The 72,089-nt window shown below is 40.6% G+C and overlaps 3 protein-coding genes and 1 long non-coding RNA gene across 7 annotated transcripts in view; 3 read left to right on the top strand and 1 right to left on the bottom strand.

The window, feature by feature from the left end:
* Positions 1 to 368: 368 nt before the first annotated feature.
* LOC127768576 (uncharacterized) lies at positions 369 to 15,058 on the bottom strand. The gene is made up of 13 exons (XM_052294187.1): positions 14,458 to 15,058; positions 12,950 to 13,059; positions 12,752 to 12,862; positions 12,616 to 12,673; positions 10,911 to 11,000; positions 8,451 to 8,545; positions 6,594 to 6,647; positions 6,347 to 6,484; positions 5,297 to 5,354; positions 5,081 to 5,195; positions 4,015 to 4,084; positions 1,615 to 1,686; positions 369 to 958 (listed from the first exon to the last, which is right to left on the bottom strand). Exons 1-13 carry the CDS (start codon positions 14,663 to 14,665, stop codon positions 842 to 844), a joined length of 1,296 nt encoding a protein of 431 aa, XP_052150147.1. The 5' UTR covers positions 14,666 to 15,058; the 3' UTR covers positions 369 to 841.
* Positions 15,059 to 46,994: 31,936 nt separating this feature from the next.
* LOC127760117 (uncharacterized) lies at positions 46,995 to 48,974 on the top strand. Its single transcript, XR_008015044.1, has 2 exons — positions 46,995 to 47,451; positions 48,670 to 48,974. It is a non-coding gene; the product is annotated as an uncharacterized LOC127760117 (long non-coding RNA).
* Positions 48,975 to 56,183: 7,209 nt separating this feature from the next.
* Positions 56,184 to 66,780, top strand: LOC127781916 (protein PGR-like). 3 transcript variants are annotated; one of them, XM_052309004.1, is made up of 6 exons: positions 56,184 to 56,379; positions 57,161 to 57,247; positions 57,800 to 63,441; positions 64,136 to 64,358; positions 65,258 to 65,506; positions 66,176 to 66,780. In XM_052309004.1, exons 3-6 carry the CDS (start codon positions 62,978 to 62,980, stop codon positions 66,305 to 66,307), a joined length of 1,068 nt encoding a protein of 355 aa, XP_052164964.1. In that variant the 5' UTR covers positions 56,184 to 56,379; positions 57,161 to 57,247; positions 57,800 to 62,977; the 3' UTR covers positions 66,308 to 66,780. The 3 variants fall into 3 exon arrangements, with proteins under 3 accessions (XP_052164964.1, XP_052164951.1, XP_052164957.1); XM_052308991.1 differs by having other exon boundaries at positions 57,161 to 63,441; XM_052308997.1 differs by lacking the exon at positions 56,184 to 56,379 and having other exon boundaries at positions 56,425 to 63,441.
* A 774-nt stretch (positions 66,781 to 67,554) lies between these two features.
* LOC127760496 (suppressor protein SRP40) overlaps positions 67,555 to 72,089 on the top strand; it is a 4,649-nt gene continuing 114 nt past the window's right edge. Inside the window, exons 1-4 of one of the 2 annotated variants that reach the window (XM_052284764.1) lie at positions 67,555 to 67,785; positions 68,831 to 69,183; positions 70,645 to 70,687; positions 71,334 to 72,089. The exon at positions 71,334 to 72,089 is cut by the window's right edge and continues 114 nt beyond it. In XM_052284764.1, coding sequence (XP_052140724.1) covers positions 67,665 to 67,785; positions 68,831 to 69,183; positions 70,645 to 70,687; positions 71,334 to 71,782 — 966 coding nt within the window. In that variant the 5' untranslated portion in view covers positions 67,555 to 67,664 and the 3' untranslated portion in view covers positions 71,783 to 72,089. The remainder of the gene's footprint in view (positions 67,786 to 68,830; positions 69,184 to 70,644; positions 70,688 to 71,333) is intronic. The other variant, XM_052284765.1, reaches the window with a different exon arrangement.

Here is a 72,089-nt window from a genome sequence, read left to right on the forward strand (position 1 = left end):
GGTTGCTTCTGCTTGCAAGGCGTGCAGTGTCATTTAGAGAAGCAAAGTTTTTCAGGTTGGTTATATTTTTGTCATTTTTATCTATTGTGACGTATAAATATACTAGTATTAATTATGTTGGGTCTATGAAAAATTATTCTTGTCATTGAAAAGTCTCGTGTATGTAATCAGTGATCACACAGATAGTGTTTTCTGAATTCAAACGTTTGTTGGAAGACCACTTCAGCACAGCCAAAATTTGTGTTCGCTTTGTTGCAGCACCAAATTGCTGCTGTTTTCCGAGCGTAATGTAAGGGTCAACTGATGTGGTAAAAATCGAAACTGAATAACGTAGAGACATGCAGGTAGGAACATGCCAAAAACGTTGCTAGAAGTCAAATTTACTACATAATCAAAGATGCTCACCAAGGCAATTCAAGAATCTGATTTTCTGCAACAAGCTTTACAAATGCCCCATTCATCGAATGGCCGAACTTACAGTCCATCTTCTCATAACACTAAGCAACAGTCATCGAGCAGCCGACAATCCTATATGATTACACAGGGTACAAGTACTGTCAAATTTACATCGAACTAACACACAGTACATCCCCGTTAATGGATAGCACACTAAGCAAAGGGAAAAATCAAACCATCCTTGAACAGCTGAACCCCAACGAAAGCATCCCTGTGTGGATCAAATCACATGACCAGCTGACAAAACTGGCCACAATGTAGAACCACAAAGTAGAAAATTGCACAAAATTGTGATATGATCATTTCCTTACAGCTCTTCCCATCCTCAGTCCCTCCACTCCCTTGATGTAATCTCTCAACACAAAAAATGTTTTCTTGCCCAGAGTCATGGTTTATTGTGTGCATGGATTGAAGCTCGTACAACATGATGAGGTGGTGGAGCTTTTTCATTAACAAGAATCTGTTCTGGAAAGTCCACACGGATTGATTTGAACTGATAGCGCTGTTTGACATCAAAGAAATCAACATGTAAGGTAGGGCTACATTTGTAAAGGGTAATTAAGCTTTTGCAATATATTCATATAATCTGATGAAATTATAATTCTATGAAAGTACTTTCTAAAACAAAACTATACATATGATTCAACATGTCTAAAATGACATGTTTTCAAGACCAAACGGAGTAACTACTAACAAATCGCTACTTGTAGCAACTCATTTAAATAATAAGATGCTAATACATGAACCAAGAGGATTTGGTTATACAAGAATACAAGGGTACTAGTACCAACTACCAACACACTTCTTTTACTTCCTTTTTTCCTTCTTTGTAATTATTTCTAAACTCTTTTTATTAATGAAAATTAACCACAGGGGATTCCTCTGCTGTGTTTGCATTAAAAAAAGCAACGCGGTTGTTTTTTTTAAATAAAAAGAAATGACTATTAGCCTAACTCTCTACTAATTAAAAAAAGGCATGCGGTAGTGTGGTTTTTGTAGAAGACCACACTCGAGGCATCAGGCCTGACTTCATGAGCACCAGGTTTTTATAAAAATGTACTCTATTGTCCACGCTTTCTGGTGACAGGCACATTTTTACTTACTAGATATGGATCAAATATCAAATCTTTTAAAATAAAAAAATATGAAATCCAATACCTGTTCTTTCCAAGATATATCCAGAATTCTGTAGTAAGGATCCAACAATGCCACTCGATCACCTTCTTTAATCTAAGGCATATAAAGTTTACATTAGCATAGTACAGGATATTAGAAGAAACTACAGAAAGACAAATTTGCAGTCAACAAAACTATTTTGCATATTGGAATATAAGACAGCAACTATGTCAACAACAGAGAACTCACAATATTTTCAGCAAATATCTTAAACCTAAAACATGGTTGGATAACTTGATGGGATAAGTCCATTTTACACCCTCGAACTCTTTGCTTTGTCTAAAGTGCACCCTCAAACTCTAAAACCGGTTATATGACACCCCCTAACTTTCAATACCGTTTAAATCACCCCTTCCATTCAAACCAGGATGGTTTTTCTTAAATTATGCTGACGTGGCAATCCAATCAACCAAAAAAAATTTAAAACAAATAATTGGTCCCACATGTCAGCTGCCACCTATCTCCTACCCAAAATCTCTTTCTTTTCACTTTCTTCTTTCCTTCCTGAGCGAGAACGACACCGGCGATAAGATCGAGTTCGCCCTTCCCCGTCGTCCCCCACCCCTCGAGCGCCGGCGAGCTCGAGCTCCCCCTTCCCCGTTGCCCTCTCTAGGTCTCCCTTCCCCCCCTCTCTACCCACGTGAGACAATGGAGGCGAGCTCAATGAGCAAGGCAGCGGCGATGGTCGCGAACACCGGTCGCGTCGACCCCATGCTCCGATAGCAGATCTGGAGGTGGCACAAGGAGCCGAGGAAGTCGGGCGGTCTTGGTGGTTGGAGATGGCACGGACGCCGACGAGCTTGAGGGTGATAGGAAACGCAGGTGGTAGCGAGCTCCACCCTCCACGACCTCAGTGCCGCCCACCTCGTCTGCCTCCGCCGTTGCCTCTGCACTGCATCGCCGCTGCGGCAACCTTCTTCGACCTTAGGCAAGGGGACGGGCTCTGTGTCGAGCTCAGCCAAGCGGGCGGGCAACCCCGTCTTCTCCGACCTCAGGCCGGCGGATGATGGATGGATGCGGAATCAGGCGTGGCATGAACGCGTGGAGGCGAAAGGATGCGAAGCTTGGGCTCGAAGCGCGACCCGCGTCCACTGCCACCTCTCGCTCACTCGATCCATCGCCAAGACCAGGGGCGGCAAGCTCGGGGAGGAGGAGCTTCAGTGGAGCCGTTGCTTGAGATGCGGGGGGAGGTAGGTTGGAGTTAGAGCTCGAGCTCACCGGGAGGAGGCGGCGCTTGGGGAGGCAGTGTTCGAGCTCCCCAGCACTGATCTCATGGCCAGGGGTGGTCACCAGCGCCGATCCATGGATGAGAGAAGAGAGAGATGTGCCTGACTGTGAGGGTGAGAGAAGAGGAAGAGGGGCTCAATGACGTGAGGTCATACGCCACGTAACCGAAAAACCACTCTGGTTTGGTTTTGGGGGTAAATTGAACGGTTTTAATAGTTGGAGGGTGTTAGATACCCGGTTTTGTAGTTGGAGGGTGTATTTTAGACAGACATAAAAGTTCGAGGGTGTAAAATGGACTTATCCTGATTAGTTGATTCCATATGCCAAAAGAAAAAGTTAACTCTACTCCCCCTAAACTAGTGCGTCGGCGCACTTAACTACTAGAATTGGGTCACTTCACACCCGAATGAAATTTATCTTTTTTCCTTTCAATAATTTATGTTTCTATTTGAATAGGTCAGTAGAACACAAGGCCAGTTAACCCCCGAGTCCAGATATATGAAAAACTTGCAAATGGTCATGAAAACATTCAGAAAATGTCTTTAAATACAGGCTCATTATCATACCTAAAAAAATATTTCAATAGAGACTTCTATAAGGGTAAACAAAATAGACAAATATGGAGTGAAGTGACATGGTTTTCAGTGAACTAGTTTAGGGGAATAAAGTGGACCTCTTCCTATGCAAACTAATTATTTCTTTATATGTTTTAGATACTGATGATTTCAAACACTTGTATCTACTTTTTATATAACAAGTGAAATATCATATTATGAAACTATGTCATGTAAAAGTATAATGATTTTACATGATTAACTTAAGGGGCAATTAATTACCCTTTGGGATATTACTGATCAAGTATATAAAGTTTGACTGTAGGTTTCCGAACATCTTGCACTGCATCGCATTTCTGAACAGCAAGGCTCAATGAGTCATGATAGATTCTAGGACATGCATCCAATTGAACTATACAGTTAAGTCAAATCAAGCTTTGCAACATTTTACAAATGACCATGAAGAAAATGAATACTATGCAATAATATAGCAACAACGCAAAACAATCAGCTTACTGCCATCACTACGATAAAAAGAATTACAAAGTGCAAATTTCCATTTATGATAGCACAAACATTCACTGGTATTAAGAGATCTTACTGCTTCATTCCGTAGACCATAGACTGAGAGTATGAAATAAGACTGATCCAAGTCGCATGTTAAATAATACCTGAAATTATCACATTTCAGTATAAATACAAAGGTACGCAATAATAGAACCCAATACACCAAGATTGGTGTTTTAGTATGCCATCTTTGATTGAATAGAGATGCATATTGAATCTGATTCATCTAAATGATCATACCATGTTTGAGCAGCATACAATAACCCCAGGTAACCAAAACTAGTAGCAAAAGTTCTAGTTCAATGAGGCTAATAGTTAACACCCATTCTATTCATGTGAAAAAAACAAACCCATTCTATTCACGAGTATTATATTTGCATGTTTAACTGACCGCATTGTAAAACCTATTACAATGATTACAATCAAGGTTAAATATGCCAGTCATAACCGCTCAGACCCAAAATACTGTGCTTACATAATGAAAGAAAATAGAGGCCAATACTTTATTGAATTCAACTAAAATATTTAACAGAATTTAGTTGAGCAGATCATGACTAGTGCAATCTTACTGCTTATCTTTGGCAAAAGGTCCTGAAGTTAAATAAAGCTCAAGGTTATTATTTCAGCCAGTAAAACAAATCCAAGATCCTTGCAAAAATGTTGATGTATAGTAAAGCAATTTTTAAATTCAAGCTTGTCATTGCAGTTTAGCATCCACAATTCCCAGTTATAAAACAGTTCTTATAAGGAAATAAAGGAAAACTGTTTTGGACAATGGGTGGACAATTTGCTGAAATATTTTCCCTTTTGTGGATAGAGTTAGAAGATGAAGACATGCCAGTTACACTGCTTTCTTAACTACAACTAGGTGCTTCAAAGTTAGCACACTTTCTACCAGGTATAGTATCTGTGTGCAAATTTCAACTTTCAGTTAATGTAACTAATAATTCTTCTAACAAAAAGTTGCTAAATTGCTCTATGCTATTTACGACAAAAATCATGATGTTCCAAAGAAGAGCACTCAGGAGCATAAAAAAAATTGTAAATTTGTAATGGGTCTCGCATAATTAATATTGATTTCAAGGATTAAGAGAACCTACATTGGAGCAATGTTGTCGTGTCTTATCAAAAGAATGACTTTCCCCAACACAGCAACTGTCTTGTTCAAACCCTCTGATAGGATGCCTATGGTTGCTTTCTTGTGAGATGATTTTACTACAGAGAGAATAAAGGAGAAAACGTATAAAAACCAACAGGAGTACAAAAGAAATCTTATACAGGCTTGAATATATGCCAAGTGACAGTGAAAGTATTACTGTTGACTTCACTCAAAGAAGACACTGATGATGCTAATCTCTTGGATCGTAATTGTCCCTGTGGAAGAAATTATTCATAAGTACAAATAAATAAGAAAATAAGTTATTCCAAAACAAATCATTGTCAATTCATGACAAATGAAACTTGAAGCCTTTTATGCAGGCAAAAACAACTTGAACTTCAGAATGGTTTTATGATTATGTGTGGCACCATGCAGGAATTACTGTTCACGCTTGTGAACAGTAAGCGCGGAACTCTAGCATCTAGTTGCGTTAGGAGACAATTTGCTTGAGTTAGCAGTTTGATTGGAGATGAGATTTTTGGGTTGTTTAAGTTATGTGTTAGCATATTCGAGTTAAATCTATCCCTTTCTTATTAAAGATATGTTATTAGACCATAAACGGCTAAATCACTACAAAGAACAAGACACATCTACCATTCACATCAACCAAAGTTTCTACCTGAAGTTCATCATTCCAATCTATAATGTTCTCTCTTCTGTTCAACCAACGCCGCTTGCTTGTCTTCTCAGCAATATTTTATTTACCCAATGAACTAAAGGTTTATTAGTCGCAGTCTAGCATATTTCGTAAAAGTAACTCCATAGATCGCTATAGTTATGAAAAAAGATGTATTCTATTTTGTGTTATTTTGCTTTGTTTTGCCAAGTTGCATGAATATGGACAACATAAAGTTCTTATATTCATGGTTGGTAAGTAGGAAGCCTCTTTGATTTAGAATAAGATAAAATGCGAGTTCAAAAGGTTAAGATGGAAGAATTTTCATCTGTTCATGTTAAACTCTGGTCTACATGCCATAGTTACATACTCCCTCTGTCCCATAATAAGCGCAGTTCTATCCGTCTTATTTGAAATATTTTTATGATTAGTATTTTTATTGTTATTAGATGATAAAATATGAATAGTACTTTATGCGTGACTTAACTTTTCAATTTTTTTCATAAATTTTTCAAATAAGATGGACAGTCAAACATTGGGCACGGAAACTTATGGCTGCACTTATAATGGGACGGAGGGAGTAGAAGATACCTTCATTGCACTATCTAGCTTATCAAGGAGACTGATGATCTTCTGAACTTCTGTATCAGCACCAAGACCAGGATCTTTTAAAGCTGCAGCTTCAAATCCACGAAGTGCTCTTTCATAGTTCTCTAGGTATTTGTCAGCCTGGAAGGAACCAAAACAAATAACATATTACACAAAAGGATGTCCTATACTTGGCAGAAAATTCAGTTGATTTAGCTACCCAGTTTAAGTTATGATCCGGGTTACTCACTGTGGCACAATTATAGTAGAGGTCTGGATTACATTTCGTAGTCTCATCCTTTTCCTGAGCATAAAATGAATTCAATTATATTCATATAATAAAACAAACAAGGCCACCCAACACACACGCCCACCCAAAATCAGGAGGTGGGGGTGGGGATGGGGGTGGGGGTGAGGGGGGTCAACTCTAGCACCCATTACCTAACCGTTCGCTTTGCAGACTCTAATTAGTAACTACTCCCTCCATCCGAAAATAATAATAGGGAAAATTGATTATAGAGCACCAAAAGTTTCTGTTTTTGGTTTTATAGCACCAAAAGGTTCCGGTTCATTTTAGTAGCATTGCAAGTTACCTCTGTTACTGATTTTGGCACTATCCAAATTGACGTTATCTCCCCCACCTTGCCCCGTCTATCTTCTTCATCCTCCCCAAAAGGTGAGTTCCATTCCATGGCACAGCTGTAGAGACGAGCAGGAGGGGCGCAGCACTTCGTCAAGCTCGAGTGCAGTGCAAGCAGACGAGATCTGGGGTGCCAGTGGACATCATCACAAGCTGCAGGACGCACGTTCAGATGTCCAGGTGAGCTCATGTATGGTCGTGCATCCAGGCTAGCTTGTGGACTCGTGGTTCAGCAACATTGTTCTGCCTGTATGATACCCACCCTGCTATACTTCAGTTTGTGCACATTTTTTATCCATGAAATTGGGATTGGCTAACAAGGCAAGAGGATTGATGTTGGAACAGCGTTCATCAGCAAGTTCCAGTCTTCCAGAGATGAAGTACTAGCTTGTGTATGGCGTGGTGATGGTGCAGGGATGACCGGCAGACAGGCTCGAGGGTGTTGGCTTTTGGGCCAGCTTTAGTGGCTGATGTCCAAGGCGAGCTTGAGGCCTCAAGGGAGATCGGGAATGGAACAGGTGGGACGGCCAGCGCCTGTGCGAGGCCTGAGATGGGGAGAAGGATTGAAGAGGAAGATGGTATATTGGTATATTGCAAAAATAATAGAAAGAAAAAGAAAACTAACAGAAGTTTGGATGGAGTGCTAAAATCAGTAACGGAGGTAAACTTTCAATGCTATTAAAGTGAACCGGAACCTTTCGATGCTATAAAACCAAAAACAAAAACTTTCGGTGCTATAACCAATTTTGCCATAATAAAACCTAGGACTAGATGGGGCATTTGCTAGTACTAGATACATTGTACTAGGAAACGTCACATCCGGTCCTAGATTCTTATATTTTGGGACTGAGGTAAGTATCAAACTGGTACATAATGATCATCTAGGGTCAAATCTTAAACATGCCACCTAGACGTTGGTAACGTTAAGTATTAGGAACCCTTGGAATTGCAATGGGACAACGTGCATACAAGTCACCATACAAATACGCAGAAGAGCCCGTTAGAATAGGGTAAATACACAACTAGCTATAAGATACATCTAGCAGTTTGCACTTTGCGCAGCCAAATCACTCTCTTCCCAGAGTACCCCTTCCTTTCTTTCTCTTGCATGACTAGTGGACCACATCAGGTTTATTTGGCAAACTGATCTTAGCTAACTCAGGTACCATATCTAAATGGACGCCGGGTAAACGAAATACGAAAGAATAAATGCATCTTCAGCTCGCCAAAGCGATTTTTGGCATGGAATTGATTGTCACTGGTTTTAACTGTTGGAAGGTGCAAATTCAACAGTTTGAGTTGAGAAGTGTTTTCTGGACTCACACGAAAGTAGAAGGGGAGTAGAATGGACTCCTGAATAAAAAATTGGAAGCTTTACACAAAAAAGTGGAAATCTTTCAGAGAATATATCTTACTTTCATGAATGAAATTATCAAACCAACAGAAGTATGAAATGCACAAACTTACAGCATTTTGATAGGCTTTGACTGAATGATGAAGCTTCATGTGATCCCAGGATCCACTCACGAAAAAGCTTGTCAGATATGCATTACCCAGATTATCTATACAGAAATGAGGAAATAAAGAATTTTTGTAAAAACAGAAATAAATCGGGAAAAAAAAAAGAGTATCTCAGAAAAACCCATTCAATGCTGATGCAGCAAGATTGATGGACCTGGAACCCATATATGTCTATTTCATAACTTATGCTGAGTGCTTCTTCATTTAGAAATATAACATTGCTAATTCAAATTTACTACTCAATGCGGTATTTCCAAATAAAGTGGCACTGAACATAAATGTTGATGGTTGGTAACACATCACTAGTTTTTGTAGTAGTAAAACTAAACAGTGTATCTTTCGGATGGCATTAAGTGTACTTTAAAACTTAGGTGGAATTAAAGTAATTGTGGTCTTTTTCAGTGGTATGTAACCATTTTTTCTGTACTTAGCATCTCCATAAATTAGGATATATGATCATTCATCGATGAAGAAACACCTCGATTAATGGTCATTTCCTTGTACCTCAGTATATGTATGTTTAAAAGTTTAGAAGTCCAGAAAGTGTTAATTCATTCATTTTTATCATTCCAAAATCCAAACAGATCCTAATGCTAGTTTTCAATGAGATATAGGAGATAACTAGCTAGTTGAGGAAGGTAACCATCCAAATAGTATGGAGATATATAATTTTGTACTTGCATATTCACTGCAAATGCATAATGGGCTAACAACATAATGTGATAAACACTGTGAAAAGGAGATCGACAACAGCTACTGCACTTAGAGGAGAGAGTGCATCTATGGGGAGATAAAAACTACTTCCTCCGTTTCATAATGTAAGTCTTTCTAGCATTGCCCACATTCATATAGATGTTAATGAATCTAAATATATATGTGTGTCTAGATTCATTAACATCTATATGAATATGGGCAATGCTAGAAAGTCTTACATTATGAAACGGAGGGAGTAGACTACAGAAGCTCATTGGACTTGAGAATGTTCATCTTTGCTTAATTCATCTGGATTTGCTGCTTTCCATTTCATACAGAAAGAGGTCCTTAATACTTCAACTAAGATAAAGTGTAATATATAATCTTATTACTAATGATAAAACTGAATAAACAAATAATAGCCTTGTCTGCTAATAACTTAGGTAACTAGCTGCCTTTCTGCTACAGCACCACTCAGATAATCATATGTGAGTAGTACCATGTGAATGTGCACACTACCTCCCTGCAGATAACATATGCAGGATAAATAACCAAATCCATTTTCTCTTGTACAGCTGACTAACTCTACCAATACAGGAATAAGACCTGAGTTGATTCAAGGATAGTACCAAAGCTTTTATTTTAACCAACAAGCACACTCCAGGATCACTCATGAAGAAAGTGATAATGTGTTTTGAGGTAGTACTAGTGATCACATAGTATTAAGAGTACAAGTTTACAACTGAAGTAATTGTTCGGGCAAATCTCAATTTCTGGCATATATCCAATGGACTAAAGTAAATATATATGAGCAGTACATAAAACGACAGCCTTCTAAAGGAAAGAAGGCAAAGTTCAGAATAAAATATTGCACAATTTCAGTTTTATCTTGAAGCAATAAAACACTAGCAGTGGTCTGCTCCAAACAGAAAAGACGATGCTTAATTTTAGGAGCTAGTTGTTTTTGTTCGTTCCATTTCACCCGAGGGTTGTGCGCATTGAAAACAAGAATGCATATCGCAAAAATAACTAGAGTGGGTTAGCCAAGCTTTGATCAAAAGCGTGCATGTGCCACCAGGCAATTTAAAATTCTCCTCCACAAGCACAATAACCAATCTGTACACGAAACGCTGTCAGCAAATATAGTTCCTGAATATTCCGGCTCCTCTGATGTTCATGCAACAGCTTACAAAAAAGGCAAGACAAGCTTTGGGGTATATAATGATATGAGAACGCATTTCTTGTTTGAAATGTCATGGGCAGTGGGCTGAGGAGTCGAGTCCCCAGGGAGCGGTACAGTATTACAGTAGCTCAGTTGGTTAAGAGTCTGTTGGATAGGATTAGACTAGGTCCTTTCCTCCACCTATATAAGGATGGATTGCATCATCATTCTAATTGAGAAATGAATCAGAATTAGTCTCCCCCAACCTATATCCCTTCTCATCCCTAGAAGCCGTCGCCGCCCGGCAATCCCCCAGGCGGTGTTTACCAACCCTAACCCATAACAGGTCTATCACAACTGGCTGTTTTGGAATCTTACTAAACAAAATCAAATTCAGGGTTAAAACATTTATTGATTACACCATGCCACAAAATATGAATCTAAACTCTGGTTGAATCAAGCAACAAGGGAACGCCGGCATGTCACCGTGGTATGTGACACCAAGGAAACAGAACATATGCAACTATTATTTTGAATGAAAAGATTCTTACACCAAGAATTTCCATCTCTGATGTCAAGCATTACAGCTTCTTTTGCATGCTTAATGCTCTCTTCCACTACCTGTGCTTGGCCTTCACTACCTGAAAAGAGAACTCTGCATAAATGGGGTGCAACAAGATGAGGAAAATGCTGTACAGATATAGTCAAGTGGCGTAGTACATTTTTTATAGTAGGGACTAGGGACTCGGACATTCAATATTAGCATTTAGTACACAATGTTTGCTATAATTTGTTGACAGTTTTGTGTTGAAACTAGTCAAATTTTTGGACATTGGATCTGCATCGAGATAAGTGTGTGATGGTATTGGGTCTGCCATCTCTATCTCTTTTTTTTTACATAGTACTTCTGCTGACATATGTCGTCCCCTCTCTTTCCATGTGCCTGCCCAAATCACTTTTAATGCCCTGGGAAAGAAAAGATTGGCTCCACTTCTATGTTATTTAATTATCAGGAAAATCTGTTCATAAGGATAAATATTTATTTGCATAAGAATAGATTGCTAATAATACTTTGCCTGTCTTGTGTTTCACATTTAGAGATGTTATTCAAGATCAAAGAAGAGAAGACACAACAGAGTGAAGTGTATATATATATACAAACAAGGCATGCATGTACAGGAACAGCCAAGTACCAGCTGCCTGTGCGCTATGGTTCAATGCAATCAGGCCAAGCCGTATATGCATGCACAGGAGCAGGTCAAACACACGAGTTCAGGTGAAATCTGCAGGCACAACTCCTTTTTTTTTTTTTCTACGAGACCAAGGATCAAGTCTCAAGCCCAGTCCATGTCACATCATCTAGCTGATTTATCCTGGGCCCACATATCATGTAATTGAGTTGAATGGCTCGGTGTGCATGTACTGGCTGCCGCCACCGACCTTCTGGCCCTTTATTTTACCAAGGCAACAATCCCCTCTTTCTTTAGGTTTTGTTTCGATTAGTTTAGCCCCGTGTGCAAACTCACGTTGTCTTTAGTGTTGGTAAAATAATATTTCATCTAAGGAATCTGATTATTGATGTTCATGAGCTGCTTATGAAATCTCAAAGTTTGGTCTAGCTAAATAATATTTCATCTAAGGAGTAAGAGATTCTGATTTCAACAGAAGAATCAATTCGAGCCAAGGTCAAGCTAGGCTAACGAGCAAAGCTCGTGTCTGTTTATAAAGAGATGCCCTAACACTCCACCGAGAAGTGAGAAGCACATATTTTAAGCATGCCGGGGATCTAGTTTGCAATGGACCAATATTTCAATATTGATAATAGTACTTGAAGATTTGTGCCTTACAATTTTGGACAGAACATACCAGAGTTCAAGTATATTATTCATCAGAAACAGATGAGTTGTGGAATGGCCATAAGGGTCGATCTCACCCACAGAAGATTGCTCAACCTCCCTATCTGACCCCCCCCCCCCAACCTCTCCTGTCTTGTGTGGTGTTTCTTGTTGATCTATTAAATAGTTCAAACGTAATTTTGACATGAGCAGCAATTAGTTCATTAAACCTAAAGCTCAGACTAAAACACTTGAGCTGGTTGAAACACATACTCAGAATTTTGTTCTTGTGTACAAAAAAGTATGATTAGTTCATCATTGACATAACACTGTATCATAATTTATATGCTGTGGGGGGAATTAATTCCATAAAATACTATGAGCTGAGAAGTGAGAAGTTACTATATGAGGAGAATCTCACCTTGAGCCATACTTCTTTCAAGCATTGAGAGCTGGCATAGTATTTTCTTGTCTGCCCCCTGAAAAATGATATTATGCTAGAGAATTTGGACACATGAAAAAAAAAACATAGTAGCTACTTACAGGTAAAAATGTACCTTGCTTAATGCTAATGAAAAGCAGTTCATTGCTGAATCCAGGTCCCCTTTCTTCCATATGCAGTTACCCAAACACAGCCATGCATCTACAAGAGATGGATTCAACTTTACCTAATATATCCAGTAGAACAATGTTTGTTTAAGTTTCTAACCGATAGACATCATATACAAGGTAATGTGTAGTCTTCTGCTACATACTGCTTTGGATAAATGATCTTCAGCCTCCTTATGATAATCAGGGAAAACATCCAATATTTTTCCCCTCAAGAATTCATAAACAGCACGTTGTTGCGGTGTTTTCCTTTGCTCTGGAAGTTAAAGAAAAAAATATACTGAAAAGAGCATGAAATGAACATACAGAATGATCGATCACCTAGATAACAAGTAGCCAACAGAAAAAAGGAATTGAATGTCCCAAAAGGTTACAATCGAACTTAGCAACTCATCAAAGCACAAACTATCTGATGATACCTGTTGCATGTCCCAACTTACAGAAAAGAAAAGCATGGAAATACTCCCTCTGTTTCAGGTTATAAGATGTTTTGGCTTTGGTCAAAGTCAAACTGCTTCAAGTTTGACTAAGTTTATAGACAAATATAGTAATAATATTTACATTACTAAATTATTTTTATTAAATTAATAATTAAATATATTTTTATAATAAATTTATCTTGTGTCGAAAATATTACTATTTTTTCTATAAACTTATTAGTCAAACTTGAAGCAGTTTGACTTTGATCAAAATCAAAATATCTTATAACCTGAAACGGAGGGAGTATCATGTTGGGACCCCAAGTGAATAGAATATGTATAATCAGATGTGATCCAACCATCTAAATAGGTTTGGTCATTGCTGTTGTTTAGATATTGAGAGGCTGCTGTCAGCAATTCCCCAAAAATTTCTCTTACCACAGAAGATCGGGGCCAAGAATTTGGATATCATAATTCAAGGCATTTGTGTATTAGAATTCAGAAATTGTCAAGAACATCATAGTGCATAATACTTGACTTGTTAATGCTTTACATAGTTTGTTGTGCCACAGCAATGGTAGTTCCCCTTGTTCTCATGATAATTCGTAAGGCAGCATAGGTGGAACCATGCAGGCATTTGGACATAAAATGAGTACTGTACCAACTCACAAACATGAAAGTTTACAGCTATACATGCACAACAATAAGATTATATATGCCTGCGTTTCGCAGCAGAATTTCCTATTGATGAATGCTGGAACAGACATTATGCGGGCACCAAAATTCTGGAGTACAGATGTTTAGAAAGACAGACTAGCCAGCATCAAATCCAACACAGACACTGTTGACATCCATCCTAGAGCATGGTACTGAATTCGGGATACAATACCTAATTATAGTAATACACAACATATTAGACAGCACACCAATAACTTAGCATCAACAGTAGAGAGATGGTGCAATGCATAAAAAATTGCATTAGTATCTAATAAATCATCTCCGCACCAATGGAGCATGCGCAATCAATAAAAACATCAGAGCTTACAAGTTGCAACACGCTCAGTACATGTAACGGCTTCTACATTTCATTTCTGATATTCAAGCTACATGCTAGCGGAATCCAATTGGAGCGAAACCATCACAAACCGAATCCATTTCAATAGCACTCAGCGCTACTGCGCAGTGCTACTAATCGAAGAAATAGTCTGGCCATGGAGACCGCGACTTGAAGGTACCTGGCGGGAGGGAGTCGAGGACGGCGAGGGCGTCGTCGGCGAGGGCGCGGAGGGCCGCGGCCTTCTCGACGGGGTCTCGGGGGAAGAAGGTGTCGCGGAGGCGATACAACTCCTCCGCCGCGTCCGCGGTCCTCTCCAGGGGCGTCCTCCGCGGCGGCGGGGGCGCGGAGGCAGAGCTCGCCGCAGCGCCGCCGGCCTCGCTGCTCATCGGTTTCTAGGACGGCGATGCGAGTGGGATCTGAGTCCGAGGCAACCGACTGAGCGGGGCCGGCCGGCAAGGGGAGAGGCGCAAGGGCCGCAAAGGCTTGAAACGGGGTAGGAGGAAGGAGCAAAATATTCAGACGCCGGGCGCCACCTCTGCTCGCAGGATGGGGATTCGGCAGAAAGCGGCGGGCGAGGAGACGAAATTCGAGGCCGAGGCCGAGGCCGGATGGGATGGATTAGGATGCTCACCGGTGAGCGATGATGCGGCGGGAGCAGGAGAACGCCGGCGCCACCTCCGCTACTAGGATGGAGATCGGCGCCGGCGGAAAGCGAGGAGACGGGAGTCGAGGGCGCCGGGCGAGGAGACGGGATGGATTGGGGACCCGGAGGGCCGGAGGTCGATTGTGGGGCGGGGCCCGGGGGCTGTGCGGCGCTCTGCTGCCGCCTGCCTGTGGGTCATATGCACAGGCCCATGAGACTGGAAATTTTTCATCTCGGAAAAAGTTCACGTAAGATCCCTTATCTTGTAGTCGAGTCTTAAAACTGTCCCGAACCGGAATACCAAATATAATGTATTCCTAATCTAGTAAAACCGGGTCACATTTGATCCTAAGGTAGTATTGCTCTCTGGTTTTTTTGACGTGGCGGCTGAGTCAATGTGGAGCCCACGTAGACTCCACATGTCAGCCGGCAATTTTCTTCCACCTCACTCCCCTCTCTTCCCATCTCAACCCAAACCTCTAGGGCAGCCGCCAATGGGTGGGGAGAATGGTGTTGGCCGGCAGGAAAATCCACCGCCTACCACCCACCACTCCTCGCTTCTTCCTTCTCCTCTCCTCTTCACTTCTTCCTTCTCCTCTCCTCTTCTCCTCTCTTCTCCTCTCCTCTTCCATCCACTGCCCTTCGCCCCAAATCTGTTGCTGGCCATGGAGAAGAAGGCGCCACCGATCGCTGTCATGCCATCACCATCTCTGCCTCATCTTCATTCCATACTCCCCTCTCGATGCCATTTCCATTCCCTTCGATTTTATTCCATTTCGTGCAGTGGTTCGATTGGAACACGGCAGCACCCATAGGAGTCTGGGAGCGAGCTCCGACGGCGGAGGAAGCGGCGGCGCCCTCTCATCCACTAGATTCGGCAGGAGGGGAGGCGGGGGCGGTAGAGGCGGGCGGTGGCAGGAGGGAAGGCGGTGGTGGCAGAGGCCGGCGATGGCGGGAGGGGAGGAGATGACAGCGGCCTCGGATGGAGGAGGCGGCGGCAGCATGTGTTCTTGTTCTGAATTGGCAGCGGCGGCGGCAAGTAATGTTTCTAACGTGTTCTTGTTCTTTTTAGCAAAAGATTGAGTTGAAGGAATTGAGTTTGTGTTCTTGTTTTGAATCAAGTTGAAGGGATAGTTCTTGTTCATGTGAATTTGGTGTGTTCTTGATAAGTCGGAGTGAAAGGGAGTTTCTCAGCTCGAGCATTGAGCTGTTTTTTTTTTATTCGTGAAACCTTAAATGTGTTGGTTCTAAACCGATACCAAAACCGGTTCTAACCTGAAAACCGGCATCTATTACACATATAGGTTCTAAAACCGGCACTGATGATTGAAGTCATCTGTGCCGTCTCCGTGGTGCCGATTGGAAAAGCCGGCATATAAAGAAGGTTCCCAACCAGCACCGAAGTGCTTTTGTGTAGTAGTGCAAGGCTTCAGGTAGCAAGAGCACTCGCTGTCTAAAAAAACCAACATGTGTTTGACCAGTGGGAAACCTCCTTTCTAAGTTCATGGCGATGACACCAATAGCACTTTCACTGCAATTATCGTAAAACGTGGCTTTCTCGGGGTGTGGAGGTTGCCAATTTAGCAAACACAAACCAAAACCATATCCCCTTAATTTCCCCAATGGTTGACAGTACAGTTCACCGGGTATCCCTATGCTTCCTAGCATTCGTGGAAAACCAAATTGACCACATTCCACACACTATCAGGTTGCATAATAACGATCTTATTGCATGTCAAATCTTTAAAAGCATGGGAAAAGGCTTACACCCATGAACACTACCCCTAAATTATGGCTTCATGGCTGGGAAGAAGCCTCCACCAAGGCAAAAATATTCTCCATATGTAGCTCTTAGTAGCATCCACACTTTGCTAGCCATAATGCGGCAAGTGTGCCAACTACTTAAGAAAGTGTGGCAATGGAAAGAACCAAACACTCTCAGTTTGTCGAACTAAGCTTCCACAAGCTTAGCTGGCAAAGTAAGGCGATCAACCAAACAAACCATCAGTTTCATATTTTGTTTTCTATTATACCATTAGGCATAATGATATTGTTATATTACTGTCTTCTCATATAGGCTAGGAGAACAGACCTATATGAAAATAAATAATATGATAATATCATTTTGTCTAATGGTATAATAATAAAAATCATAAGCGGGATGGCTAGGGCGGTCCCGTGAGCAAAAAGTGAAGATAATTGCTTGGAACCACCGGGAAGCGACTACAAATCGGGCACCCGATTTATTTCTAAAAAATCGGGCGTTGTTTCACCACCTTATTGTTGTTGAGAAATCTGCGCTCGGCCAATGTTGTCGGAACTGTGTTGGCGCGAACTAAGTCGACGAACACAACGGCCTAGGAGATCTGCTTAGCTCCAGTGCAGGTCCAGATGGTTGATGAGATGCGGGCGTACCAGTCAGTTTGATTCTACAATTGACAAGATATATAAATAGCATATCAAATAGCCGATTGGCTGATAAGCCGATGGAGTAGTTCCAGCCGATGTCGATGGGGTTTTAATCAAACGGCTATATGTCTAATGTAGATAACGATATAAAGACAATCGACTGATGGTAATGTGATAAAACAATAATACAATCCAGTAGAAATCAATCGGCTAATAATGATATGAGAGCATAAACACTTATCCGAAGGTTAAAGCATACATCGGCTGAAAGTCCGATGTCATTAAATCCAAATAATTAGATAAACAGTGAAACTTTTGTTGCAATCGGCTAAATCTAACTTGTATACAATCCTTGTAAGCCAATGCAATATTGTGACATCCCAGCTCATGGCTTAATAGGATTAATCAGAAGCCGATCTCCAAAGAACTCTGAGGTTAAGTGTGCTTGGCCTGGAGCAATTTCAGGATGGGTGACCGATCGGGAAATTCTTCCCGAGTGCGCAAGTGTGTAGAAAAGACTTGTGTTGGTCTATGAGGTCAATCTATGTCCAAGAAAAGCTGCCAGATGTAAGTGGGCCTGACCTAGGAGAGGCGGGACGTTACATAATGACTTGTGTTGGTCTGTGAGGACAATCTATGTCCAAGAAAAGCTGCCAGATGTAAGTGAGCCTGGCCTAGGAAAGGCGGGAGGTCTGTGAGGCCAGTCTATGTCCAAGAAAAGCTGCCATATGTAAGTGGGTCTGACCTAGGATAGGCGGGACGTTACAGAATGATATCAGAGCTGACTCTCGCGGTTTCATGGGCGCTCGTCAGTCTCTCTTAAAGGAGTGAGGATGTGGCATCCCGGCCTCGGGTTTAATAGGATTAATAGAATACTTATATCAACAAATTGCAACTTATTTTTCGAAAGCCAATCTCCAAAGAACTCTGAGGTTAAGCATGCTTGGCCTGGAGCAATTTCGGGATGGGTGACCAATCGGGAAATTCTTCCCAAGTGCACACGAGTGAGGACAAAAGTGCCGATCTCCAAAGAACTCTGAGGTTAAGCATGCTTGGCCTAGAGCAATTTCGGGATGGGTGACCGATCGGAAAATTCTTCCTGAGTGCGCACGAGTGAGGATAAAGTGTGTTGGTCTGTGAGGGCAATTCTATGTCCAAGAAAATGGATGGGTGACCAATCGGAAAATTGTTCCCGAGTGCGCACGAGTGAGGATAAAGTGTATTGGTCTGTGAAGGCAGTCTATGTCCAAGAAAAGCTGCTAGATGTAGGTGGGCCTGGCCTAGGAGAGGCGAGACGTTACAGATGTCCAGATAACTCATTAACTCATCAGCACTTAGTAGATCAAACTTAACTAATGCAGCACTAAGTATAAAAGGAAACATAATATTTGAAATCAAGCCCCCTTGACTGATTTTTAGGGTGGTAGATACCTTAGTTAAACTAAACTAGCAAAGCAATTTAGCCGATACCGACATAAACCCTAAAGTGAGAATCGGCCGATATGGCTAAATTGAGATACTAAGACTAGATTAACTAAGATATATGATAAATAGGTGGGCAAATATATCAACCGAACCAGAGCGATCGAAGAGGTCGAAGCGATGCAGCCTTCAACAACACCAATGTAGCCAATACAATTGCTAGGGCTGGCGGAACATAGGACTTACCCATTCGCCGGAAATCGAAAGCCGATACAACCCCACGTCAGGTGCCAAGTTCTACTGGATGATAAATAAAAACCTCGATAAAGAGTGTGGCAATGCGCCGAGAGTAGTTGTATTGATCTGTGAGATAATTTACAATGACCCCGAGTGTAGATATTTATACCCATGGGTACTTCCATTATTGAGATTGGCCTTAGAGCAAGTTTAATATTATAGCTAACTAATTGGATATTAGTGCATATTAAACTATTAAAACTAACATGTACAATAGGTTAATTATATGGTTGACTATTTTTTTCTTTTCTCTCGTTCTCTCGTTATGATTTTAATGTAAATATATTGAAACATGTATATAGCTAACTCTTGCATGAAACAACAATCTTCACTTTTCTTTATCTATTGAGTTTGTGCATATACATTGCCATTGATCTTGTATATCGTCCTGGGATAACAACAGCCTTGGGGTGGTCCTCATCTGAGAACTCGATCTTCTGTTCGGACCACTTCATCTTGGGTGCAGCCCCCTGCCATGTCGAACAAACTTCACGCTCCACTTTCTTGTATTCTCGCTTTGAGGAGTACGCCGTGGAACCTCCGAAGATGTGCGAGACATGGAGATCGAAATCTGGGTATGCCGAGTCCGAGTCCTAAGTGGTTGCCTCAGCGGCCTTCTCGACTACATGTACTTGCTTGCCCTTCTCCAATACCAGTTGCTTTTCCAACGACTTTTTGAAGACAAGGCAATCCTCTAGAGAATGTCTGTCCGACTTGTGTATAGGGCACCATATTCTCTTCGTGTCGTATTCTGACGCGAGGACTTCCGCTTGAGCTTTCCTTTTCCCATTCTTGCTACTTTTCTTCTTGCTTGATTAAGGTGCGTCCTTGGCTGGTTTCTTCTCTCCCCCCGTCTTCAGCTTGTCGTTTCTTACGTCTCAGTGCGTCGTCCGCGTGAGCGCATCGATCGACGATCTCGAACAATCTTTGAGTAGTTGTGATCCGCCTTGTTCCCAACTCCTAGGTAGTATAGCGATCTCTGACACCGGTTTTGAAAACGCGAATCACAGATGCGTCGGTGATTTCGAGGATTGTATTTCTGCACTCATTAAAGCGCCGAACATAGTCCCTCAAAGATTTGCCCGGATTCTGTGTCAACACGTGTAGATCGTCTTCGATCACATGGCGCTTGTAAGTTCCTTGGAAATTAGCGACGAATTGCTGCCACAGATCTGCCCACGAAGAAATCGAGTAGGGCGGGAGGTGCATCAGCCATGAACGCGCATAACCCTTCAATGCCGTCGGCAAATAATTTGCCAACGCGTTGTCGTCTGCTCCGGCAGCGTAGAGTACCGTGGAGTAGACCTGAAGGAATTCTTCTGGGTCAGTACTCCCATCGTACTTCTCTATTGCTCCCGGTCGGAATCTCTCAGGCCATCGGACATCACGTAGCGAACGGTTGAAAGCTCTACACCCGGCGCTGGGGGCGGTGGGTTGTCAGCGATCATATGTCCTTCGTGGATGTCTATTTGACGATGAGGATGAAGAGGATGATGACGACGACGACGACGACGGGTCACTTGGCTCTGGTGTGCGATTCCGAGGATGACGTCCGGGTTCTCGGGAATCCTGTCGTCGTCCACCGTTGTCGTCCCGGCGCCGATCTCCGTCATCGTCATCATTATGGCGGCGTCCTCGACCTGTATCGCCTGGCATCCGTTGTTCGCGATCATCGCGCTCGTCGTAGTTGTGGCGGTTATCACGGTCTCGGTTCTCGCTCGGTTGTCCTCCTCGCTCTTCGTTCCCTCGACGTCGTGAAGAGAGATGATGTCGGGAACGATTCTCGTTGTCTTCCGCGCGTCGTGCTTCTCGGCGGCCATTCAAATGGTCACGGAGATCGCTGGTGCCGCGGGGTGGAGGAGTGGCCTACCGAGGTGAGGCCCGCTGCTCTGGTGGTGCGCCATTTGCACCGTCAGCTGGCGGTTGTTCTGGGTGTGCCACAACAGCGGCCTCCTCGAACGCGTTGTTGAGGTTGGTCACTGATTCCGGTAGTCGTTCTGTCCACTGTGCGAGATCATCGTTCAGAACGGGATCATAAGGGGTTTCCCTCAGTATTGCGTTGATGGCCCCAATATGCTGGGTCGGTGTAACCACTTGATTCTCTGCTTCCGTGTCGGCGCGCGCAGACACGCTGGACCCGTCGATAGCAAACACCTCGCGTGGTGTGTTTGTCGATGATGAACCCTAGTCCTCGAGCGAGTGTAGGACTGGTGGCTCGTGGGGATCAATGTCGATCACCCCAACGAATCGGTCTGAGATGACCATCGCTCCTCGTTCCTTGTTCGCATCTCTAGGAGAGATTTGTGACTGCTGGACCTTAGGAGGCGACGTCTTCATGGCTTTGAGAAGAATCTTGCAGCTTGAGAGGTTGTGATTCTTTGTCTTGTGGATAGGACAATAGACATCACGAGTTGGAGAAGTACGCTAAATCCCACGCTCTTTGCAGGCACGGATCTTAGCTTGTGCGTTGAGAAAAACCCAGCAAGCCTGCAAGGTGTGTTTCCTGGTTTTGTGAATAGGACACCAGGACCTTGTCGCCTCAGAAGTTGTCCTTGTCGGCTTGTGATTCTCGTCGGAAGGACAAGATTTGGCCACACTAGGATCCTTCTCGGGCTTGGATGTCGTCGACGTTCTGTTCTCCACTTATATGGGAGGATCCTTCGACATGGAATCGTCCGGGGTTGTAGCCACGGCGTTCTCGCTCCGGTCATTGATAGACTAGTCCAGACCAGCACCGTGGTGTAAACCAGGAAGACTATTTCGTCGACTTGAGTCCACCCCAGCATTGTTGAAGTAGAAACTCCTTGGTTGAAGCCGGGGTTGACGCCATTGTCGACGAAGCTTGATGACATAGTAGTAGAACCTTGAGCACCAAAGCCCCCTACCTGGCGTGCCACTGTCGACGGTGGATACCCGTAGACCGGATATAGAGGGTATTGGGGTACGCTGGTACGAGGATCTACGTAATACGACATCAAGCAAACAAGAAACAGGGATTATACTGGTTCAGGCCCCTTGGTAGGTAATAGCCCTAATCCAGTTGATATGGGATTATATGATGAAAATCACAGATTACAAAGGGAATAGTTGAACTCGAGAATACCGACGAGATCGTAGTCGAATTGGTTCGACTAGATCACTCGGCGACTTGGCTCCCGTAGGCTCCGGCTTCGTAGGCTGTGGTAGTTGTCTGGCTATGAGATTCGATGCCTTAGGTCCTCCCAGGGGTCCCTTTTATACCGCAGGTCAGGTGGTTTCTAAGTAGGACTTGGAGACATCGGACCCTACACGATACAGTGACGACCCAGTCCTATCCGGGTAGGAATCTTTCCATTTATAGACTCCGTGATGAATTTCCTTAGCGCATACAGAGAACGTCTGTATACGCTCAGATATACCATATCGATTTATAGCGTATATCCAAGGGTGAGTATATCTTATCTGTAACCCTGACAGTTTATGGTAGTAATAGTTGTAAAATTGGACATGAAAAAACTGGAACCAGTGCATGTCACGGTTTGGTTTGCATAAAAGACATGAATTGTCTTAGGCCTTGTTTAGTTACCAAAAAGTTTTTCTCTAAAACGTCACATCGAATCTTTGGACATATGCATGGAGCATTAAATATAGATAAAATGAAAAACTAATCACACGGTTTGCATGGAAATCGCAAGATGGATCCTTTGAGCCTAATTAGTCCATGATTAGCCATAAGTGCTACAGTAACCCACATGTGCTAATGACGGATTAATTAGGCTTAATAAATTTATCTCGCGGTTTACATGCGAGTTATAAAATTAGTTTTTTCATTCGTGTCCGAAAACTTCTTCCGACATCCGGTCAAACGTAAATATGACACCTAAAATTTTTTTTCCGAACTAAACAAGGCCTTAATACTATTAAAACAAATATGAAAAAAAAACCATCGAACCAGCTGGTTTTATGTTGAATTGTCTTAATAGTATTAAAACAAATATGAAAAAAAACCATCGAATCAACTGTTTTTCGGGTGAATTGTCTTAAAACTATTAAAACAAATATGAAAAAAAACCATCGAACCAGCTGGTTTTCTGGTGAATTGTCTTAAAACTATTAAAACAAATATGCAAAAAAAACCTTGAGCAAATGGGGAGTTGAACCTCAGACTAAATGAGCTGCATGCGTTGTACTTTCCACCTAACCAACTCTGTAAGAAAAATTTGTTGGCGAGGACTGAATAACTATTCTGTTTAGCAGTTTTAGCGTTAATTATGATAAAAAATAATTAGCCATAAATCGTGGTCCAACCGATGAATCGGCGGTCCAAGCAGTGAACCGGTGAAAGCTCACTGATCAGTCCCAGCCTCCCAGGTTCGGTTTTTCCACCATGGTGGGTAGCCCGTTGATCCGCGGGCGTTTCCCCCGACAGGAGCGGATCTGGGAGATCGGCGTCGGAATCGCCGCCCTCGCAAAGTGACAGCAAAGTGAGACGACGGCGAGATGGTCCACTCCCTCTTGGAGCCCCGCCCGGCAGGCAGTCAAAGCGCAATCCCGGCCGGGCCCTGTCCGTCGGTCCGTCCGTCCTCTCTCCCTCGTGCAGTGCAGCCCTGAGCCATCTTACGAGGAGACGAATTATTATCTTAAAATAAATACAGTAATAGATATCCGTGTCCAATATTTAACTATCTATTTTATTTAAAAATTTTATATTTTTTTAAAAAAATCACATATAAAGTAGTGCTATTTATATTTTATCATCTAACAACAATAAAACTATGACTAATAAATTTTTTTTAAATAAGACAAATAGTTAAACGTTAAATATAAACAGTATAAAACTATATTAATAATGGAGAGAGTAAAAAAAGTAAGCACTGGAGTACACTGCACTGGTTCGCGAGATCTGAGAGCCCGTCCCGTCTTCCGTCCCGTCCGTCCGTGACAGCGCTCGGCGCGCCCCTAAGGCCGCCTGCTGCCGCCGCCCCACGTTTTGCTGCCGATGATCACGTACGCTCGGGGACGAAGAGGCGAAACGCAGAGCACGGGGTGAGCACTCGCGCGACGTGCACCAAAGGCTGGTGTGAAGTTGGTCCCAGACCAGAAAATTCGAGCGAATCAAGGGGTCTGGGCGGGCGTGGAGAGCGTCGCGAGGGCACGCAGGCAGAGGCAGTCAGGCAGGCAGATGAGCGAATCTCAATGTTTACTGCATCATGTCTGCATTTGCTAGGAGGACATCACCTATTATTACTTCCTACTCTATCTGCTTCCTCCATTTCAAATTGATAATTGATATACATGTAGTTTTGGTTTTTAAGGTTATTTCTAAATAATCTACATATTTATGTTTATTTATTAGGTCTATTCGTTATTTGTGTATTGAAGTAAATGAATATTGATGCATGCATCCATGCACACATGTATTTATAACCCACATGCAATATCTTGATTTGCTATTGGTTAGGAAATAGTAGGGATGATGCATGCATCGAGTTTGTTGCTAGAATAAATATAGTATAAGAGAGTTAATAGCTTTTTTGGTCTTGGTGTACCAATGAAATATGTAGATAAATTTGGAATGGATGGAAAAAGACACGGTCTCATTTTAATTAACATTCTGAAAAATGACACGGTCTACAAAATATATATTTGACCTTATTTTTGTATTATAATATATACAATAAATAAATGCATGTTTATTTTTATTATAGTGTTTTGAAAGACCGATCTATATACTCCCCCCGTATTCGTAAACGAAGTCGCTCCGCGTAAAGGAAGTCGTTTTGGACAGCGACACGGTCTCCAAAACACAACTTTAACTTCTTATTTCTATAAAAATATTTATTGAAAAATAATATATGTATACTTTTATGAAATTATTTTTCAAGACAAATCTATTCATATAATTTTTACATTTTTAAACTCAACACCTTGAGAGTTATTCATGATTTATATTCCCAAGGGTTGACTTAAACATTGTCCTACACGACTTCCTTTACGAGTACGGATGGAGTATGTTGTTCTAGTTTCTTTAAACTAAGTATTTTTAAAGTTATTAATGGTCAAAATTATAAAAGTTTGACCATAATCTTGTCCAAAATAATAATTAAAATGAAACCGGAGGGAGTACTTTGTGAATAAGGGTGGGCCCTGCGTCAGTGGGTATTAGTTATTGTTAAAGCTACAATGGTAAAAGAACAAAAAGTGGGTAGTAAGTTGGGTCCCACAACCACTAGCCATGAGAGAGGAATGAGAGAAATTATCTGTTTATTCCTTATGGCTAGGTAGTAAGGGCATCACCAATGTATATCGCAAAAGTGGTCTATATAGATGAGACCCCACATAAATAAACTTTAACTATAGCAATCCTCACAATGTATACGGATACAATGTAGCATTAGGAGAAGAGAGAGGAGTAGAGATAGATAATACTCCCTCCGTCCCATAAAAAACCAACCTAGTACTGCATGTGACACATCCTAGTACTATGAATCTGAATAGGGATGGCAATTTCCCCCGCGGGACCGTGTCCCCTGTGGGGACCCGCCCCTACGGGGGCGGGGGCGGGTGACATTTCTGCCCCGCGGGTCCATCGGGGCTGTGGCCCCGCATTTTGCGGGTGAGGGGACGGGGAGAACATTCCACCCGCGGGTGACCCGTAGGCCCCCAAGGGGGGTATATTACTTCTTAAAATGTGGCCCATTATAGGAACATAGGCCCAAGAAACCCATGGAAATCAGCATATATAAGGAAAAAAAATTTAACCCTACCCCAACCAGACCTCCCCTCCCCACTCCAAGCCGCCGCACAGCCGTAGACGCGCTCCCTCTCCACCCCAAGTCGCCGAACGTCACACGCAGAAGCGCTCTCGAGTTCGGATCTCGCCGGCTCGCTGCTCTCCCCATCCCCTCCCCTTTGGTTGCCACTCTCCCCAGACCCCATTCCCGTATCTTTGGTTGCCGCTCTCCCCAGATCCAATACTTCCCCTTTGGTCGCCACTCTCCCTCCACTCCTTGGTTGCCGCTCTCCCCAAATCCCAATCCCTCCCCTTCGGTCGGCCTCTGTACAGTCCCCTCCCCTCCTCTCCCGGTCTCCCCTCCAGACACAGACACAACGGCTGCACACAGGCGCGGCGATGGCACAGAGTACAGTGGTGCGCAGAGGGACAACGGCGGTGCACAAATGACTGGATTGAGTTGCTACTCAATGCGGGGGCCCGGTTGGGTAGCGGGGCCCCGGAGGGGCCGGGGGTGGGGGCTGATTTGGCCCCGCATGTCCACTCGGGGCCGAGGCTGGGTGGAGAGTTCGGGGGTCGGGGGCGGGGACGTTCCAGCCCAACCCGCCCCCAACCGCCCCATTGCTATCCCTAAATCTGAACATACCTCTATTCAAATTTGTTGTACTATAATGTGTCACATCCAGTCCTAGGTTCATTTTTTTTGGACGGAGGGAGTATTATTTATTTTATATGGGTACCTTTTGTTATAACTTTTGTTATTTCTTTTATATGGACTAGTTGCACAATTTTACTAGGTGGCTGAATGGAATAGTTTATTCACTATGGACTATTTTTGTACTACATTGTGGATGCCCTAAGCATATTACCTGGTATTTGTTGCTTACTACTCCCATAATGTATACAACCTGGTAGTAGTAGTATTTTATTCTTTACTACCCACTTTATATGCACATTGTGGATGCCCTTAGGCCCTATAATCAGTTACTATGCTGGTAACAAAGATTGGAAAGTTAGGCCTTGTTTAGTTGGGGAAAATTTTTGGATTTAGTTGTCACATCGGATATACGGACACACAAGTATTAAATGTAGTTTAATAACAAAACAAATTACAGATTCCGCCAGGAAACTGCGAAATGAATTTATTAAGCCCAATTAATCCGCCATTAGCAAATGTTTATTGTAGCACCACATTATTAAATCATGGCGCAATTAGGTTTAAAAGATTCTTCTTGCAATTTACATGCAATCTGTGTAATTGATTTTTTTCCTACATTTAATACTCCAAGCATGTATCCAAATATTCGATGTGACAGCGTGAAAATTTTTGTTTTAGGAATTAAACATGGCCTTATTGAACAAAGAATTGAGAACACACTTAATAGTTGGAAAGATAAACGTATATGTCAGTTGGGGGTAGATTGGTTTTGATTAATTCTGTACTTTCAAGTTTAGCTATGTTTATGATATCTTTTTTGAGATACCGAAAGGAGTTCTTTAAAAAATTGATTATATAGATCACGTTTCTTTTGGCAAGGGGATGATCATAAGAAAAACTACAGACTTACTAGATGGGATATCATTTGCAAGCCCAAAGATCAGGGTGGTTTGAGGATTCATAATTTGGAAATACAAAATAAATGTCTTTTGAGTAAATGGTTGTTTAAGTTAATAAATGAGTAAGTGTTTTTGCAGGATTTATTGAAGAGAAAATATCTTTATAATCAGTTTATAACCAAAGTTGATAGGAAACAAGGGGTCTCATCTTTTCTCTTATGCTTATACTTATCAGCCAAAATTTGAATTTTCAACCTTAAATTTGAAGCTGGTTTTGAGGTTTTTTCGTCGAAGTTTATTTTTCAGCCTTTGCTTTTACATCGCTAAGGACACGTATATAAAAGTCACAAAATATTTTTCGTTTGCAAATATGCCATTTGGCTTATACCGCAGAAAAGCCAAACAATGGGGTTGAAGGTGATTTCCACTTTTGGGCAGGTCTCATGAAAGTCAATAGTACTTTCTTAAATATGGATTCTTAGATTTTGAGCAATGGGGAAAAACAAGATTTTGGAAGATAAATGGTTAGATAACTTGGCCAAGATAAGTATCCATCTTTATATGTTATTGTCCGAAGAAAAAGTTCTTCAATTGCTAATGTTATGGGTTCTGTTCCGCTTAGTGTTTATTTTAGGAGAGCTTTAGTTGGTCAGAATCTTATATTTTGGCTTGATTTGTGTGCTTCTATTGTACATATCCAGTTGAATCACTCTTCTAATTGTTTTAGATGGAATTATAATCAGAATGGACGGTTCTCGGTTAGGTCAATGTACCTAGCTTTAATTAATAATGGCTATATTGAGAGAAATAAGATAATTTGGAAGCTTAAGAAGCTGCTTAAGATTAAGATTTTTATGTGGTACTTGCTTAAAGGGGTTGCGTTAACTAAAGACAATCTGGCAAGACGGAATTGGAATGGCAATTTAAGATGTTGTTTCTGTATGAAAAATAAGACTATTCAACATCTTTTTATGGATTGTCATTATGCAAAGTTTATATGGAGAGCAGTTCATTACTCTTTTGGTTTATACCTTTCTAGTAGCATATCTTATATTTTTTTATCGTTGGCTTTTGGTGTGGACAAGAAAAAGAGCAAATTTATACTTACTGGAGCTTCTACTATACAGAGCCTGTGGTTGAGTAGGAATGATATGGTTTTTGACAAATCACCATCTATTTCATATATGCAGGTAATTTTCAGGGTAACATATTGGCTTCGGTTTTGGATATAACTACAAAGGTGTGATGAAGATGGAGAGTTTCTAAAAGTTGCATGTCGTAAGCTTAAGACGACAGTTATGTAACTTTTTACCAATTATGGATGGAGATTCACAAATAGACTTCAATAAATGTGTAATCCTTATCTTACATTGGTTATTTCTTATTTTTGGTTGGTATTTTCAATTTTTATTTGAACTAGAGTGCTTGATTATAATAATTGGCTGTAGCTATTCTGAGCAAAGGCTGAGATGTTCTATTCCATTATTAAAAAAAATCAATTATGATTTGTGATTAATGTCTCCATTATCATCGTACTCCGTCCATTAAAAAAAACACATAATCAGGATATGATGTGATATATAAACAAGAAGGATTCATTGTCGTATTCTAAGATATGTCTATTGGGATGAAGGGAGTATGTCGTTGTTGAAGTGAGCAACGATGTCTTGTTTTTTTCTGATTAAGATACAAAATTTGCTTAGATTTTTGTTAGTATGTCTTTTAAACCGCTAAACAATGTATTTCAGGTTAAAATTTACTATCCAGAAGTTGCTTTAAATGTCAAATAAAGTCATTTTAAGTTTAAAATAACTAAACTTAATTAACAATATGCTAATGACTTTCTTGTGTTACGTGCCCGTATTTAACCTTTATCTTTATAAGATTCAGCTAATAAAGATGATGATTAAGTAAGAACATGTTAAACGAGAAAATCATCTTTGCACGATTAATTGACTTTTATAAACATGGAAAGTAAATTTATTAGTATTTTAGAGCAGCTTCTGTATATAAAGCTTTCGTATGAAAAACATCGTTTCACATATTGGAAAGCATACTAACTAAAACTGTGGTAGAATCTTCGTCTTAATCGGAAAATAATGGGGTATGATGTCTTTTGTGCAAAAACTTTCAAAACATAAGTTACTCTAATATATTAAATAATTCTTCATCTCAAACCGGACCTCAGAGAAATGGTGTTGAGGTGGCTCAAGCGACTATTCCCTTCATCTCGGAACAACTTTGTTTTTTAGCTCCTCCGATTGGTCGTATTTATTGGAGTTTGTGAGCTAGAGGATAAATATAATAAAATAAAAAATAATTATATTGAATTTTAATAATGTGAAGGTATTTTAATTTTGTATTGCTATATGTGGGAGCCTAGGAGGGATGAAAATGTATTTATATAGTACTGTATGTGGGAGAGAGAAAATCCCTTATATACCCCTGAAATTTTAGCTAATCCCTTTTATGCCTCTGAATTTTGTTTAGTTCCTTGTATACCCCAAAATTTGATTTTGATCCCTTCCATGCCCCTCCCGTCAGTTGACCGTTAGTTGACCATCTAATTTCTATAAATATGTCAATTCTACCCTTTGGATGAACATAAAAACTTATGAATTACATTATTAAAAATGTAAAAGTTTATGCATTAGACTATTATAATTATGAGTTTGTTGTGCGATATATTATTTATGACAACTTATTTTTTTTACCAGGAAACAGTGGGGGAAGCCCCCACGGTAATTTTCATTTATATAAAAAAGGAAAACTGTACAAAAGAATTACAAGTTATCAATCCATGATTGAAGAAAAGATCTGAAAGGTACTTTTAAGCCTTTTAAGCCTACGGCTTGTTTGGGAACTCGAGGGAAGGGGATTGGGAGTTTACACAAGGGAATTGATGATGAGATTAAGATGGGAATTTAATTTTTAATCCTAATATCTTGTTTGATAGAGGTGATGGAAATTGATAGGGAGTTTAGTTAGAGATTAGATCATTAATAAAAACGAATGGCTGAGATTTGCTTAGACAAAGTAATGAGGAATTCCCTCCCAATTACCTGCCCCTACCCAGATATTGAAAATGAGGGAGTTCCTTTCTCAATTCCCCATCCCCATCCCACCAAAATTCTCATGTCTCCCAACCAAACAAAACACTTAATAGTCTCATCCCTCTAAACTCCCAATCCCTCTTAAAAACTCCCTCCAATCAAACGGGCTGCTAGTTAAATTTAGACTTAGCTCCTCCTTGAGACTTGATTTCCACCTTGGGAGGGAGGGAGAAACATTGTTAAAAATAAATCAGTACTCTACTTCCAAAGGAGCCATGCAGCGACCAGAAAAATTTCTATAAAACAGTTTGGAGAAATATTCCTATGTCTCTGGATCATGACACAACTTATTTTAGATAATGAAATAAAAAATATGTATTTATTTTATTTTAAAAATTCATAAAAATGAGTAGCATTCATACAAATATATGACTTTTTATGAATGTTCCCGATAAAAAAACATTACCCTATTAATATTTCAAATAATTTTTTTAATTTATTATATTTGTTTTATTTTCAAAATTTATGTCAAAATTTTCTGCTCTAATAATTTACTCTCATTAGTTTCCTAAAATGCATATACTGTGCACTCAAATAAAAATTTCAACCTTTTTCAAGCTTATATTCAAACCTAAATTAATCATCAAGAGCATAACAGACATTCGCCACCAAACGTCACAGTGAAAAGAAGGAAAATGTAACGGTAGGGACATAAAGGAATCAAGTTAAAATTTTAGGGGTATAGAAGGGATCAAGTAAATTTCAGGAGTACGAAAGGGATCGAGTGAATTTTCATTGGTACACAGAGAATTTACTCATAGCAAAGCGCTAGTGACTGACCTGTCTCTCCCCCATGTCAGGCAATGGAAAGCAAGGAGCGATGTTGTATGAAATGGATTGCTTCAATGCATAGGTTTTTTTTGAAACAAACCCGAAAACATAAGCTAGATATTGTGATATTTACTTTATATTATCCTCTGGAGTATAGGAACAGAAACAGGTGAGAAAAGGATCAAACTATGTCAGCAACCTTTTTTTTTGTCGGAATATCACAGTATTTTAAAAGCAGGGTCGTGCTCCTCCTTCTCCTCCATTATAGTTTCCCATGTAAAATCAAAGGTGTTTTTGATTATTATTCTGTGATGAATAATTGGGCATTGGAGATTATTGATTTTGATATTTGGAATTTATTCACGAAGCGGTTTTGGAGATGATTGGATTTCACAGGTGATCGCAGGATTTGTTATTTCATGTGACCGGTCAGACCGGGCGCTGGTAGCCGGTCAGACCGGCGTGTATTGTGCGGTCAGACCGGCTAGCCCGCGGTCTGACCGGCCGACGCTGTGTCGGTTTCGGTTTCGGGTTGTTTGTTTGGATATCTGTGATTATTTCATGATTATGGCCTCTAGATGGATACTATACGTATGCAATACTGATATTTGCTACTAATGAGTCAAGTTACAGATAGCTTGGTCTCGGAATATAGTTTCTTTGTTTATTTCATGTGTAGGTGACTCGATGTCTCGGGAGAGTATTTGCGGTGATGGACCGGGAGTCGACTTGGGGATAAGACGACGTCCGTGGTGGTCAGAGATCATGCGGGATACTTAGGCTAGAGTTGATGCACGTGGTTGATGGAGATTCTATATGGCATACGATGGAGGTATTGTGTGTGTATGGGATGCGTAGTCGAATTTGGAAGGAGTCCAAATTTGGTTCGATTGGTTATGTAAAGTTTCTTTCTTGTACTAGAGGGTTTCCTAAGGTGTTTAGGACTCTTAGTATGAGTTTGGTTCGTGGCTTTAGGCTGCCTACCTCATGTATAAATAGAGGGGGAGCGTGAGGCTTCCCTGTATCGCTTTAGAGAGCAATTGAGTTGAGTTTTGAGTTAGGGTTTCGAGTTTAGTCGAAATTTTTGTAAGGAGTGTTGTTGGTGCACTTTGTAAACACAGATAGAATCAATAAAGTCGTCATCTACTTTAAAAGTTCTTCGATTTGTGTTTCACCGGTTTTCGGCGGTCTAACCAGCAACTCACCGGCGGTCAGACCGACGGCAAGCGGCGGTCAGACCGGCAGCGACGTCAGGCGCGGCAGGGATTCCAGGGCGGTCCAACCGGAAGATCAACACCGGTCAGACCGGCGGCTACGCTTCAGTCAGACCGGCAGATCAATCTCGGTCAGACCGACTTCCGTCGAGTTCGATGGTAACTTTTATTTTCCGCTAAAAGTTTTCGGTTTTTGGGTATACCAACCATTCACCCCCCTCTGGTTGGCTTAGTTCTTGTGATTCGATCCTACAAGTGGTATCAGAGCCTTGTTTTCTTCTTTGGATTTTTATCGATCTAGAGTTTTTGCCATGGCTACTCCTGCTAGGTTTTCAACTAAGCCTCATGTCTTCGATGGAACGGATTTTTCTCATTGGTGTAGTAGGATGCAATCTTATATTATGGCTGAAGACTATGATATTTGGAGAAAAGTTTCTCATCCTTATGCGATTCCTGAAGAGATTAATACTGTTGCTTTAAAAACTGAGTTTGAACAAAATTGCAAAGCTCGCAATATTCTTTTGAGTGGGATTTCTCGTTCGGATTATGATCGTGTTGCTCATCTTCGAACTGCTCATGAGATTTGGAATGCTTTGAGTAATTTTCATCAAGGAACTAATAACATTAAAGAACTTCATCGAGATCTTTTCAAAAAGGAGTATATTAAATTTGAGATGAAACCTGGAGAAGCTTTGGATGACTATCTTTTTAGGTTTATTAAAATTTTGAGTGATCTTAGATCTGTTGATTCTTCTTATGATACTAATTATCCACAATATGAGATTTCTCGTCACTTTTTGAATGGTCTTGACATGTCTATTTGGGAGATGAAAGTTACATCTATTCAGGAGTCTGTTAACATGACTACTTTGACTTTGGATTCACTTTATATAAAATTGAAAACACATGAGATAAATGTTCTTTCTCGAAAAGTTGATTCTAAGTCGAGTGCTTTGGTTTCTTCTTCTTCTTCTTTGGATGTTGATGCTTCTTCATCTAAGCCTTCTTTTCTTGCTGTTTTTAATGCCACATCCGATGATCAACTCGAACAGATTGAGGAGGAGGATTTGGCTTTGGTAGCTAACAGAATTGCTCGAGCTATGAATAATGCCAGGAACAGGAAAAGAGGTGGTCCAAATCGTTGCTTTGAATGTGGTTCAATTGATCATCTTCGTTCGCATTGTCCTAAGCTTGGGAGAGGTAAAGACAAAGATGGTGAGAAGTCCAACAACAACAAGCCGAAGGATTCATCTCAAGGGAGGAAGCTGGAGAATCTCAGGAAGGCTTTTCAAGAAGTTTGCGCCGCCTTCAAGCCACTAAGTGATGTAGATGGTGAAAGTGGAGATGATGATAAGGGAAAGAACATCTCCGATGTTTGCTTCATGGCGCGTGGTGAATCTGACACAGAGTATGAAGATAATGAGGTAAGTGCTTTTGAGGAAGCTATTAATATTTTGAGTGAAAAGAATAAGAAGTGTGAGAAGATGTATAGAAAACAGGAATTTATCATTGGATCTCTTAAATCTGAAATTGCTAGATTAAAATCTCTTATTCCTAATGATGATGATTGCTCAAATTATGAGGTTTTAATGAATGAGATTTCAAAAATTAGAGATGTTAATGCTGCACATGATTTGAGAAATAGATCTTCTCTTGCTTGTAGTTTTTGCTTTGCACACACGCACTTTGGATGAGTTGTTTTTAACTAAAAAGTTGTTGCAAAAATATCAAATTGCTTTTCATGCTAGTTTGATGTTTAACATGATTTCTGCTAAAAAGTTAAAACAACCTCATGATGTTTTGGATTGCTCAACATGTAATTTGAATAAGTTGAAATTGAAAGATGCTTTAGGTCGTGTTGAGTACATGGAAGATGTTGTGAAAAACAATGAAGTGCTTTCTTGCCCCAAATGTCGTAAAAGCAAAGGTGTCATGGTAGATTGTGAAATTTGTGCTAATTTAGAAAAAGAGGTTTTTTATTTGAAAAATTCTTTGCTAAGATTTTCTGATGGTAAAAAGAACCTCAACATGATTTTGGATCAATCAAAGGTTAGCACACATAACCGTGGTTTAGGTTTTAATCCTTATGCTCATAATTCTAGACATCCTCCTGTTGTGTTAGGTGTTGGTGCTAGAAGTGGTGAGATTTTGGTTAAACCTGATACTAATAAAACTGTGTTTAAATCTGCTGGTATCATGTCTACTATGAGTGCATCTTCTTCAAAATCCAATGTTGTGCATGCAAAATCTCCTGTTGTTGCTTGTGTTGCTAAATCTTCTAATGCTACCAATGTGTCTAATCATCGTGAAAAATATACTTGTTCTTTTTGTTGCAAAGATGGACATATTGTTGGTTTTTGTTTCAGATTAGCTCATAAACAGAAAAAGGAGAGAGAGATTGCTTTTGCATAATCAAAGTGGCAAAAAATCGGGTTTTCCCTCGAGGAAACCAGTCAGACCGCAGTGGGTCCCGCGGTCAGACCGGCGACCGGTCTGTCCGGCGGTACAGAGGCGGTCAGACCGGCCCTCGGTCAGACCAGCCTCGGAGGAATTTTTTTGAAAATTCTAAAATTGATTTTGCACGTGGATATATGCCTATTGGATCTTCTGGTCATGTGTCTCAGTACTGGATTCCTAAATTTTTATTATCATCTAACCCCAGTACTGAGGCTTCGACTTCTGCTTGTGTGTAGGCTTTGGTGGCAAGGAAGGAGAACATGTGGATCGTGGATTCCGGTTGTTCGCGGCACATGACCGGTGATAAAAATTGGTTCTCCTCACTCAAAAAGGCATCCAAGACTGAATCAATTATTTTTGGTGATGTTTCTACAAGTGTTGTTCTCGCTACAGGTTTGGTTTAGGTAAGTGAAAATTTTGAATTGAAGAATGTAGCTTTGGTTGAGGACTTAAAGTACAGTTTGCTTTCGGTTTCACAAATTGTTGATGAAAATTTTGAGGTTCACTTCAGTGAAAAAAATTTGAGGTTCACTTTAAGAAAACTGGAAGTAAAGCTTTTGATTCTTGTGGTGATTCTGTGTTGAATATTTCTCACTATGGAAGAGTTTTTAAAGCTGATTTTGAAAATCCTGTTTCATCTGTGATAACATGTTTGGTTGCTAAGTTTGATAAAGATGTGATGTTTTGGCATCGTAGACTTGGATATGTTGGTTTTGATCATCTCACTAGGTTAAGTGGTTTGGATCTTGTTCATGGTTTGCCTAAACTTAAGAAAGATCTTGATTTGTTTTGTACACCGAGTCGTTATGCTAAGATGGTTGCTTCTTCACATGATCCTATTGTTTCTGTGATGACGGATGCACCGGGACAGCTATTACACATGGACACTGTTGGTCCGGCTAGAGTGAAATCTGTTGGAGGAAAGTGGTATGTGTTGGTTATTGTTGACGATTTTTCTCGATATTCTTGGGTTTTCTTTATGGCAACTAAGGACGAAGCTTTTCAACACTTTCGTGGTTTATTTCTTCGATTGGAGCTTGAATTTCTTGGTTCTTTGAAAAGAATTCGAAGTGATAATGGTGGTGAGTTTAAAAATGCTTCTTTTGAACAATTTTGCAATGAAAGAGGTCTTGAACATGAATTTTCTTCTCCTCATGTTCCTCAACAAAACGGTGTTGTTGAAAGGAAAACTCGTGTTTTGGTTGAGATGGCTAGAACGATGTTGAATGAATATAAAACTCCTAGAAAATTTTGGGCTGAGGCTATTAACACTGCTTGTTATATTTCAAATCGGGTTTTCTTGAGATCTAAACTTGGAAAAACTTCTTATGAACTTCGATTTGGACATCAACCCAAAGTTTCACATTTGCGTGTTTTTGGTTGCAAGTGCTTTATCTTGAAATCTGGAAATTTGGATAAGTTTGAGGCACGTTCTACCGATGGATTGTTTCTTGGTTACCCCGCACACACTCGTGGTTATCGTGTACTTATTTTGGAGACTAACAAAATCGTTGAGACTTGCAAACTTTCTTTTGATGAGGCTAGTCCAGGTACTAGACCCGATATTTCAGGTACACTGTCACAGGTTCAGGGGGAGGATGGTCGTATTTTTGAAGACGAGAGCGACGACGACTATGACGACGAAGTCGGCTCGGCCGGTCAGACCGGGCGCCAGGCAGGTCAGACCGCCGGCACACCTCCGGTCAGACTGCCACAGGAGGAGCGGTCAGACCGGCCAGGTTCGTCAGGTTCCGGTATTGTTGATGCTGATCGAGATGGTCCTCCGGAGATTACAACTTCGACCAATACTGATATAGAACGTGGCTCAATTTCAGAAGTCGCTGCTCCTTTGCACTTTCAACGACGACATCCGCCGGAACAAATCACTGGTAATATAGGTGAGTGGACTACAAGGTCTAAGGTAACGACTCATGATGTTTGTGCAAATTCTGCATTTGTTGCTTCTTTTGAACCCAAAGATGTGTCACATGCATTAACTGTTGAATCGTGGATTAATGCCATGCATGAAGAACTTGAAAATTTTGAGAGAAACAAAGTTTGGACTTTAGTTGAACCACCTTCTGGACATAATATTATTGGAACCAAGTGGGTTTTCAAAAATAAACAAAATGAGGATGGTTTGATTATGAGAAATAAAGCTAGACTTGTTGCTCAAGGTTTTACTCAAGTTGAGGGTTTGGATTTTGATGAAACTTTTGCTCTTATTGCTAGAATTGAGGCAATTAGACTTTTGTTGGCTTTTGCTGCTTCAAAAGGTTTTAAATTGTATCAAATGGATGTGAAAAGTGCTTTTCTAAATGGTTTTATACAGGAGGAAGTTTATGTCAAACAACCACCAGGTTTTGAAAATCCTGATTTTTCCAACCATGTTTTTAAATTGTCTAAAGCTTTGTATGGTTTGAAACAAGCTCCTAGGGCATGGTATGATAGGCTTAACAACTTTTTGCTTGCGAAAGGTTTTACAATGGGAAAGGTTGACAAAACGCTTTTTGTTCTTAAGCATGGTGATAATCAACTTTTCGTTTAGATTTATGTGGATGATATCATCTTTGGTTGTTCGACTCACGCTTTGGTTGTAGAGTTTGCTGAGACTCGCAGGGAATTTGCGATGAGCATGATGGGTGAGTTATCGTACTTTTTGGTATTGCAAATTAAGCAAACACCTCAAGGTACTTTTGTGCATCAAACGAAGTATACGAAGGTTCTTTTGAGACGGTTCAAAATGGAGAATTGCAAGCCAATTTCAACACCAATTGGTTCTACAGTTGTGTTGGATCCTGATGAAGATGGTGAAGTTGTTGATCAAAAGGAATATAGAAGTATGATTGGATCTTTGTTGTATCTAACTGCTTCTAGGCCAGACATACAATTTGCTGTGTGTTTGTGTGCATGCTTTCAAGCTTCTCCTCGTGCTTCACATCGTCAAGCGGTCAAGCGAATAATGAGGTATTTGAATCATATACTTGAGTTTGGAATTTGGTATTCTACTTCATCTTCTATATGCTTAAGTGGATATTCCGGTGCTGATTTTGGGGGTTGTAGAATTGATAGGAAAAGTACTAGTGGAACATGTCATTTTCTTGGTACATTATTGATTGCATGGTCTTCTAGGAAACAATCTAGTGTTGTTTAATCAACTGCTGAATCTGAATATGTTGCTGCTGCTAGTTGTTGTTCACAGATTCTTTGACTTTTATCTACTTTAAAAGATTATGGTCTTACTTTTGAGAAAGTACCTCTCTTTTGTGATAATACTAGTGCTATTAACATTGGTAACAATCTTGTTCAACACTCACGCACGAAGCACATTGATATTCGTTTTTACTTTCTAAGGGATCATGTTGAGTTCCAGTTTTTGGACACAAAGTTGCAAATTGCTGATATTTTCACTAAACCTTTGGATTCTAATCGCTTTGCTTTTCTTCGTGGTGAATTGGGCATAATTCATCCTTTTGGCATGGTTTGAAGGGGAGTTTGTACCTCATGGTTTTATCAAGCAATAATATGACAATGAAAAAATTGAGAAAAGAGAGCTTTGTTTATGCATATGGTATTTTCTTGTGCATGCTAACAATACTTTGAAGGTTTATTTGTCTCTAGCATAGCTTGTATGTATTCTAATCTTTTCATGAGATTTAGATTTTGCTTTTAAGGGAGATGAAGCATGACACTTAAATTCTACTTGAATTAAGCAAATATGCAATGTTGATGCTAGCATACGGTTTGATTTGTAAATGCTCTATATATATGCTTTATTGACTTGTTATTCCTCAAATAGCTTTAATTGCTCATTGTGAAAAAGAGAATAAAAAATATGAAAAAAAATGAATACCGAATCTTTGTAAACAGTCTTGACGACAAGGACGTATTCGATGTGAGCAAAATAATGGGTGCCGAATCTCTGGAAACAGTCTTGACGACAGGGACGTACCCGGAATAAAAGAGAAAAATATGAGCAAAAAGGCTCAAGAAAAGAAAAAGTTAAAAACATTCTCTTGGTTATTTTGTGCTAAAGGTTATTTGAGAAAGAGTGATAAATGCAATAGGTATATGTATTTAGTGTTTATTCTTCAACCTATGTGCTTGTTAAGATGTTCCATTATAAATCGTATGAAATCATGAATTTTGATTGTTGATTCAAGCTTAATTGTAAAATCTTTGGTTCATGATTATACTTTAATGCATGCTTGTTATATTATAGATAGGTTTATCTTCTTTTTATTGCAACACATGACTTGATATGCTATATGTATACTAAGCTCTTGAACATTAACGAACATAATTCGTATGCTTGATGAAATCATTGTCAAAAGGGGGAGAAGTAATGTGAAAATTTTTGGATTTTTGGAGAGTTGGTTAGAAGAGCATGTTTTTGGTTCAATTGGGAATTTCTTTCTTTTAAAAAGGGGAAGAAATTTTCTTTTGGATTTTAGAAGTTTTCTTTTGGACTTTTGAGCACGATGTGTACGTTTGTACGAAGTGTGCTTTTTACTACTTTTGTTTTTATTTTTCCAAACACCAAAACAATTTTGATGGGTTTGCCAATGTGTTCATCAAGGGGGAGATTGTAAAATCAAAGGTGTTTTTGATTATTATTCTGTGATGAACAATTGGGCATTGGAGATTATTGATTTTGATATTTGGAATTTATTTACGAAGCGGTTTTGGAGAGGATTGGATTTCATAGGTGATCGCAGGATTTGTTATTTCATGTGACCGGTCAGACTGGGCGCTGGTAGCCGGTCAGACCGGCGTGTTTTGCGCGGTCAGACTGGCTAGCCCACGGTCTGACCGGCCGACGCTGTGTCGGTTTCGGTTTCGGGTTGTTTGTTTGGATATCCGTGATTATTTCATGATTATGGCTTCTAGATGGATACTATACGTATGTAATAATGTTGTTTGCTACTAATGAGTCAAGTTGGAGATAGCTTGGTCTCGGAATATAGTTTCTTTGTTTATTTCATGTGTAGGTGACTCGATGTCTCGGGAGAGTATTTGCGGTGATGGACCAGGAGTTGACTTGGGGATAAAACGACGTCCGTGGTGGTCAGAGATCATGCGGGATAATCATGCGGGATACTTAGGCTAGAGTTGATGCACGTGGTTGATGGAGATTCCATATGGCATACGATGGAGGTATTGTGTGCGTATGGGATGCGGAGTCGAATTTGGAAGGAGTCCAAATTTGGTACGATTGGTTATGTAAAGTTTCTTTCTTGTACTAGATGGTTTCCTAAGGTGTTTAGGACTCTTAGTATGAGTTTTGTTCGTGGCTTTAGGCTGCCTACCTCATGTATAAATAGAGGGGGAGAGTGAGGCTTCCCTGTATCGCTTTAGAGAGCAATTGAGTTGAGTTTTGAGTTAGGGTTTCGAGTTTAGACGAAATTTTTGTAAGTAGTGCTGTTGGTGCACTTTGTAAACACAGATAGAATGAATAAAGTTGTCATCTACTTTAAGAGTTCTTCGATTTGTGTTTCACCGGTTTTCGGCGGTCTAACCGACAACTCACCGGCGGTCAGACCGGCGGCGACATCAGGCGCGGCAGGGATTCCAGGGCGGTCCAACCGGAAGATCAACACCGGTCAGACCGGCGGCTACGCTTCAGTCAGACCGGCAGATCAATCTCGGTCAGACCGACTTCCGTCGAATTCGATGGTAACTTTTATTTTCCGCTAAAAATTTTCGGTTTTTGGTATACCAACCATTCACCCCTCTCTGGTTGGCTTAGTTCTTGTGATTCGATCCTACATCCCACATTAAAAACCAATAAACCATCACTTAAAAAAGTGTTTTCACGTGAAAATCAACCCAAAAACTGATAAAAAAACTGAACTCCATAATTTTAATCACGTTGTAATGCACGGCCATGACAATGGTAAATATGACTGTAGAGTGGGAATAGAGAGAATATCAGAAACATAACTATTAGAAATTTAGAACAAAACCTCGAACATACGTATTACAATGGCGAGCAATTCAATCATATTTACAGTATATTTACACCATATACAATATTTTTTACAAATTCAAAGTAGGAGGTAACTATTTTGATTACTTCGTAACGATGATGTGGCATCAGCACCGACAAAACGTAGCATTTCTTTTATGTTTTAAGGGATGTCAGTATTACATCGTATTTTTTTTATGAAATTCTAAATAAAAACAGTAAACATTAAAACGGTCAGAGGAACCCTCCACTATTCATGTTTCATTTCATTTTTCATAATCGAATTTATTCCAGCCCTTACTTAAGTAAAACAAGTTATAACTAATTATTATAGAGTTCACATGTGTCGGTGATATGGGCCTGGAGTACCCACGCTGAGGGGAAAGGGTCCTTCCCCCTAGCCACGTGGCCGCGCGGCCTGGGCCCCTCATTGGGGGGTCGGGCGCGCGGGTAATAAGTAACTAAGAGGCACCCGTAACTATATAGGGGCCTCGGGGCGTCTTGTCACACCCCTCGGGCCCGAGGGGCTACATCACCCCGAGGCCCTCACTCGGCTGCCACGTCGCAGCTGAGTGGGCGGAGGAAGGGACACTGCCAGGCGCATTTATGGGCGGCGCCCCAACCACCTCCACCGCATTTAAAGCGGCATGGTAGGTTGCGCATTGCCCAAGCAACCGTCTCTCTAGGGTTTGAGATCTCTTTGTTGACGAAAAATCGAACACACTGGCCTGGGAGATCTGCTTAGCTCCAGTGCAGGTCCAAATATGATGAGATGCGGGCGTGCCAGTCAGTTTGATCCTGCAACTGACAAGATATGCAAATAGTAGATCAAAACAGCCAATCGGCTGACAAGCCTATGGAGTAGTTCCAGCCGATAGTCGATAATAGCCGATGTCGATACCAGCCGATAGCGATAGGGTTTAAGCAATCGGCTATATGTCCAATGTAGATAATGATATAAAGGCAATCAGCTGATGATGATGTAATAAAATAACAATATAATCCAATATAAACCAATCGGCTAGCAATGATATGATAAATAAGCATCGATCCGAAGGTTAAAGCACACATCGGATGGAGGTCCGATGTCATGAAATCCACAAGATTAGATTAAACAGTGAAACCTTTGTTGTCATCGGCTAAATCCAACTTATATGTATATGCAATCCTCATGAGCCGATGCAACGTCCAGATAACTCACCGGCTGAAACCCCGATGAAACCCTTATTGGCAATCAATAAGCAGGCTAGAGATTATGGTTCTAAGCACGACTTAGTAGATCAAACTTAACTGATGCAGCACTAAGTATGAAAAGAAACATAATATCTAGACAATCAAGCCAATGACTGATTTTCAGGGTGGTAGATACCTATGCTAATCTAATCTAGCAAGGCGATTTAGCCGATACCGGCAGAAACCCTAAAGCAAGAGACAGCCGATAGAGCTAAATTGATATGCTAAGACAAGATTAACAGAGACATATAATAAATAGGTAGGCAAATATATCATCCAAACCAGAGCAATCCAAGAGGTCGAATGTACTGACGCAGCCTTGAACGACGCCGATGTAGATGAGACAATTGCCTGGGTGCCAAGTTCCGCCGGAACGTAAAAAACAAAAGTAGAAGTAAAAAGGGTGGCGATGCGCTGAATTGTATTGATCGTAGCGATAGATTACATAGACCCCGGGTGTACATATTTATACCCATGGGTTGATACAAGTCATTGTCGGACAAGAAAGAAACTAACCTAAAGATAAAAGGAAAATATAAAGTCCTTATCGGACACTAAACACACTTTCCTAAAGATAAAAGGAAACTAACAAACTATTCCTAATTAATAGATAAACTGCCATGCCGCATCCTCTTTAAACTCGGTAACTTAGGGATAAGATTCCTTTAGTAGATTGATTTCCTTAACCGAATATAGCAGGAATCCGACTATTGGCGACTTGATAACTCCCATCGGCTGATTTCGAGATGCTGCAGCCGATAATGATTCTAAGCCGATGACGTCTTTGCCGATTACCAAATTTCACTGTTAACACTCTTGTAATAGCATAAATATGAATCCACACACAGGAGTAGGGTATTATGCTTCCCAGCGGCCCGAACCTGAATAATCCCTGGTCTATCTCTTGATCGCCATCCACCACACTAGCCAAATCCACGGCGAAGATGTGCTCTTGATCATCACGCCCTATCCCCTGGCCGAACTCACAAAGGGGGGCCTCACGTCCTCCCGCTAGAGAGGATCACTCCTCGACAACATGATAAATGACTACAAATTACAAAATTACAGCTTAATTAAAAACAAGATGACCACTAAGAAGTCCACCCTAAAGTATTTAGAGAACTCTATCCATTGTTGATCATAGTGTGCATAACAGTTGTTTCTAGCAACAGCTTACAAGTTGTACGCAATCCTTATCTTTCTTAAACCATAAAAACGTAATTTCCAAAACTAGTGATCAATTATTTGTCGATGAATTCAGCTCCCATCACTGTTGGCGAATGGCATCAAACATAAGTGGAAGAACATCAATGATTATCCGAGTTGTAAATCAATCATTAGTCTAGAGCTTACCACCACCAAATAACTTACAAGTTGTACGTAGTCCTTATCTTTCTTAAACCAGAAAAACAAAATTTCCAAAACTAGTGGTCAATTATTTGTCGATGAATTCACCTCCAATCACTGCTGGCGAATGACATCAAATATCAAAGATTATCTAAGTTGTAAATCAATCATTAGTCTAGATCTTACCACGACCAAACAACTTACAAGTTGTACATAGACTTTATCTGTCTTAAACTAGAAAAACAAATTTTCCAAAACTAGTGGTCAATTATTTGTTCATTGAATTCAGCTCCCATCAATGCTGGTGAATGGCATCAAACATCAAAGATTATCTGAGTTGTAAATCAATCATTAGTTTAGATCTTACCACCACCAAACGAACCCAATCTAATAGGGAAACCGCAGTACCATCAAGGAACATCTAACATAATGTCTTTAGGAAGCTTGCGACATCTTAAATACCATCATCGCTAGGTTTTCACTCAAAGAGTTGCAAACAACTTTCCCTCCAAAACCGCATAGACATCCCATCCGATAGGCGGGTCCACTTACACACCATTCCACTTACACTTTCGTCCTCGTTTCGTGAACCTTTATAGCTACACAAGCATACAACTATACAAGCAAATGTCCAGTAACATGTCCCTTCTTAGGCCCTATTTCTTTCAGCTTGGGATTATTATAATCCAGATTATTGGGAGTAAGCTGAAAAAAACAGATAACTTATTGAAGTAGCTTATTATAATCTGGAGCCAGCTTATTATAATCTGATAAGCTCATTTAGGTGAGCTTTTTCCAGATTATTGGATGAAAAATTACCCACCATGCCACCCTACTCCCTTTTTAGACTTACAAACCCAATAATCTATGCTCTAATAATCTAGGAAAGAAACAACTAACCGCTTATAACAATCTATTCTACTACAGATTATAACAATCTAGCTTATAGTAATTTGACTTAATAATCTAGATTATAATAATCCCAAGCTGAAAGAAATAGGGCCTTAATGCAAGTCCGTACGTCCAGTGCCGACGCCATATACCTCACATAGAGCCCACATGCACCATATGCCCGCATACCAACCCTTACTAAATTAGTAAGGTGGTACTAAACATGCGCACACAGCTCTCATGGCTGACACATGCTAAATCCTATTTGGGCTAGGATGTCACAAGATTCCACTCATGGCATGTATGACAGAAGGGGCGCTGAGACGTCATCACCTTTAGGGAAGTGTTTGATGCCCAAAGGCGTCACCGATGTTAGTCTTTGGGTGCTCATGGCTACTACGGTCGGGTCGAGCAAACGACAATTAGCAACGGACTTGCAGCTGACAACAAAAGCCACCAAAGGCCAAGCAAGGAGACATGCCTGAGGGTGTTGTGGCCAGGGATGGATCGCACGACCTATGCCACTAATTGCGCCCCTAAGTCGTAGCCTCCTGCCGTTGCACATCCGGCTATCGACAAGGAAGCCCGTAATGGTGACCTTAGTGCAAACAACCTCTCTATAGCGCAGCCCTCCCGTGCAAAAAGGAAGTCATGTCCGCGACAGCTCCCCACCTCGCCTTGTCACCATGCCATCCCGCCCTACGCTCGCCTTCTGTCACCATCTCGTCCTCGCATGTCAACATCCTCACCAGATCCACGTCGCCGCCACCTTCCTCAGTGTGACATCCTCTTCGTTGCGCTGGTAGGAGAGGGATATGACGAGGGCGAAAACTTGTCATTGTTTTCGCATGTTACACGGAACGGAAAAAAACTGGATTGAGCGTGAGAGGCTACCGAGAGGCAACATGTTAAACAATACTCCCTTGATTTCATACTATAAGACTCTTTCAATTTTTTTTTCAAGTCAAACTTTTTAAATTAGACTAAGTTTTAAAAAGCATAGCAACATTTGAAATACGAAATAAACATACTATGAAAATATATTCATTGTTAGATGTAATAAAACTAATATGATATTGTAGATATTGCTAGATTTTTTTATAAACTTGATTAAACTTACTTGAAGAAAGCAAAACTGTCGACGTTTGATGTCGCGATTCCGGTATTTGCATAGTATGGGGATCATTGGTACTAGAATATATGAGATTGTAGTAAAAGAGATGGGGACGAGGATTTTTATATAGGTTCGGGCCCTTGAATTGTCAGGTAATAACCCTAATCCTGTTGGCCGAAGCCGGTCGTTGCTCTTATTCATCATAATCATACCAGTACAATATTTGGGGTAGCCTATCTATCTGTCATCAACTTGGCGGCCATAAAACCATCCCGTAGTCGACAACAGAGTAGTCTTCCTCCTCGAATCCGTGTTCGACGAGATCAGAGACAGCGCTAGATCCCTCCTGACGGTAGTCATAGGAACCGTATGGGGACTAACTAGGCTTATCTCCGATGTCGATATCCGGCGGCTTGTCTTGGCGTATATTGGCTTGTATGTTGATCTTGTGTCTTGATCTATTGTTCCGTGTCCCCTCTCCTTCTAGGGGGCCTTGTATTTATAACTATAGGTGTCCCCTTGTCCAAGTAGAACCAGGGAAACCAATATGGATACAATCCGAGTAGTACTTGTCGTTTCCATGCATAACTCTATTTATCTTTCCTTATCCGGAACTCCTTCTATACCCGAAGGTTGTTTCCGTATAAAACATGGTATGTGGTGGGTCCTGCCGAGATTTAGTCAACTACTATTAGGTATGTGGTATCCATAACCCTGACAAAAACGTTTTATAATATATAAGATGGAACTAAAAAATTACACTAAAACCATTGTGTAAGAGACAACCTTTGCATAAGCTCTAAAAGAGATGAAAAATAAATTAGGCCCCTTTAAATCACATGAATGGAAAAATAGAGGAATAGGAAAAACACATGATTCTGAATGGAACGCAAGTACAAAACAAAGGATTACAAAACACATAAAAATATAAGGATGACCATTTGATAGGATCGTAAGAAAATCGTTGGAATTAGATGAAAGAGATAGGCTGGAAGAAAAATTTCAAGAGGTTGGAGTTCTTGCTAAGTTTCCTCCAAAGTTTGTCCATTTCAAATGATTTTCAAAGGATATGATATGATTCTATCTTTTATTTCATAGGTTTTGACAGGAATTTTTTCTATAGGAATGAAATCTTTCAAAATTCTTATGTTTTTCATGCAAATCAAAGGGGCCCTAATAGATTAAGAGCAAGTTTAATAGTATAGCCAACTATTAGCTCCAAATCATCCATAGTTAATTTAATAGGCAATTCATACAATAGTTACATATAAACATATACTACATAATTAATATCTGATTGCACATATCATACACACAGGTATCTTGGAGTTCATGTTGCAGCTGACTATAAATATGTAGCTCGCTGCTCTTCTCACTTCCCTTTTATCTTTTTGAAATGTGTTTATAGCTGGCTTATAGTCTTCTATTGTACCTGCCGTAATAGTGAACAATAAAATAAATTTATGATAATGTATTGGAGCAAGTGTGTTAGAGATAATACGTTGCACATATAAAACAACTAGAGGTGACTATTAATTTCAATGCTTGACAAGCGGATGTTTTTCGTTTCTATAGGTAGGCAGAGGCTATCTTGAGATCACGTACAGACACACAGGACGCATCGTGACAACAACACCCATCAGGTAAGAAACACTGTTGAGCTACATGCGCTGTTACCGGGTAAACAAAAAAGAAAGTCTACTCGGTGCGGAGGCTAAACACGCTTCCCCGTTCCCAGCCGCGCGCTCCCGCTCCTGTTGCTGAGTCCAAGTCCACACCCCCCCTCCTCTCCCCGCGAAACACTTTATGGCCACCTGCTGCTGCGATTAATGGATAGACAAAGCATGGTGGGGATGGCTGGGCTAGCACAGCAACTCATCGGTCGACGGAGTGGTGCTGTGGTGGTGGTGGTCATGGACTCATTGGGCATGGCCGCCTCGTCCGAGCCAAAGGCATGTGAAGCGCTCAGAGTCAGAGAGACCAGGGCTGGGCTGGCGTCTGCTCGCTTCCCGAGAGAACCCCTTGTGAAGATTCGAGCCAACCCCTTCCCCCTTCCTCTTCTCTCTCTTTTTCTCTCGCTTCTCCTCTTCTTTAAAGCATGGACCAGCGCCTAGTAGCATCTCCATCCACGGCAGTAGGCAGCCGGTGCCATGGGAGGGGGGAAGTAGGAGGGTTTTTCTTCTTCTTCTTTCTTCTCTCTCGTTTTCTCGCAGAATCATCTGTGTGCAGATTCCATGCTTTTCGTTAGGGTTAGCCTATCGGGCTGAGCTTGTTTTTTCTTCCATGGCTTCTTGTTCTTATTCGTTTGGTTATGTTGAGCTGTTCTTGTCGTTGCTGGAAAGTGTTGTGGACGTTGAGCTCCTTTCGGTCCAAAAAGGGGTGTTGCTGTGGGTCGATTGAGCTGCTGGGTCATGGATCCCGTTAGCCTACTCCATGTTCATCATTCAGCTCGAGATCTGAAAGAAACTACTCCAATTTATACTAATAGTATGTGTGTAGATAGGAAAATGATGGAGTACTCGTTGTTGGGATAGGCTTATGGCTTGCATGCCCCAGGAGCTGCATCAACCCTACATGGACCCTCTTTGGATTGAAGGGAGCTCTGCATCTTTGGTCACCCTCGAGAAGCTTTACTGTTCTGGATTTCCATCGTTCTCCTCTTGAGTCTTCTTGACTTAGCGCTTTTTTTTTCTTTTTTTAGAAGAAAAAATAACTTTTTTTTCAGGATTGTGCTCCATGCGTATGAGCATGGTGGTGATGATGTATGTTGCCAGATAGCAGTAGTATTAATATTGTTGCAGGTGTGGTGGAGGGTACTAGGAATTTGGGTGGTAGCAGTACATACTTGGTCACCAGTATCTAGTGCCCTTTTCCTTGTTGGGAAAAAAGTTGCTTCTGTCGCCATGCTTATCCTTCCTCTTTCGGCTCTTCTTTGCACAGCAGCTCTAGATCTTTTGGTTTCCTGCTCTACTGGAATCTGATAATGCTGGATGCTTCAGAACTTAGGAGGCTTTCAGGGCTGAAACGTTCAACCTAGTTCTCCCTATTTCATCATCTGCAAGTATATATCTTTATTAGTTTGTTCTATGGGTAGCCTTTGCGTATTTAAAACGATTTATCACTTCTCCGATGAATCTAGTTTGCTGTTCTCTGAAATTGCTGGAGTTCAAACCTTGTTTGCTCTTGAAGTCTTGATAGTTTGCTTAGTGATGCACTGATGAACCTGTGTATATCCTTTTCAGATGACCACAACCAACTGATTCCTATTGCAGCTAACTCAAGTGTGGAACTAGCTTTACGCTTGAAGCTTTCATTCAGAAAAAAAATAGCCTGCTTAAGTCAATTTGTGCTTTCATGCACATTCTACATACGGAGTAGTTTGTGTTTTGACTGTTGAGGCCTGAAGCTGTTTGTTTTATTTCCTCAATTTTGTGTGTTATTTTTCCACTTTATAGCCATGCCACTTGTCTAATGGATCCGTGTGTAATGTAATCTGTACTTTCCGCTCGGAATAGGGACTTGATGCCATGGCCAAATTTCTTCGTTACCTGTCTGATTGTGCTGATTGATCTTGATGGGTTGTTGTCATACCGACATCTAACCTGTCTTTTGGACTATTTGCTGTAAACTTTAGGTTTGACGAACTGTACTTCCATGTGACCGATGACCATGCCTGGCTTGGTTTAATAAAAAAACAAATTTAAGCCTGAAACTCGAGTGGTGTAAAAACATTGTCATTACGATTCTTGCCGTTTCACCAAACGTTACTACCATCGGCATATATTATTACAAATGGTTATCTGACGGTCTTAGGTGCTTAAACATGGGAGTAAACATAAAAAAAAGTAGCCAAACTTGTTTATTTTATGTACCGAAAACTTGAAATCAATCTCTGGAAGAAAATCCAAATAATAATATAATGCATTTTTGGATACATTAATATAACTAGAAAGGAGCTCGTCCATCAGGCGTACGTATTGATAAAAGCGAGGTATTAACCAGAGAATATTGTTCATGATTTCTTCATAAATTGCCTTTGTCAGCATTAATTAATTGTTTAATAATATTTTATCCCATTAGCCTTATTATATCATATATATATAAGTAATATCTATAAGCAATTATTTATAATCTCTTTTGTCATTTGAAAAGAAAGTAGATTTATTTTCTTTAGAAATAGATTTATTTTCTTTAGAAAATGTCAATGAAAGTAAATTAAGTGTAAAATAAAAATAAGGTGTTTTTAATTGTATAATATATTATCATAATCTGTTAAAAGATGAATTGGGTGGTATATGAAGCTCCACTAAATATATGGGTTTATATAGCCTAATATAATTGATATATTTTGAGAGATGATCTATCTATGAACATTTTATAGTGTGGATGAGAGACTCCACGCAACCTAGTAGAAATACGATAACAATAAAGTATCATAGCACAACAATATTTTTGAAATATCATGTACCATAAATAAACACTTTTTTAATAAAGATATATTTAACTGTTAGAAATAATGGTTCTACCGGTTTAAAAGGCATATAAATATTTAAAAAATATAGCTTAAACATTATGGTTGTTTCTATATCCAACATAATGAAGTGAGCATAATGAAGTGAGCGTAGTTCAACTGGTTAGCATAATGAAGTGAGCGTAGTTCAACTGGTTAGGTTTGTTATTGTGAAACTTGCCTACGTATGTTATTAATCAGAAGGTTTAAAATATATTATGATTTTTTCTTAAAATGGATTAGTGAACAATAGCGAGGTATAGTTCGTAGAATATATATGACTAAAATAAGGAATTTCTTCAATAATATAGTTAATTTGGATCTTTATTTTAAATTTTATAGTAAATAATCTAATAGTGTGTGCAAATAAAAATTATCTATATGATTTAGATAATATAATTGTTTAAAATTTGTTATTATAAAATATTTTTTCTATGTAACTAAAATAGGAAAACAAGAGAAGAAGTATGTGGGAGAGGTAAGTACACACATGCATACTTATTGGACAGGCGGGGAATATTTTTTTCCATCTAACTAAAAAGGAAAATAGAAGAGAAAGGAAAATATGAGGGGTGCACATACGTACGCAAGCATACTTCCTGGGTGGGATATGCGGGCCCTTCTTTTTTATCCCTTTTTATTTGGATAAATAAATCTAATGGTAGAAAATAATGGGTCCACAGTATATTAGTAAAAATCGACGGCTAGATGATTAAATACCATGTGGCGGTGTAGCCGCGTAGGAGCGATTGTAGGAGTGCTATGTGATGGCTTGAGAGCGTTTATAGGATGCTTAATAGACTTTTACTATATAATAGATGCATTTTTGTCGAAGCATACAACTAGAGAAAAATGTGGTAGTAGTAGTTCTAAAACTAGGTGAAACCCCGCGCGTTGCCGCGGGAGTTTCATATGATAATAAGAAATAGAAATAATATGTAAAATATCTAGACGATAGAAGTTTGTATAAGTTGATATGGTTTATCATAATTTAAATAGTATATAGAATGATGATCCAAATTTAAAAGTAATATGATGTGACTTTATGAGAGAAGAAAATGAGGGAGATAATTCCAACCATTGATTAATTATTTGAGGGCTAAAAACAATTGAGGTGATATGGCTTAATGAGAGAAGAAAGAAATAGCATTAACTAAGTGAGAATGAATTGTATAGGTATATAGATATTATACAAAATGATAGAGAGATATATTGAAATATTTTGAGAATTATGTGGAATAATGATTTAACATGCTTGGATTTTTTAAAGCTCTAAAATTTAAGTGAGAATGAACTATATAGGCATATAGGATATTATAAAAAGTGATGAAGAGATATATTGAAATATTATGTAAATTATGTGGGATGATAATTTAATTAACATGCTTGCATTTTAAAGCTCTAAAACTTAATAAATTAGCATGCTTGCATGAGATTTGAGATGTAGTAAATGTTAGTGAATGATGTGGCATATTTGCAAGTTAAGCTTTAGAATGTAGTAGGCCTTATAAACGTGAATTATGTGGGATGATAATTTAATTAACATGCTTACATTTTAAAGCTCTAAAACTTAATAAATTAGCATGCTTGCATGAGATTTGAGATGTACTAATAAATGTTAGTGGATGATGTGCCATCTTTGCATGTTAAGCTTTAGAATGTAGTGGACCTTAACTTTATAGAAAGATAGGATTGGTGGCGTACGTTTTGTAGAGGTGAAAGCACTGGCGTCTACTGTGGGTACTATATTTGAGAATATATTTGATAATACGCTTAACAACAAGGCTTCTCACCAGTGTTTATGGTTGACCAATAAATTTCGAACCCCATCGGTATCATGGTTTTTGACAAAATTTAACCGCTTTTCGACAAATTCTGACTGAATTTTGACCAAATTTATTGCATAACATTTGAATTTTTGAATTTGTCTGAAAGCATTCAAAATTAAATTATTTCCGAGCTGTGTCGAAACTTCAAAAAACGATCCGGGACAGATTGCAATGGACCTTCATACTCCGGGAGCTAAAGGCTGTGATGTCGACGATCGAGACCATTCATGTTCGGCAAACAGAATAGTTAAAAAGAGTATAGCAGGTGATACTATGGGTACCATATACATATACTCACATCGCTAGTTTATCGTCTGGTTACAGGGGATGGTTTATATATTTAGAATATGTAATGGATTAAGATTTGGGTATTACGTTTTCTTAAGTATCTAGACATAAATGATTATTACAATTGAAAGCAATATTAAATCTGTTAATATAACTTGCCTGAGTATTTCCTTCGAGGGCTTATTACCACTTAAGCTTGAGCGATGGCGACAGTCGGTGCTGGACCACGTATTTTCTTAAATGCAAACAAATGTATTAGTCTCAATTATCCTAATACAAATGTAACTTCTATCGTTCGTTAACGAGGTGTCTCGTTTTGGCGTTCGTTAACGTTCGTTTTATCGTTTATATCGTTCATTCACGTTCGTTCTACTCGTTTTCTATTGTTCTCGTTCGGTCTCGTTCGTTCGTTAATGTACGTCTTATCGTTTCTATCGTTCGTTCCACTCGTTTTCTCGTTCTTGTTCGGTCTCGTTCGTTCTATCGTTTCTATCGTTCGTTCTACTCGTTTTCTATCGTTCTCGTTCATTTATTAACGTATGTTCTATCGTTTCTATCGTTTGTTCACGTTCGTTTCACTCGTTTTCTCGTTCTTGTTTGGTCTCGTTCGTTCGCTAACGTTCGTTCTATCGTTTCTATTGTTCATTCACATTCGTTCCACTCGTTTTCTATCGTTCTCGTTTGTTCGTTAACGTTCGTTCTATCGCTTCTATCGTTCGTTCACGTTCGTTCCACTCGTTTTCTATCGTTCTCGTTTGGTTTCGTTCGTTCTATCGTTTCTACCGTTCGTTCCACTCATTTTCTATCGTTCTCGTTCGTTCGTTAACGTTCGTTCTATCGCTTCTATCGTTCGTTCACGTTCGTTCCACTCGTTTTCTATCGTTCTCGTTTGGTTTCGTTCGTTCTATCGTTTCTACCGTTCGTTCCACTCATTTTCTATCGTTCTCGTTCATTCGTTAACGTATATTCACATTAGCGAAATGTTCTCGTTCTCGTTCTTGTTCGTTAACACGTTCGTTCTCGTTCGTTCGAGGTGGCATGGGTGGCGGCGACGGCAGTGGCGATGGCACTGGCAGCGGTAGTGGTGCGTGGCGCCGCCGGCGGGGGCGGCGGCGGCACTGCCGGAGGTGGAAGCGGCGGCAGCGTGCGGCAGTGCCGCCGGAGGTGGAGGCAGCGACGGCGGCGGCGGCGGTGTCGGCGGCGACGATGCGAGGATGCCCTAGAGATGAAGCCGATGAAGCCGAGATCGAAGAAGAAAATCGTCTAAGTATTGGTGGAGAAGACGCCGCCGCCTCGGGCCTATATATACCCCTTGATATTTAGTCCAGGTTGTTCTCACCAACCGGGACTAAATGTCTTTTCTCGCTATTTCCAAATTCTTTTTTGAACTGGCTAGGGTTAACAATCGGGACTAAAGATATAATAATGCATTACACCGGGCCTATTTAATTTCATTAAATATAGGTTTAATAAAATAGTAAATGATGCACTAAAATGAAATAAAATCACAAAATTAATGACAAAACATTTAAAAAAGATTAAAATTTTAAATAAATTATGTGGATGATATATAATTAACATATGCTAGATTTAAAATTGTTTTAAATTCTAAAAATCATATATAATTAACATATGCAAGTTTTAAAATTGTTTTAAATTCTAATAATAATATATAATTAACATCGTACATTCTTCAATGCGGTCAACTAAGGACATTGCGCCATGTGTCCACATCCGACGCCTGTGAGGGTGTTTCCCCTCCCACCGCATAAAGGCTTTATGCATTGTGCATAAACTCTACAGAAGGGTATACACGTCACTTTAACAGTCATGCGCGCGGTTTACGATGATGTCCTGATGGTTTACGCAAACAACTCCAACCAGCACCACACTAGGATATCCTGCCGGACGATATGGTCACCGCGAAAACACAACCATCGCCGGACAAGATAGATGTTGCGCATGGTTTATGTTAATACAGTTATGGTTTACGCTAATGGAGAAGGACCTGCCATGGCCAGAATTTATTAGTTCTTACCAGGCTAGAAGTAGGACACGCCAGAAAAGATAGACGTTGCGCATGGTTTACGTTAATATAGTTATGGTTTACGCTAATGGAGAAGAACCTGCCATGGACAGAATTTATTAATTCTTACCAAGCCGCTGCTTTATTTAGCGTTTGTAGAAGTAGAATACAAGTTAAGTTATATATGTAGTTTTTTGTACACACCTCAATATGCTAGTTTAGATGACCCGTCGTAGAAGATCCGGATAAGTGAATGGTTATTCGTTTACATAAATTCCTACATGTTTACGCAACAACTTATTGCGAGTACATAGCCACAGTAGACCCGGTCTAAATAAATGGATTACGTTCTGTTAAAAAATAATGTTACGTTGTGGGCTATCCCCACAACCAAGGTTCGTAAACATCGTATTTTTTAAAAATAAAAGACTGAAAAGCTTCACTGCAATTCATAGCGGATGGCCCAACAGAAGTACATGAAAATAGCCAATCTGAGCTATACTATTTTACTACTAAAACCCTTACGTTTTCATAATTATGCTCAAGTTCTTACACTTGTATTCCATATAGCACCTTAATATTTTTCAAATTTATTAACTATAGTTAGATACTTTATTTGATACCCCATAGATTGATAGGTAATTACGTTTGAATCTCTCAAAGGTAATTGTGTAAATCATCATGTGGTTACTCTCGTAGGATCACAACTACTATTCATCCTCCTTGGAACATTGAAAAATTGGATTACGCCAAATAGGGAATCAACCCATACACCAAAAAATATGGATTATATGTCGAGGACGACAAGGGTTACGCCAAGCAGGGAATCAACCCATACACTACCAGCTGCTGTCTACGCTATCAAGATGATAGTTTACGCTGCAAAAGGTCAAATTCCAAGGCTTATACGCGTACGCGGCCATCTCGAGGTGCCCTATATGGTACACGCCCACGTGTGGATCTCGGGTGTAAACACATCCTGACATTCATGCTACGCTCGAAAGGCTAATTTACGCGCACGAAAGATTAGTTTACGTCCACGATCCACTGGCAGGCGTGAACCACATGTGTAGGCAACTCACGATCCTCGCGCGCGTACGCGTAAACCTTCATGCACTTCTCGCGCGTACAACAGCACTATGCCCGAGGTGTGTGCATTACACCTACATCGGGATTTCGGACGTAAAAACATAGAGCGTACTACCTACAACACGGTTTACACATACGTGATGGCCGATATGCTAGTTCGCGAGTCGTGCCCGCTCTACGCGTACGTGGGGATCGCTAAGTGCCTACAAGGTTCACCCCCATCGCTGCCCACGGATCGCGGATGATGCCACATCCATCCTACGCTAGCTCACAGTGTCGTTGTACGCGTGAGAGGCAAGACGTACGTGCTCGGTAAATTGAGATGCGGTGACCACCCACTCTAATCTCTCGCCCGTCCGTAGACCCAGAGGCTACCACTGCAGAGGAACCGTCTGGCCTAGATGACGTTATCCACTCGATCGCATCTTACGATCGCAAATATAATTAACCTGTAACAGCCCTAAAATTTGATAACTTTTTAAAACCGATTTAGTTTGCTTTGATTCTCTAAAAATATAACCGTCGAGTTAATAGTTTATTTAAAATATTATTTTCCATGTTTATTTTCGATGTTCTTTTCTCGTTTAATTTTGTCGCAAAGTGCATATCATCCCTCAAATAATTCCTTTGAATCCGATTTAAATCTATCCTGAATGTCAGACCATCTAAATTTCACATCAATTCAAATATTATCTATTTTAATTTTCCCCAAAATTTTCCTTTTCTCTATTTCCACCTTAATTTTCTTTTTCCATATTTTTTTCCTTTCTCTGTTCTTCCCTCTCCTTCCCTTTCTCTGTTTTTCTTTTCTTTCTTCTTCTCTACTCGGCTAGGCCAAGCCAGGCCGAGCCAGAGCCTGTGCCGCCTCGCGCCAATCCCACGCCGCGCTTGCGCATGTTCGCGCTGAGCTCGTGCCGCCCCGCGCGCGCCACACGCCCGCACACGCTCGCACGAGGACGAACGACGAACGAATGCCGCCGCGACAACTCCAGCTACTCGCCTCGGTATCTCCTTCGTCTCTCAACTAGAAGGCTCAAGACCGGAGGCAAAAGAAGCGCAATTTCAACCTCTTTCACCTCCTCAAATCCGCCCCTACTCCCGCTGAATCAAATCGCCATTACCGGAGGAAAAATCCCCGAAACCCTAAATTTGCGCCATTGATAGAGCTCCCAAATTCGTCGCATACATCGCAAATCCTCTGAAATTGAAGGTAAAAACGGATTATCCATGCATAGTACTCCCTTTCCCCTCTCTTTCCCCATCCCATCCGATGCCGGAGTGCCGCCGGCGCCGCCTCCCGGCGTCGCCGCTCTGTTCGGCCGCCGCCGGCTGCACGGCGCGCCGCCGCTCCCAGCCACCACAGGCCGAGCCGCCGCCACCACCGCGCTCCACTTCCTTCCCTGATTCTCACCAGGCCAGTCGCCCGCACCGGAGATCGCCGGAGTCGCCGCCACCATGGCCGCCGCCGCCTCCAGCTCCTGGCCGCCGTCGCCAGCCTCGCCGCCGCTGCCTGCGCCGCCACCAACCATGGGAACGGAGTCGCCTCGACCCCTAGATCGTGAAACCGGCGCCCCCTTGCCCAAAACCGGTCATCTCCACCGCCGGCGCCAGGGAGTTGCCGGCCGGTTCCTGAGCAGAGCGAGAGAAGAGAAGAAAAATCCGATTTTCCTGTTGAAAAATAAATCGGAAAAATCCTTTTTCTCTTCCTATTAAGTTGACCATCCCTTTGACGTTGAAAACAAAATCGGAGACCTATTCCAAACTCCTAGAATTATTCCGAATCCATCCGTATCAGTTTCGTTGCAATTCGAGCACCCGTTGTCGCGGCCCTAATTTTAGCCCTAGGGTTCGCCGTTCACCGAAATTCCAAAAATCCCTAAAATTATTTCTTTAAATCCTTTTCACCCATTGTTGCACTTTGTGATACTATTTTCTTTTGGTTATCTTTTTTTTTCTGTTATTTATTGTGGTGATGATTGTTGCGTAAATAGAAAACGCTGACGTTGGTCCGGTAGACGGAGCGAGTGAAATCTCCGCACTAGGAGGAGACGGTTTGTACGACTACATCGAGCCCGAAGGTTGCAAGACATGCACCCTCCCTTGAACAATTTAATCCCAGTAGTTAGAGAGTTATTTTGGTAGCGTACTCGTCCTTTGGAGTACGATAGACTGCACGAATTCTTTTAAATTAATTAGATTGCTATTATTGCATTATACTTTCTGTTGCTATTATGGACACCTTAATGAGCCCTAGAGTCTAACAAGTTTAGGATAAAATTTGAGGAGCACCTAAATGAGCTGTTAATTATTTTACATGCTATTGATTTAATATGGATATTATTATTATTGCATATGAAAGCATGCTTATGGAACTATTTATGGCTACATGCTGAAAATTGTTAACACTGCTTGTGAGCGGGTGGTACACATGATAGAGTTCATGTGTTTGGTTTTATGGACCTATTTATGGTCGTGATGGATATATGGATATATGTATAGTTATTTCTTATTTTAAATTGATATAATAATCAACCCTCTTGTGTCAATAAGAATGACATAGTTTCGCCCATCCACACGATCGATCTGTCGAACCTGGCCGTATATTGCTCCAATTGATTAAACTTCTGCAGGCTTTTCGGTGTACTGGCCATTAGCTTTCAAGTGTGTGAAGCAAAGGGACATGGTTCATGTTTATATGATTTATATATGTTGACTCGATGGGCCCCGAGAGTTCAGAACTACCCTATGGGTCCATGAAGTTCTTGGCTGCCCATCGAGTAACGAACAATGGTAAGTGGATGCGGAGGTAGGTTGGTACACACCTTGGACCGGATCACTCCGAGCAACATCCCGAGCATCTTTTAACTTACTAGGCAGAAGGGAGAGATATAAGGAGCAATATTACACCTTGTTACTTTTCAGCCCGGCCAGCTGTGGGTATCGTGTGGGTAAAGCTGGGCAGACGCTACAGAGTCGTTGAGTATTCGAATACGCCGTGCTCCCGGTTAATGGATATGTGTCTATGGGTGATTTCAGATTATGGTCACAAGTTAAACTAAATGGCTATTAATTAATATGGTTAACTTATTTATTACTTGATGTTCTATTCAAGTTATTTATAAGTAACATTTATATTGTTATGCTCGTTATTATTGTTTAAATTAAATTTTCAATAGTGATGTTTATATCAAATGTTTATTAAGGTAGGCTCTATGAAATAACTGTTAAGGTTAGGGTTTAAACCTTCCGGCTCTCAATACTGCATGTTTTATATTGCAATTATTGTATTTATTATCATAAGCATATCTTGTTGAGTACCTTTTGTACTCATAAATGGGTTCAGATCATGAGGAGGAAGATGCTTATGGAGATCCTGTTGACCCATTAGAGTAGGACGATTATAGTTTCTAGGTCATCCTACGCTCAGGCAGTTCCTGTGGTGGAGTCTAGCAGTTTATCTGTTTTTAGAAATAAGGCTTTATAGGCCATATATGTAATGGTTTGTATTTATGTTGTGTTGTGAACTAAGTGACTTAAGTATTGTATAATCGAAGTTTATGCTTTTATATCATTTCATGCGTAACTGAACATCCTGGGCAGTTACGTATTCGTTTGACACCATGACTTTATCGGGTGTCCCCACATAACCCCTACGTACTGACACCCTACGAACTCAGTCGGCTTCGGCGACCTCTCCGCGTGCCGTGGCATCGCTTTCTTCTAGGAGTGGCGATGGCGGTGGCGGCGAGCAGCGGTGAGCACGGCTTGCTACCAACATGCGCTTGGCCACGAACTACGCCCTCTTCCGCTCTCGCCTCTTCGACGGTGGCAATCTGCTCAGCACGTCGGCGAGATGTGAAAATTTGAGCACGTAGTGCCCGACGGTATCCGCGAAGCTCGTTGCGGCATTGGGTATGAGCGAGATGTCGAGGCCAAGCGTAGGACCACCTGCCTGGCCTTTTGGACGGATTCCTCCATCATCCGGCGCAAGGCTCCGTCACGAATCTCCACACGATCTGCGGCGTCACGCAACTCATTCTGCAGCCTCTTGATCTCGTCGGCTTGGGCCTCCGCCTGGGAGGGGCGCTTCTTCTTCGGCGGTTCCTGGGGGTTGTCACCATCTACTTAGATCTTCCATTCATTTACTCTACAACCAAACAAGAAACCACAACCGCCACCATGTGTTCTTCGTCTAGTTCTTCATCCTCATCCTCTGATTCATCTTCTAGCAAGGAGGAATGGTACCCATGTTTCATATCGAGGCATCGTCGCTGATTTCAACAGAGTCCCCATTGATTTCAACACCAACGCTGGGTATTCCCCAAGTTTGGAATTAATGGGGTTAGTTGCAGACGATTACTCTTTGCCCGACCCCGGTGATGAGGAAGACAAAGACGATGACTGGAACACCGACGAGAAGGCCCCTCCGCTTGCATCACACGACAAGAATGCCTACTGGAACGATGATGACGACAGTTCATCTGGATACCTACCACCAAGGAAGAAGCAGAAATAATGCAAGTAGATTGTAGTTTATACAGTATAGTTGAACTAGTAGTTATATTTCGAGGGTTAAGTAGTTTGGATGTTGGATGTGCCGATTGTCGCGCCATGTCATCTTTTACTACTACTCCCTCTGTTTCAGGTTATAAGACGTTTTTGACTAAGTTTGACCAAGTTTGTAGAAAAAAATAGCAACATTTTCAACCCAAGACAAATTTATTATAAAAATATATTCAATTATTGATTTGATAAAACTAATTTAATATTATAAATAAAACTATATTTGTCTATAAACTTAGTTAAACTTGAAACAGTTTGACTTTGATAAAAGTCAAAATATCTTATGACCTGAAATGGAGAGAGTATGTAAGAAACCCACGCAAATGCGTTGGAAATTGACTTCCTCTCTTTTGTTTATAAAAAGAATACTAAACAGATAGAGCCTACATATCATTGTGTCTTTCGGACGTAAACACGTCCATTTTGGACTGTGGTTCAAATTCGATAGGTGCCTATATGGTATACGCCTACATGGGTATCTCTGGACGTAAACACATCGAGCCTACGCTCGAAAGGTTTATGCGTACAGGGGCATGGTCGTGACGTGCATGAAGGTGTGAATGGTCTACTCTAGGTTGGCGTTTACATAGTATCACTCTAGTGTAAAATGGTTAATCCAGATGTGATAATTGTTTAGGGAAAAGCCTAATCCGTTATGTGTATGTGGACCTGTCGAATGGGCTAGCAATAAAGCTGCGAAGCTACGAAGGTTTCGCACGTAGGGAAATTAGTGGTTTAATTCACGAGGTGTGTAAAAACGAAATGAGTATTACTACCAATCCCCTAATCTCTTATCCTACTCGACGCGTAGACCATGTAGATGGATTCAAGTTGTTCGTGGAACATGTCTCGAGGGTACAAGTGTCGTGGGGCACGCGTTGCAGTCACTCATGGGCCGTGAGGCTCATATATAAATTAGTTTCGTGAGATCCAGCATTTAATAAATTTTGAAAGTGTGTTTGTTTGACTAGGAAAAAAAATCAAAATGAGTTATAATATGAAATGGAGGGAATACTAATATTCTAAATGGCATACAAAGATGAGGTAAGTCCATCTTATTTGCTTGATTTTCTTTGTCGTCACAAACATCTCCGTTGGTACGCTAGATTATTTTTTTTTCAGTGCATTGTCAACAACATACGACTGCCGAAGGATGAGGACCTTTAAAGGCTTTAACGCAACTCACAAAGCACTATACGCTCGGCGTTCAAGGCATACATGATGGTTTACGCACACGATGGATTGCGCACATAAACAAGCACGTCGAACATATGAGTAGAATCGATGTGCTTACGTCCGCAATCCGAGGGCAGTGGTGAACCGAGGACAAGACCTTGACAAAATTATAAATTATATATCACATTTTCAATATTTTGGATAATAATAAGGGGCTAACAATAAAACCGATGCTGCGTTTGGCTCATAATAGTGGAATCAGAAAGGACTATTATATAAAACAGTTATTGCCAAAATGGGCTTCGTAATGGACTGACGTTGGGATTTACTCCTATCGTTATTCAGTACACGGTTGAGAGGATTACCTGCTAAATGTAGGTGGGTCTAGCCCACCGTAAAAATTTTTCTTTCTCACAGCGTAAAGAGGAGTGCTAGCAATCTTATGTGGCTATGTACTTTGTATTTTGTATTTGTAGACCAACGTAAATAGGATGTAACCACGATCGCTTGCTTTTAGCTAGGATCTTCTACATCAGATCATCTGTACCACTATTTACGTACGTGTGCCGATGCAATGGCTTTCTTTAAACGTGATCTACAGTAGCGGCGCAATATAGAGAGTAAACCATAAGAACTAGCACGTAATTCAAGTTTCCACTCGCTTCTTAGCTTTCCGGTGACTGGAATGCCATTCCATAACGTGCATGTCACTTCATGGAGAGTCTGCAGGCAATTTATCGATATTTTAGTTGTGACGTAACCAATGTGGAATCGTGCGTAAACCTAGCTTAAGCACTAGCGAGGTTATCTTTGTCTTCTCCGGCGAACTCTAACACCGCGTACGTTCCTCCGATGTGGAATCACGACTAGAGTAAACTAACGATTAGAGTTTACGCCGGTCTCCTAATGGCCTTAATACCCCTCAGGTAATTTAACCCCATAATTTACTCAGCTACCAGGTGGCACTCCCTGATTGGTCGCGCGTACCTTTATGCATGTTTATGCTAACCGCACTTAAGAAAAGCTCATTTACCTTTTAGTGTTCTAATTTTATTAATAGACCATCCCTAAAAGTATTTCTAAGAAATGAACCTTTTGGCTATGCCAACCCGCCTGGCGTGGCCAAATAACTCTGTCACGTCACGCGCAGCTGCCGTGGCAATGCTGGCCTGCCACGCTAGCTGCTATGGATTTTTCATAATTTGGTCCTTTTGAAAAATTTATTTCACAATAGACCCCTAGAAAAACTTATCCAAGAAATAGTCTTTCTGGGGTGCGACTTTGGCGCCGTCCTCCTGCCACTGTGGTGGCTTGGTGCTGACGTGGCAGGGGGAGCGCGCCAATGAGGCTGGCGCCGCACCCCCCCACGCCATTTTTCCTCTCCTCTCTAGTGTAGACGAGAGATGTGCAATTTTTTTATTTTTTGATATTTTTTTACACTTAGGAGCACACATAAACCAACCATGTAAAAAGTAAACTCAAATGGATGAAATATGTGACGGGTAGAATTTTCTAAAGTTCTACAGAAAAGCTTCTCGCCTCAAAAACACAATCTTGTAAGTAGAATTTGGAGATTCTAATTTCGCTGAATCTGGTAAAGCGGTTGAGAATCGAATGTAACTTTTTCTATACATATCCATAGATATATAATTTGCCTAATTCCGAGTCCATATGAGAAAATTATGTCTGTTTGAAGGAAGGACACTCGAATGTAAAAAAAAAAAACTCAAGGAACCCTAATTTTTTAATAAGAGATAAAAAATGTACTATTTTTTTTACTACAGGAAAAACAAAAAACAACAAAAACAAAAACAAAAACACACAACGAGTGAATTTGAGGAGAGTGGAGGGAGCCCCCGAGGGGCGCGGGAGCGGGGGAGAGGGGGGTGGGCATGTTAGTATCTCCGTGGTGGCAGGGGGCAGCATCAGAGAGGCCACGCCAGCGACTCTGGCGCTAAAAGGACCGATACTTTTAGAATGGTCTATTAATAAAATTAAAACATAAAGATTCTAAAAAAATAAAAAAAATTCGACAGACAGGGCAGGGAAGAAGACGTCAACGTTGCTCAATGTCATCAGCGGAGGAAATAACCGACGGTTCAGATTTGCTGAACTGCATACTAAGTATTAGTCGTCACTTGGACTACTACTGGTACAGTCGCATCCCGGTCTCCCAGAATCCGGCGCCCCTACCACAAATTCGATTCACCCCCCAATCGCTGGCGCCTTTGACTCCCGCCGCGGGCGGCGCAGCGCAGCCGATGGGGATCCCCGCCGCCTCACTCGCGGCCCGGTCGGCCGTCGGCGCGGCGCTGGCCGCCGTCATCGCCGCGCGCGCCGTCCGCCGCCGCTCGCTGGACGGCTCCGGCGGGGCAGCCGGGTTCGTCGTCATGGCGATCCACCTCGCCTGCGGGTACAGGTACGGCGCGCTCATGCTGGCCTTCTTCTTCACCTCGTCCAAGGCGACTAAGATCGGCGCGGACAGGAAGCGCCGCATCGAGGACGACTTCAAGGAGGGCGGCCAGCGCAACTGGTAAGCCACGGAACCTGCCATCTCCAACTAAATTAATTAGTATGTCTAAATTGGCAGCTAATGATGCTGACTGCTGAGTGTCTGATAATCATGTAGTCGCTATTCTAGATAGAAATATAAAGCTACTGCCGCAAATGGTATTGGTGTGCAATGTTTTGCTATGTGGTGGTTTCAATAAGCCCATTGCCCACAGACTATTAGTACAGTTGCAAAAGATTGTTATATATTATGCGCATCAACGTTCAAGTCAATGCCTGTTTGGAAGACAGTTTATAAGATTGAGAACTCAATGGAGCTTCATTAAGTTTCGATCATATGATGTCAGTGTTAAAAATTAGGAGTACACTTCAATACTGTCATCAGCATGCCATAGGAAAAGTGTAAAGCTATTATATAAATCAAAGAATAACCCCCCTTACAGTTAATTGATTTGATGAAAATACATTATGATTAGTTATTTTCTTTCCTCAGAACTATTCTTGAACTGGTTCTATTCTTTCTTGGAACCATCACCTTATTTGAGCAAAACTTATACTCTGAAGATGTTAGTGAATTGTGTGGACCTTATCAAATATTTAAATTAGTGATTTATTGTATGGACAGCATAACATTTATAGTTGGATATAACACAACAGCTGCTGATTTGTCAACTTGATTTTACTTTTGTATCTTACCATCACGTTTTACATTAAAGGATCCAAGTCCTAGCAAATAGCTTAATAGCTACTATATTGGTCATCATATTGGCAACAATGACCGGAGGACAAGATCAATGCCTGGACTCCCATGAGTCAAAGGTTATAACTGGTATTATTGGTGGCATCATTGGTCACTATTGCTGCTGCAATGGAGATACTTGGTCATCCGAACTTGGTGTGCTTAGTGATGAACAGCCACGTCTTATTACTACTCTGAAGGTATGTGTTCCTTTTTTGGGTCAGATGTTCCTTTCAGTCATGATTATCTTTCTAGTTTCTGCAATCTTCATGCAGAAGTAGTAAGGTTATGCTTGGCCACCAGCCTACCACATTTGGTGTCTTTCAGGTTTTAGCCACTGGTCTAAACTTTTTCTAAGCCAAACGCACAATGGGTTTATTATTATTATTATTTTCTTGGAGAGGAACCCACAGCATATGATTTGTTCTCCTCAAATTTGACTATGCAACACACCATGGCCTGTGAGTACCAATCAGGTTATCTGAAGTGGCAAAAAATCTTGTCACATAACATATTTTGTACTTCCTCCATCTACTTTTGATAGTCATATTTTCAAATCTGAAAATTTTATTTTTAATAGGCATATTTCAATCCAACAACATTATTAATGAATCGCTTGCTTACGAGGAATAACTAGTAGCATGTTTAAATAGATGATAAGTAGAATTACTTATCCTTGGTCTATGTGCCAAGATGAAATATGACTATCAAAAGTAGATGGAGGGAGTATTGAACAAATTGCTTTGCCAATTTTTTGGATCACACAAGTGTACAACTAACACTTACTGCTCTAGAAATGCTTTCATGTTGTTCATGCAACTTATGGATCACATATTGATCACATTAGGCAAGCAAGTTTGGAATATTAACAACATATTCAATGGGTTGAGGTTGATGCCCAATTCCCATAAATTCAATAGGCATAATTGGAAACTAGAACCAAGGTAGTTTGGTATAAGGGAAATGTTCCTTTTGTAGGCGTGATGTTATTTCCTACTGCATTGCGTCATTTTACTGCTCCTGTTTTTTGAAATGTGCATGGTAATATCGTGCGAACATGTCTGTCTGTGTGATCTGATAATTCAACATCATTTTTAAGCCTGTCAGGAAAGGTACAAACGGTGGAGTGACCTTACAAGGCCTTCTTGCTGCCACAGCAGGTGGCCTAATCATAGGTCTGACTTTTGTTTTTGTTGGACTGTTGACTGTGGAGTGCTCATTTGACGTGGCTCTTCGACAGCTTCTAGTAATACCCATCTCTGCTACTGCTGGTTTGCTTGGCAGTCTGATTGATTCAGTGTTGGGTGCCACACTCCAGTTCAGTGGATACTGCAGTGTTCGGAAGAAGGTAATGTTTTCTGTGACATTTAGGTTTGAATCATACTTGAATCAAATGCATGTCAGAACCATGCTTTTCCATACATCGTGAGATCATGATTTCATTTTAGAGGTACTTCCACTTATAGCTCAAAGATTTGATCCACAACTTTGTTTCTATGATTGAGGTATAAAATTACATAGGACTTGTAAATTTCTGTGTGACATTTGTCTTAATATGTCTTATGTATCCCCATTAAAAACAATTTTTCATATTCTACCCTTATAGCTCTCTCTCATTTGTGTGAGCCGTTGTAGTGAAATTATTTTATTTGAAATACTAGCTTACTCATGTTTTGCAAGGAGCAGGTTGAATATGTTTTATTTGTCTCCTCCATTAGTTGGGAATGAATAGTCTACACACGTCACTGTTTAGTAGCGCAACATATCAGCTAATAGTGGGAGTAGCTGGCAGATTCACCAATTTTATGGCCTCACATATCAGTTGGTAGGTGGTGGCAGATTCACCCTCACTAGATTCACCATTATACTTAATATATTTGTCTAGTTTGAAAACTGCTTGTGAAGCTTTTGCAATCATAAAAGTTTAATCTACTTCGGCATTTAATGATTCTTTTAGCCACACACCATCAGGTGATTTTAGCTTCCTGACATGTAATAGTTTCTTGCTTGTTTGCAGGTGGTCAGTAAACGGGGCCCTACAGTCACCAAGATTTCTGGAATGACTATCCTGGATAATGATGCGGTTAATGCTGTATCTGTGCTACTAACAACTGCGCTTACAGCTTATGCGTGCATTCGCATCTTTTGAAGATCTTTTTACTCAAGTTTCTTCCAAACACCCAATTCCATTCAAAGGTGTCAAGGCATGGCCCCAAGACAATGAAATGATGGATTAGGCATTTTGGCTGCTTGATGAGAAAGATTCAATTCACTCAACGTTGTTCACTACTCCAAGAAAAACATTGTTTGGTTGGTTGGCTGCGTGCATTGTTTGGCGTACAAGGAGATCAATTTTTGATGTGTTTACACCTTTTTGACTTGAAAGTTAAAATCAATCGTAACTCCCAGCCATCTTTTGAAGTGTTTTCCCTGTACTGCTTATTGCATTGCAATGTTGCCACTTCTCTTTGTAACAGGACATAAATCTTTTTTTTTTCTGAAAAAAAGAACGGAAGCCTGCCATTAGTGTAAGAGAAAATTTCAAGCAATAATATAGCACAGAACATGATAATATTGTAAATTTCTTGATTATCCAACTATTAGCACAGGATGGCCTAATTTCATAGTATACGTCGTATTATATCCTTAACATCGATCACTATTGACGACCATGTTGGTAATGGTGGATAACCAAACCAAATTGCACTTCCACCGGTTTACTGTACCCTTGGTGGTTGGATAATGCAGAGTCACAGGGTGATCTAGAGGTTAATTGTGTTTTTTTTATCTCCATCTAAGTAAGAAAATTTGAAACAAATGGTCTAATCTTTTCATTTATAATTATACTTATCAGCGAAAATTAGAATTTTCAACCTTAAATTTGGAGTCCATATTAAGGTTTTTTCATCGAAGTTTATTTTTCAGCCTTTGCTTTTAGATCATTATGAACACGTATATAAAAATTTTATTCGTAAATTTGTTTCGTTTGTAAATATACCGTTTGGTTTATTCCCGGCCCCAATAAACCATCCGATGGCCTCCTTTGACGCTCTAAAGTCATGTAATGAATATGTTTTTCTCCTACATTCAAGCGCGAAATGTTTAAGGAGAAAAGAAAATTTTGAAAATGTGTTTGTTTAGATTTATTAAAAAAAAGATGAGTTTGTTTAGATTTATTAAAAAAATAAAAACATGAGTTTGTTTAGAGTTTTGTTAAATTTCTCAATTGATTCATAATTCTTTATTAGCATCAATAGAAAATGAGCTTCAACTTCAAATTAGTAAACGAAAAGTTTCTGAGTTGGGAAACGTCTCTTAATCGGCTTCCAGTAATTACGGGCGACTTGAGGGGGTTAGATGAAATTTGTGTAAGAAAACTTGAGGGGGAACAAATTAGGGCCCTCCTTGCGATTTCGAGGTTAGGGTCGGGGTCGATCCGTCGCGGGGGACCATCTCTCGGCATCGATCGATCGCCGCCGGTGTCGGCGGCGAGGGGCGGCGCGGGGATGGCGAGCGGCAACAGCGGCGAGCCGAGCACGGCGCCGCAGCCGAATCGGTGGTACGAGCTCCGGCTGGGCTCCTCCTGCCGCGACCCCTCCCCCACCGCCAAGTTCTGCACGCTCCGCTGTACGCCCCCCAAATCCCCTTCCTCCTTCCCTCCCTGATACTCGTGAGGCGCATATGCGTAGCGCACGCGGCCGGAGCACAGGTTCCTCTTCGCTGGTAATTCTCGCGCCCTTCGGTGGTGCGATGGGGGGGGGGGGGGGGGGGGGATTTGGCGATAGTATGCTTTTAGTGATGCGTCCGTGTCCAATTGGAGTTCTGGAATTCATCGAGCTGGTGGCAAAGCACTCCCTGTTTAGCGGCGTTGGGGTCGTGAACACGGCATGATGCTCTTATTTGGACATGCGTGACTCATCATCGGTGCATATTTGACATTTGTGACTTTTCATCAGCCACAATTGGTGGGATTACCACATGTCAGTTGTCTTTGTTGAATATGTTTCCTTTGGTTGATCAGGTAGCATTTGCTTTATCTCTAAAGTAGTAAAATTTTGGTTTGTTGGAGACAGCAAAATAATTGTTAGGAAGGGTTGAACTCGCATATATATTTTTGGGGTCTGTAGCATTGATTCCATGGTTCCTTGGTTTGGTGAATCGGGTGCTCTTGGTATTGTGATGCATAGTTTCTGTGCTCTCTTGCTCTCCTTTTATATGGCCAACGATTCACTATCTCATAAGCTTTTCCCTCTTGATGGTTATGTGACATGTTTCAATTTTTTTTTCATTGGGCCAAAACAAGTCATTGGTAATAAAGGAATCAAAATTGATGCTCCCAAAACTGATTAAATAGTTAATTTTCTCTCCCTCTCGTGGTTTGAAAAAGGTTACCACGATCATGTAGCGCATGCCTGTCCTGGGTACTCTTCATGAATGAATTAGCATAACAATTTGCTGAAATCCAACGAGTCACCACTTCGTTGGTTGGTGTCTAGCTTTCCCTTCCATTTTAAGTCCATTATTGGATTATGAAGTTTGAAATAACCATTTTTCTTTTGCCTGAAAACTATTTCTACAAATATCTCTAATGTGTTGATCCTTATTCTTTTATATTATAAATACATATCAGGTTATGTCGTGTTGAACCCTTTTCTTATATTTGTGTTGACAGATGAATTTAAGCCAGCATCAATTGATAAGACTCAAGCTGGGTCTCTGCAGAAGACCAAAGATAACAGGGTTACTGTGGAATTCCACAACAATCAGCCTGGCAAGCCAAAGGTGACATTTGAAGGAAGCCAAGAAGAGTACAAGGATAATGATGGTGTCTTGTTTTTTGATGGTGAAACCTTTCGTCTGGAGCGGTTGCATCGGGCTGTCAAGAGATTAAGGCATGTCCGAGTTCCAGGAGAGTCTTCGGCAGCCACTTCGGCTACTACTGGAATGGGCGAATCACATTCCCCTCCATTACCGAAAGTTGGAAAGTCACCGGCCATGAGTAAACCTGCTGTACACTCAGTTCCTGTAAGTTCTTTCAGCATTTTAGATGCCCTAGATAAATTTTGATACATTGTTATATAATTTGTTACGACCTTAGGTATTGGAGGAAAAAAAGTGATAACGTTGAATAACCGGTATGAGACAATATATGATGCACACTATTTAGACTGACAAACACAAAACATTTGCCAAGAGATTTTTGTTATCTGGGAGACTGGAACCACTCATATATAGGCCCTTCAGTAATATTTATCGGTAGCATATTAAACAATTTGGGCTTTTTGGAATGTTGTAGACCATATTACCTGATTGTCTTCATGTAGAAAGTATAAAACATTATATATGTGCCACAATAAAATTTCATGTTTGTTTAAATTCAAGCCTAGCCAGTTCATAAGCTCTTTTGAATCTAACATCTCTCAGACCCGTAAGCATCCACAGGATTATGTTATATTTGTGATATGGTAAAGTGATTAATATTTGAATTTCATAGTATGTTTTAGGTTATTAGTATTTAATGGTTTATGAAAACATTAGTCTTTGAGCATCTGATTGAAAAGTGAATATTGTTAATTTTTATTCTTCATAATTTATATTTCAGAAGGCCAAACATTGGATAGTGAGTAGAAATTTCCTTTACACAACTTTTATGCCAGAATACAGTATGGTTAGCTCTGACTACCGATGAAAGTTTTTTTTTTTGCCAAAATATGGTAGCAAGTTCTGTTCCTTTTCTTTGAATATGGAATTTGATGGCTTGATACAATGGACCATATTCAATTATCCTAATTAACTTCGTATCACATGACAATTGGACTGGGCCAGGGATTGTTTTCCTATCATGTTAATGCTTTTCTTTTTATCAAAGAAAACTTTATACAGTCCTTGCTAAGTTCCTCGTTTCAGTTCCTGGATCCATTAACCCCAAGCTTTTGTGACATAGTATCATTATCCCTGATGGGGATTTTGTCAGGGCCCTTGCCTGTTCAATGCAAGTGTTCGGATGGGAGCTTTTGTAACATAGTATCATTATCACGCAACTGTGCCATTGCTACTGAATATACTGCTATATTTTGGGTATCAAAGTGATTTCAGCTTTTAGTGAGCTCAAAGTAGAGATACAAACTCTGAACATTTGATTTGCATGAGAGATGCATCCTTGTCCCAATCTAAAATGTACTTTACATACTTTCTAAGACTTGGATATAGGCTCATAAGTTTGTTATATTTCTCATATCGTTCCCAGTTTACTCCAGATTATATATGTTGAGACTAGATTCCTGAAGAAAGCATCCTAAAGTGTTATAAGTCCATAAATAGATTTATAAGCTGACAATGTTATTGATATGCTGACCCTGGGCCCTGGGGGATATTGGCCAACCTCTGTGATATCACGTTGTACAATTTTAGTGGAATTCTTGAAGTTTAAGAAACTCTTCTATTTAATCATCGTCTGACTTCTGACCTTTGATCATCATTTTATAGGTTGAGGTTGAACGCATTGACATTGGTGAACCTGAAAATCCAGGTAATGTGACCCTTTTTTTATTGCAATGTTGTTCTTAATCATGAGGATCTTTTAGTTTCTTAATAACTTGCTCTGATACTAGAGATGATGAATACATTCGCGTAATTGTTGTTAAAACAAAGGCAAGGCATTTGCCATGTAGTACACCAAATTCTATGTTCGGGTCTTGATGTTGATGTTGTAGTTTGCAGTTCTTGGAATGGTCCTTGTACCATGATATCATCTTGTCAAATTTCATGGTGCTGGAGGAAAGATATGGCACAATGCAAAAACAGTTTAACCTTTCTACTTGCCGTTTTGACCTGTTCTGCAAAAAATATATATTAGTTCACCAAATACATGCCATTCTACAACTCAGAGGCGCATGTAGTGATTTCCCCCTCTGTACCATACTGCCACCATTACTACAATTTGTAGTATATTTCCACGATGAAAAAGTAGCATACAGATCGAAGCATACTTGAACATTGTTCTCCTCGATTATAGAAGCATGATTAATACCTAAAATATCTAAAAATAGAGGTAGTGATGAAAAAGATGTTTGCGTTTTCTAAAAGGGTTGTTAAAGATTGTCAATGTTGCCAAATTACGTGAAATGTTTTCTTGGATAGGATTTATCGTTTGTTCTCATTTTCTAGTTTGCCAGTTGCAGGTCTAAGAAACAATAACAGGAGCACTACATACCAACCTGTTACCACAAATCCATTTTCATTTTCGCCTGATCCAAATGATCAAGAGGAGAACCTAGACATACTTGGTGATGATGACAATGGCTCACCGAATAACATGTCCTCTGGACAAGGAGCTTCTGTTCGTGGTTTTGACATCAACATACCAAACCAGCTTGACATAGATGATGAAATTGCTGATGTAGATGTCAGTGATGAGGCTGATGAGGGACTCAATGCAGCCGAGGCCCTGCGAGCTCAAGTCAATGCAGAAGGGCAGCAGGATGAGCAGGAAACCTCTAGCTCTAGCGGGAGCAGCAGCAGCAGTAGTAGCAGTGGAAGTGGGAGTGGTAGTGGAAGCAGCAGCAGTGATAGTGACGGCAGTGATGGTGATTCAGCCAGCTCTGGGGGTGACGTTGATATATAAGTTTGGTGTACAGAGTTTTCTTGCTGTGTATGCCATGGTTCACAATTTTACACCAGTATCAGGAGGTGTAAGCCTTGAATGTTTAACTCATAGTTCACAGGTAACAAAATTAAGTTTCTTCTGTTGTGATCTTATTCTGCTGTCATTTGTTTGTTCTCCTCTTGGTTAGTCTGCTATGTTTCTTAGATCTAGCCTGGAGCATAGCATTTGTATGAAACCTTTGCATGATGGATTTTCTTCCCAAATATGGGATATATTTTCTCTTGTTTTGAAGTACAGAACGGCATATATTCTGATATGTAGACAT

The sequence above is a fragment of the Oryza glaberrima genome, chromosome 1 (assembly GCF_000147395.1).
Source record: "Oryza glaberrima chromosome 1, OglaRS2, whole genome shotgun sequence".
Lineage (NCBI taxonomy): Eukaryota > Viridiplantae > Streptophyta > Magnoliopsida > Poales > Poaceae > Oryza > Oryza glaberrima.

Bases quoted from the DNA above. Each gene is read 5' to 3' on its own strand.
- LOC127768576 (XM_052294187.1), bottom strand. From the start codon at position 14,665: ATGAGCAGCGAGGCCGGCGGCGCTGCGGCGAGCTCTGCCTCCGCGCCC. The intron at 11,001-12,615 runs GTGAGATTCTCC...TTCTCTTTTCAG, and splicing joins TGAAAGAAGTATGGCTCAAG to GTAGTGAAGGCCAAGCACAG. The intron at 1,687-4,014 runs GTAAGATCTCTT...TATATGCCTTAG, and splicing joins ATGGTCTACGGAATGAAGCA to ATTAAAGAAGGTGATCGAGT.
- LOC127781916 (XM_052308991.1), top strand. From the start codon at position 62,978: ATGTCATCAGCGGAGGAAATAACCGACGGTTCAGATTTGCTGAACTGC. The intron at 63,442-64,135 runs GTAAGCCACGGA...TTTACATTAAAG, and splicing joins GAGGGCGGCCAGCGCAACTG to GATCCAAGTCCTAGCAAATA. The intron at 65,507-66,175 runs GTAATGTTTTCT...GCTTGTTTGCAG, and splicing joins ACTGCAGTGTTCGGAAGAAG to GTGGTCAGTAAACGGGGCCC.